The sequence below is a fragment of the Cynara cardunculus genome (genome assembly GCF_001531365.2).
Source record: "Cynara cardunculus var. scolymus isolate 2C chromosome LG 17, CcrdV1, whole genome shotgun sequence".
Lineage (NCBI taxonomy): Eukaryota > Viridiplantae > Streptophyta > Magnoliopsida > Asterales > Asteraceae > Cynara > Cynara cardunculus.
The window spans coordinates 1,155,774-1,209,995 of NC_037544.1; the positions used below are offsets into that span (position 1 = coordinate 1,155,774).

General features: G+C 34.3%; 7 protein-coding genes and 1 non-coding gene across 8 annotated transcripts; 6 read left to right on the forward strand and 2 right to left on the reverse strand.

Moving 5' to 3' along the window:
- The first annotated feature begins 1,571 nt into the window (after positions 1 to 1,571).
- On the forward strand, positions 1,572 to 11,033 carry LOC112500995 (aconitate hydratase, cytoplasmic-like). Its single transcript, XM_025104619.1, has 20 exons — positions 1,572 to 1,935; positions 2,671 to 2,775; positions 3,154 to 3,314; positions 3,392 to 3,484; positions 3,830 to 4,015; positions 4,203 to 4,364; positions 5,251 to 5,395; positions 5,521 to 5,663; positions 5,782 to 5,838; positions 5,915 to 5,994; positions 6,108 to 6,183; positions 6,365 to 6,550; positions 6,671 to 6,738; positions 7,249 to 7,367; positions 7,472 to 7,593; positions 8,050 to 8,148; positions 8,237 to 8,716; positions 8,844 to 8,942; positions 9,488 to 9,730; positions 10,606 to 11,033. Exons 1-20 carry the CDS (start codon positions 1,668 to 1,670, stop codon positions 10,672 to 10,674), a joined length of 2,961 nt encoding a protein of 986 aa, XP_024960387.1. The 5' UTR covers positions 1,572 to 1,667; the 3' UTR covers positions 10,675 to 11,033.
- Positions 11,034 to 12,518: 1,485 nt separating this feature from the next.
- LOC112500840 (AUGMIN subunit 4) lies at positions 12,519 to 19,923 on the forward strand. The gene is made up of 13 exons (XM_025104435.1): positions 12,519 to 12,839; positions 12,938 to 12,985; positions 13,312 to 13,437; positions 14,256 to 14,603; positions 15,501 to 15,597; positions 16,265 to 16,310; positions 16,461 to 16,554; positions 17,337 to 17,408; positions 17,667 to 17,725; positions 18,478 to 18,546; positions 18,642 to 18,693; positions 19,296 to 19,373; positions 19,742 to 19,923. Exons 1-13 carry the CDS (start codon positions 12,711 to 12,713, stop codon positions 19,808 to 19,810), a joined length of 1,287 nt encoding a protein of 428 aa, XP_024960203.1. The 5' UTR covers positions 12,519 to 12,710; the 3' UTR covers positions 19,811 to 19,923.
- Positions 19,924 to 20,173: 250 nt separating this feature from the next.
- Positions 20,174 to 24,806, reverse strand: LOC112500842 (calcium-dependent protein kinase 9-like). Its single transcript, XM_025104437.1, has 8 exons — positions 24,186 to 24,806; positions 23,396 to 23,542; positions 22,667 to 22,825; positions 21,802 to 21,917; positions 21,536 to 21,703; positions 21,155 to 21,282; positions 20,971 to 21,067; positions 20,174 to 20,525 (listed from the first exon to the last, which is right to left on the reverse strand). Exons 1-8 carry the CDS (start codon positions 24,802 to 24,804, stop codon positions 20,478 to 20,480), a joined length of 1,482 nt encoding a protein of 493 aa, XP_024960205.1. The 5' UTR covers positions 24,805 to 24,806; the 3' UTR covers positions 20,174 to 20,477.
- Positions 24,807 to 25,713: 907 nt separating this feature from the next.
- On the reverse strand, positions 25,714 to 28,680 carry LOC112500841. The gene is made up of 4 exons (XM_025104436.1): positions 28,347 to 28,680; positions 26,930 to 27,043; positions 26,743 to 26,813; positions 25,714 to 26,188 (listed from the first exon to the last, which is right to left on the reverse strand). Exons 1-4 carry the CDS (start codon positions 28,539 to 28,541, stop codon positions 25,879 to 25,881), a joined length of 690 nt encoding a protein of 229 aa, XP_024960204.1. The 5' UTR covers positions 28,542 to 28,680; the 3' UTR covers positions 25,714 to 25,878.
- Positions 28,681 to 31,306: 2,626 nt separating this feature from the next.
- Positions 31,307 to 39,858, forward strand: LOC112500407 (calcium-dependent protein kinase 19-like). Its single transcript, XM_025103902.1, has 8 exons — positions 31,307 to 31,934; positions 33,160 to 33,306; positions 33,709 to 33,867; positions 34,345 to 34,460; positions 34,560 to 34,727; positions 36,173 to 36,300; positions 36,738 to 36,843; positions 39,784 to 39,858. The coding sequence occupies exons 1-8, from the start codon at positions 31,307 to 31,309 to the stop codon at positions 39,856 to 39,858; spliced, it is 1,527 nt and encodes a 508-aa protein (XP_024959670.1).
- A 3,874-nt stretch (positions 39,859 to 43,732) lies between these two features.
- On the forward strand, positions 43,733 to 45,070 carry LOC112501130 (NEP1-interacting protein 1-like). The gene is made up of 4 exons (XM_025104794.1): positions 43,733 to 43,995; positions 44,184 to 44,335; positions 44,425 to 44,508; positions 44,691 to 45,070. The coding sequence occupies exons 1-4, from the start codon at positions 43,914 to 43,916 to the stop codon at positions 44,985 to 44,987; spliced, it is 615 nt and encodes a 204-aa protein (XP_024960562.1). The 5' UTR covers positions 43,733 to 43,913; the 3' UTR covers positions 44,988 to 45,070.
- Positions 45,071 to 47,367: 2,297 nt separating this feature from the next.
- On the forward strand, positions 47,368 to 51,129 carry LOC112500754 (reactive Intermediate Deaminase A, chloroplastic). Its single transcript, XM_025104326.1, has 6 exons — positions 47,368 to 47,605; positions 49,004 to 49,119; positions 49,255 to 49,299; positions 49,441 to 49,514; positions 49,592 to 49,641; positions 50,848 to 51,129. Exons 1-6 carry the CDS (start codon positions 47,407 to 47,409, stop codon positions 50,940 to 50,942), a joined length of 579 nt encoding a protein of 192 aa, XP_024960094.1. The 5' UTR covers positions 47,368 to 47,406; the 3' UTR covers positions 50,943 to 51,129.
- Positions 51,130 to 53,567: 2,438 nt separating this feature from the next.
- Positions 53,568 to 53,639, forward strand: TRNAP-UGG. Its single transcript has one exon. It is a non-coding gene; the product is annotated as a tRNA-Pro (tRNA).
- Positions 53,640 to 54,222: the final 583 nt, after the last annotated feature.

The following is a 54,222-nucleotide window of genomic DNA, read 5'->3' on the forward strand; positions in this document are numbered from 1 at the left end:
AAAAAGAGAAATTTTAAATAGTTAGTTTGTACTAATATCAAAAAATAGTTTATTTTTTTTATTATATTTTTTATATTTATATTTTATTCAAAAATAAAAATATTATCGCTTTTTCAAAATCACATAAAACCATATTATAATATCTACTAAGACAAAAATAAATAAAACGAAACATTAAAATTAAGATATATCTTATTACATTGTACGAATAATCAAGATATATCTTACTATATTATCGAGTATCCTTTTAATTATATAAAAAATATATATATAACATTATCTGGGATATATGTTTGATCACATCCCATAAATGTGAATAGGTCAAATGATGGGATTTCATGGTTGGGAAGAAAATAATGTAAAAGATAGGGATGACATAATAAATGACGTCATTTTCTTTGGGACTAGCAAATAGGAATATCCATCTTTTCATCCATTTCCTCGTGGCACATGTTTCGCGGCCACACGTAAATTCAAAATATCATCTCATATTTCCTATTTATCTTAATTTAGAAATATATAGTTGCCGATAATTTTAAAACATTTATGATCATATTTATATTTATCTATTCTGTATTATAAAGAATTTTAATAAAAAATTTTAAAAATTATTATTTATGTATAAAGTATTGTTTATTAATATATTACTTAAAGTTTAAGATTACAAGTAAATATGTGTAAATACAACTTATTAAAGTTTTATGTTTAAATTTATGTACCTCAAATTAATAAACGATTTAACCAATCACGAATACAAGCCCATAAACCCACATTGAACTCGAGCTCAGTAACTCAATTAATATTCAAATTCAGACCTTATCTTAAAAAAAGTTATTCAAACTAGAATCCGACTTAAATAACCTACTCCCTAACTCATCTCGACTCATTGACACCAGGGACAAGACCTATAGTGGTGCCAATGGTAGCACTTGCCACCGTATTATTTCTCCGTCGAAGTGTAAAAAAAATGTAGGTTCGTGAAAGATGCAACTATATTAATTTGTTGTGTGCCACCGTATGTATTTTGAAACTACAATGTGAACAAGTTTTATTTTGTAGAGTTGGTTTGCAAAGCTCTTATTCTGCCTTAGACTCGAATTCAAATCATGTTAGTATTATTTTTTTAATCAAATGATATCACAGTTTAAAATCTTTTTTTATATTTATTTTTTTAATAAAATGATGTCATCTTTTGATAAAATAATTCACACCTTGTACAACACCATCAAAAGATTGCATTGCACACACTTTTAGGTATAATTGTCAATTTATTCAACCACCCACAAACAATGGGAAAAAAAAAATTAAAAAAGTAAAAAAAAAAATGAGGTAGGTAAAATGGAGTGTGCATCCCACACTTGTTTTACTTTCAGCCGACTCAAGCCGAGCGGAGCTCAAACTATCAATTAACCAAGCCGTCAGACACGGTCAAAACCATACTCAAATCCCTCATCAACACCGTTCATGTTTCTCCACATACAAATCTCACCGTCCATTATCACTCATCTGCTCACCCTCACCCTCCCTACCGTACGCCTTCCAACACACGAACACCCTCATTTTCAAGCTCCACTCTCAGAAGCGCAGCCATGGCCGACCTCTTCTCTTTCTCTCTCCACTTTTAATTTTTAGGGTTTTATTTTTTCCTTTTTCTTCTGACAATCGTGATGCATATAGCGATCACAACTTCATCATCTTCATCTGCAATTCTTAGAGCTTCTTCTAGAGTTCGTTTCTCAAAACCCTCTTCTCTTTTTCTCTCTAGAGCTTCATTTCCATCTTTGCCGTTCAGATCGCTGAGCACGTCATCGGCGTTCCGTTCTGTTTCACGGTGGAGTCACGGTGTTGGCTGGAAATCATCTCTCACTCTTAGGGCTCAGATCGGAACCGTTACTCCTGTCCTTCAACAGTTTCAACGAAACATCGTTTCCATGGGTATATCTATAAACCTCAATTAATTTAGACCGATTCTTCATTGATTTGATGTTGTAAGATTACTTGAATAAAGAGTATACCAGTCTTTACTTTTTCGTCATTCGATTCTTCATTTTCAGTTCTTTAATTAGTTGATAACGGTTTCTTAATTTATCATTAATTCAGTCCTTGTCAACAAACGGTCTACAAACACGATTGTATTGGAGGTTTACTCGATGGTTGGACTTATGAAGCAATCGTTTTAGACTTCTAGGTTGCTCGTCCAGTTCCAAAAATAAGAAACCATGCCTTGATTTTTTAGATCAAACTTTTTAAAATGTCAAATCAATGTTTATTTGGATTTGTTGCAAATTTGATTCCGAGATTTTACCACTTTTGCTTGCAACTGTGTTTGAATCAAAGTGGGTACATGCTTTTTTTCTGGATCCGAGGGGAATATTAACTTTATAGTTTTGTAGTGCTGATTAGAACTTTATCTGATTCGCTTTTGTTGTTCCCATAAAAAAAGTTATTGACTGCCCTACTTAAATGGTTGCTGATTGCTTACATATTTGGATCGCTTGGAATCCAATCTTATGGCCATGGTACATGTACTACTGTCTAATTTTATTGGGTATTGGAACTTTTCATTGATTCAAGGAGGTGGTCAATGTGGTGAAGGGAAAAAAACATTTGTTATATTTTGGTGCTTTTTTGCTTTATTCTATACTAAATTTTTTCCTTAAATCTATGCAGCTTCTGAAAATCCTTTCAAGGGCATATTCACTACTCTCCCCAGGCCTGGAGGAGGCGAGTTCGGAAAGTTTTACAGTCTTCCTGCTCTAAATGATCCTAGGATCGGTAAGGACAAGAACTTGTGCTCACAGGATATAGTTTTTTCTTCTTCTCTGTCTTAGCCTGTTTTATGTTACCAGTTGTCTCTATATGATCCAGTAACTGCTCAAATAGATTTTCTAATGCTAACTATCAATATGCCTCTTGTTTGGGTGAGTGGATACAGAACAGAACATGACCTTTTGTTAAGTTCTTTGGTTCTTCTTCAGTTAACTCATGTGGTTTGTGATCAAGTTCACAAACTGACAGTGTAATTATTATTATTATTAGTACTAGTCAGAGTAATCATTGGAGGATCCCTCAATCTGTTTGTTTACTATTATTTGGCAATTACTTAATCCTTTCATGTGTTGACATCTTGTTTTTTCCTTTACATGGTTGCAGACAAGCTCCCATATTCTATCAGGATTCTTCTGGAGTCTGCCATACGCAATTGTGATAACTTTCAAGTTACCAAGCATGATGTTGAAAAGATTATTGACTGGGAAAACACTTCACCAAAGCAAGTGGAGATTCCATTTAAACCTGCTCGTGTTCTCTTACAGGTAAGTGGTATTATATATGCAAGTATATTAGTTTGCCATTGTTTGTTCTTTTTAAATAATGCATGATATTTCCTTAGGATTTTACTGGAGTTCCAGCTGTAGTTGACCTTGCTTGTATGCGAGATGCAATGAACAGGCTTGGTGGTGACTCTAAGAAGATCAACCCATTGGTGAGTAATATTTCATCTACTTGTCGTTATGAAGCATTGCCACATGTGATTAGTCTACACATTAGTCTTTCCGTCATGGTGGTTGTTTATTTGAGTTCAGCCATTTGCCCTTTTTCTATATCATGTCTTTTTTCACACTAAATTCTTCATTATGGCTTATTTGTTTCATCATTGACATTTTGTATTTGTTCGTATGATGGAGGTATACTAACTGATCTTATTGCAATATAGAAATGCTAATTTCACAAACCTATAATATGCTGTATATTGGACATAACTCCCCATGATGGCATATTCTTGGAGCATTGATAGTTATTTCATGATTTGAAATATTGATTTTTCCAGGTGCCAGTAGACCTTGTGATCGACCATTCCGTTCAGGTTGATGTCGCAAGGAGTGCAAATGCTGTCCAAGCAAACATGGACCTTGAATTTCAGCGCAACAATGAGCGGTTTGCCTTCCTTAAATGGGGATCACATGCCTTCGACAACATGCTTGTTGTTCCTCCTGGTTCTGGTATTGTTCACCAGGTAAAAAAAGATTTACACATTCAAAGCACATGGTTGTAGTGCATGGCTCATTCCACATTCAATCTGGCAAGTTCTTAAATGTTTGTTTTAGCGTGCACTTTTCTCTTTCTTCTTTGCCTTCAATCTTCATATGTTTGGAAACCTCTACTAGAATCCGAGACTAAGCAGGTTATTTTTATATCTCCAGGTCAATCTGGAGTATCTTGGTCGAGTTGTCTTCAACACTGATGGGCTTCTATATCCTGATAGTGTTGTTGGAACTGATTCCCACACAACGATGATCGATGGATTGGGAGTGGCTGGCTGGGGAGTAGGAGGAATTGAAGCAGAGGCAACAATGCTTGGACAGGTATAGTGTTTTACAAGTTGTCCAACTTATATGGAGTTGCAAAGTTGCAGTCGAATCTTTGAGTGGTTCAATCTTGTTTGGTGAAATGAAATATCAACTTTGTGCTTGGATGACTCGGACCCCTCTAGTTTCTCGAACCCATTTAAAAGCGTCCTTTTCAAGGATGTTCCAACTTATAGCACGTTATTCTTGAAAATGTTCTAGTGTCCAGCTTCATCAACCTTACCGTGATTTGAGTCTGAAACGAGTCTATTTTGTGTTAGCCATCTGCTGGGTGATATGATCTTGTATTATAAGAGCATAAGATCAATTGTCCAAACCATGCTTTGAGTCTGAAATAAATCCTTTTTGTGTTGCCATCTCCAAGGTGATGTGATCTTATAGATCAGTGGTGATAAGTTGGAAAAACTTTGGGATTTAGTTATACTGATATGTTCAAGTTCTAACTTCTAAGGTAAATCTTAGTCTATATGGTTGGTTTTGGGATGTGAATTGTACAATATATACTTCTAAATACGGGAGGCAAATACTTGAACTAGGAATACTGGAGTATCTCATTTCACAGCAGCCTTGAACTTTGCATCTACGATTAATTTTCAATCAGGTCGAGCTGTCTGATTCTGTAGTCCTAATCCTGCTTTGTGTTTTCTGGATGCTTTTTTCTTTCTTCTGTGTCTTTTTCTTGCTTCAAAGTTCTTTGTATAAACATAATGCAAACATCTATTCATTTTGGGTGGTTCTTCAATTTTTGCACCTCTCACTTATCATTCTAACCTATTGTTGATGAGTACTAAGAGTTGGAGAAAATTCCTTTTTGTATAATGGCTGATGGGTTGGGATGTCTATGTTTGTTGTAATTGAATCGACTCTTCTCTGACATTGACAGCCCATGAGCATGGTATTGCCCGGTGTTGTTGGATTCAAGTTGTCTGGAAAGTTGCAAAATGGTGTAACAGCTACCGATTTGGTGTTAACCGTGACCCAGATGTTGAGAAAGCATGGCGTTGTTGGCAAATTTGTTGAGTTCTTCGGTAATGTCTCTGCAGCCAGCAATCATATCCTTTTTCATCTTTTCTTTAAAGTGTGCCAATATTTATCAAGGCCATGAACGTCATACCTTTTCTCTTTTTTTCTTTGTTGCGGTTGGTACATGCAGGTGAGGGTATGCGTGAACTGTCATTGGCTGATAGAGCAACTATTGCAAATATGTCACCGGAGTATGGTGCAACCATGGGTTTCTTCCCGGTAGATCACGTCACGTTGCAGTACCTTAAATTAACAGGAAGAAGTGATGATACCGTGAGTTGTCTTCTTTGTATTCAGAAAGAAATTCTCTTGTTAGTAAATAAAATTATGAACGAGATTGGAATTGACAGTGCATTAATTTTGTGGTATTTTCTGCCTTGATTTCTTGTAGGTGGCGATGATTGAAGCATACTTGCGAGCAAACAAAATGTTTGTCGATTATAGTGAGGTTAGTTCCCTTCATGTTGCCCTTGTCATTTGTAAACTGATGTTATCCATTTGTTGCTAATGATCTTGTGAATCAGCCTCAACAAGAGAAAGTTTACTCATCTCATCTACAACTGGATCTAAGTGATGTTGAACCCTGTATTTCTGGTCCTAAACGGTATGACATTTTGCAATGTTGTATTGTATCATGTTCTGATTTTTATAGCTTTATGTTTTCCCCTTCTATTTTTGAATTCATACTCAAATCCATTATTACTCTCCTGCTGACAGGCCTCATGACCGTGTTCCCATAAAAGAAATGAAGACCGACTGGCATTCATGTCTTGATAACAAAGTTGGATTTAAGGTGAAATAAGACTATTGTTTTATTTGCTACTAGCAATATTTGATTTCTCCCCCCATTAGATTGTCATTGTTGTTGAGGCTCTTGTTAGTTGAGATTTCTCACCATAGGATAGTGCCAATTAAGGAAAGTGGAAACCATGGATTTGGTGCTGTTTAGTTTTAATGTTTCAAGTTTTATGCAGGGCTTTGCTGTACCGAAGGAGGCACAAGACAAAGTCATCAGCTTTCCATTTAATGAACAAACTGCTGAACTAAAGCATGGTAGTGTTGTGATAGCCGCCATCACAAGTTGTACAAACACATCTAACCCTAGTGTCATGCTTGGGGCTGGTCTTGTTGCAAAGAAGGCTTGCGAACTTGGTTTGGAGGTTGGTTTACGGTTCTCAAAAAGTTCTATTTATGGCGACATTTTTGCTTCTTGATCTTCTGTAAGAGGATTGCTTTATGTTCTTTTTGTTAAACTAGTCTTTCTTATCATCATGTTTTAGGTTAAGCCATGGGTAAAAACAAGCCTTGCTCCTGGTTCTGGGGTTGTTACAAAATACTTGCTCCAGAGGTAAAAATTAGTTTGTTTTCTTCCTCACCTTGAAAATCAAAGTTTCCCTTACGATGTGTTCTTGAATTTGGGGAAAAAAAGAAGAGAAGAAATGGAAGGAAAAGAAAGGGGGGAAAATAATTTTTTTATTTGTGTTCTCGAAAAGAAAGGAAAGGAAAAGAAAGAAAATAATTTTTCATGTTCTTGAACATAAGGGAAAGGAAAGGAAAGATGTTACTTTTACTGATATACCTTCTAAAAATATATCCTTTAGAATGAAAGATTGGGTAGTCTTGTAATTTTAGTAACTTCTTGATGGGTTTTAATTTCTTCCCTTTTCCTCCCACATTTGGGAGGAAACTTATCATTATTTTCTTTCCCTTTCCTCTCTCCTTTCTTTCCTAAAAAAGTTTCAAGAACACAACTTTTTTTACTTCTCTCCCCTTTCCTCTCTTTCATAAAAAAGGTTTCGAGAACACAATGTTAGATCCTTACAACTAGTCGATAAGCTTTCCTCTTACTTTTATGTAGTGGTCTGCAAAAGTACTTGGACCAACAGGGATTCAATATAGTGGGCTATGGCTGCACAACGTGTATTGGGAACTCCGGAGATCTACATGAGTCGGTTGCCTCTGCAATTGCAGACAATGGTAAGATTGTAATGTCAAGTGTTAAGAGGTTCATCAAAATTTAGCTTGAGAATGTATCATCCAGATCCTTGGTGTTTTTTTTAGCATTTTGTGGTCTCTTGCAGATATTGTTGCTGCAGCAGTGCTTTCCGGAAACCGAAACTTTGAAGGACGTGTTCATCCTCTGACACGAGCCAACTATCTTGCTTCACCTCCTTTGGTTGTGGCTTATGCTCTTGCTGGCACGGTATGTGGAAAATTTAAATGTCTGGTTTTGCAGCTCTTTTGTGCAAGCTTGTAAAGTGTCGTATGTAAATTATCTTATTAGTCCCTCCCTCCCACCCAAAATAAGGGGCTGTTTGTTAGAAGCTTAACGAGCTTAATGGGACTCGCAACTAATTCGGTCAGCTATACATGACTGTTTGGTAGGTGGTTTAATGATATAGAAAGTGCCTTATTCAGTAAGCTTTTACGAGGGAGCATTATGGAGAAAGCCAAGTTTTTTTTTCCAAACTTGTCCATCCCAATTAATAAGCACGCTCATTCCATCTATGAAGAAATCTTCCCAAATAAAAACCTCTCCGATCTATAGAGATAGATTAATCGACACTTATCTGTTCCTTTTTCTGCCTTGAAGAATAGAAGGTTGATGATTCTGGTAGTTGATGCTTAATCATTTATGGGGTTGCATGTCGTGTTTTAGGTTGACATCGACTTCGAAAAGGAGCCAATTGGAACTACAAAGGATGGAAAGAGTGTGTATTTCAAGGATGTTTGGCCGAGTAACGAAGAAATTGCTGAGGTACTTTTAGGTCTTCGGATCTTTGTTTCCTTCCGGTCTAGGCCCAAGATAGATCTCGATTGAAATGAGAATTATGGTAATTTGACAGGTGGTCCAGTCAAGTGTGCTGCCCGATATGTTCAAGAGTACCTACGAGGCTATCACACAGGGAAATCCAATGTGGAATAAGTTATCCGTCCCTTCATCCAGTCTCTATTCGTGGGACCCTAAGTCAACCTACATTCATGAACCGCCGTATTTCAAGGACATGACCATGGACCCACCAGGTCCACATGGAGTGAAGGATGCTTATTGCCTGCTCAATTTCGGTGATAGTATCACCACCGACCATATTTCTCCAGCAGGCAGTATCCATAAGGATAGCCCGGCTGCCAAGTTCCTCCTTGAGCGTGGGGTTGACCGTAAGGACTTTAACTCTTATGGTAGCCGTCGTGGGAACGATGAAGTAATGGCGAGAGGAACGTTTGCGAATATCCGCATTGTTAACAAGCTATTAAATGGGGAGGTGGGCCCTAAGACCATTCACATTCCCACAGGAGAGAAGCTTTCTGTGTTCGATGTAGCAACGGTATTGTTCGTTTATCCTGTTCTGAACCTTTGAATTTGTCGAATTTCCTTGAATATGTAACCTTCATGACGCCGTTTACTCATTTTTAAGTTGATTTATAGTGAGATTTGGCGTTTGAATGTTACAGAGGTATAAAGAGGCTGGGCAGGACACTATTGTTTTGGCTGGAGCTGAATATGGAAGCGGCAGTTCCCGGGACTGGGCTGCCAAGGGTCCAATGTTACAGGTAAGGAATTATTTGACTTCCTTTCTTAGGGTCCGTTTACCAACACAAACCGGTTAAGCGCTAACAAGTAAGAGGGCTGTATGGGCCAGCACTAATCACTGACCGTGTAAGGGCCTTGGCTTAACGGGGCTCGCAGCGTATTCGGTCAGCCATACATGACCGTTTGGTAGTGGCTTAATGATATAGAATGTGGCTATTTACTAAGCTTTTAAGAAAGGGGGGGGGGGGAGCTTTATGTAGAAAGCCAAAGTTTTTCCTAAACCTGCTCCTCCCAATTAGAAAACACACTCCTTCCTTCTATGAGACAAAAACCTTCCCAGCCTATACACACAGATTAATCCACAGAGACAACTTTATTCATAAAGGACTTAATGAAAAACCAACCAAATAGCCCCTATGAGTCCTCCCACAGCTTACCAGGTCAGCATCATGGATCGTAAAAGAGGCTAGGTAAACAGCATCATCTCTGACCGGTTGGTAAGAGGTGGTAGGCAGGGTAGTAAATAGCAATTTGATGCGAGCACTTGGATTCTGAACATTTTCAGGGAGTGAAAGCGGTTATAGCGAAAAGTTTTGAGAGAATCCATCGCAGTAACCTGGTTGGAATGGGCATCATCCCATTGTGTTTCAAGGCTGGGGAAGATGCAGACACTCTAGGGTTGACTGGCCATGAACGTTACACAATAGACCTACCATCAAAAGCCAGCGACATAAAGCCTGGTCAAGATGTTACGGTTACAACCGACAATGGTAAATCTTTCACATGTACAGTGCGATTTGACACACAGGTATGCCCATCGTCTAACTCTTTCTGACCAGTATTTATTTGAGGAGAAATTTACATAAATATCCAAAGCTGATAGGTGGTTTCACTATTTAGCCGATTCTTTTGTAGAAGGCTTGCGCATATGCTCAAGGATCGGTTTTTCGCCCAAAAAAGGAGAAAAAAAGAATCCTTACGCAGAAAGTGGAATCCCTACGCATAAAATCACTTCTGCTTAAGGATTCTTATATATTTTTTGCCCGAAAACCGAAGTGAATTTGGTTTAGAAAATGGCTAAAAAGTGAAACCCTATTTTTGCTGATTGGCTATATCTGTCGATTTCAGTTATTAGAGAGCAAACTATGATTTTTGTCCCTGTAGTTTGTTGCATATAACTATTTTTATCCCCGATCTTCTAATATTGCTTTTTTTAGTCGCTGTGGTTTTAGTTTCACTTTTCATTCCCGAGGCTAACAAAGTTAGAAAAGTCCCTTAAGTTAGGGGGTAATACGGTCTTTTTATTTATTATTTTTCATTTTTATTAAATGTTTATCATTATACGAGCTATTGAAGTTTTAGTACAAATTATTAAAGCTTTTATAAAAAAAATACAACATAATCTACCCCACCCAACCCCACCCACTCCCTTTCGGTTTCCTTTCACCTTTTCCTTTAATACAAACTACAAGAGCTTTAACGTACGTTTTCTGACTTTGTTAAGTCTCAGAGACGAAAAGCGTAATGAAATGGAAACCACGACGACTAAAAAAACAACTTTTAAAGACCAGGGATGGAAATAGTTATAAACAACAAACTCTAGGGACGAAAGTCCGTGGTTTACTCTTTATTGATGAGGTAGAAGAATTGTAAGTGGTAATATCTGTGAGTTTGTATTTGCAGGTAGAGTTGACTTACTTTGACCATGGTGGAATCCTTCCATATGTAATCAGGAACCTGATAAAGAAATAGAAGCCATGGTTGGAGTTCCAAAATGCTACACTTTGTGTTTTTGCATTCTGAATAAAAGAGTTGTGTTCTTCCTGTACTTGTTGGTAAGATTGAAGATTTTGGTAGCACTGCTGTTTCCCGTAGGAGTCTGGGCCGTGTCTCGGTCCCAGTGTGGCTGATCATCCTTTCGAACCAGATACTGATCATCACGGCAGTAATTAACAAATGTTTGCCAAAACAATGAAGGATTTGAGTTATTTATTCATGCTATTTTCAATGCTTTAGCTTTTAATGCAACTTTGACTTTCCAATTTAAACATGTCTTTTGAGAAGGAGAGATCATATGCACGCCTATTTATATCAGAATCAGATCAATTATACATTAAAAATGTAAGGAAAGGGTCGTTTATTAAACGCTTAACTGGTAAGTGTTTGCTGGATCATTTATCTTACCAAATAAAAATGGTAAGGACTGAGGAGTTTACATGTAAGAGCGATGGGAAGGACCATCTGGTAAGTGAGAGTGATGATTCTTACTCAGTTAGTGCTTATTGGATAAATTGTTTGTATATGATGCTGTTTTGATAGAATATAATCTTATCCGGTAAGGTAACTAAGTGTTGATTCTTAGTGATAAGTGCTTATTGGATAAGTGTTTTGGTGAATAGTGAGAGTGTTGATGTAAGATGAGAAAATTAGAAAAAAGGGGGTGCATTTAGCATGGTCATTCCAAAATGTATTATTTGTACACTTTGAAAATGGTGGCTATATGAATATGAAGCATATGTTTATTAAACTATTATCGAATATATATCGAGCTTTATTGGGTTTTTTCGTGAAACCATAATTGAACATGTAAATGTCAACTTTATAATTATCTGACTGTTATCGAGTGATAATGTTATAAAAGAGCAGATCAAATTTATATATCACATCAATTGAACTATCATCGAACCTACATCGAGTTTTATCAGGTAACATTGAAATACCAATAAACTAATTTTAAACTCGTATCTCGCACATAAACATTTAAAATCTAGCTTTTCATATATTATTGAAACTGCTAAACATATGCATTATTTAAACACTAGAAGGGTATTCGTTAATGTAACGAGATAAATCTCGATTTCAGTGTTTAGTTGTTATTTTTTCTCTCTATCGATATAATACGATTTTATGTGGTTTTGAGAAAACGATAATGTTTTTTTTAATGAAATTTAAATTTGAAGATAACATAGAAATTTGAAAAAATAAATCGATATTAGTATATTAAATTAAGTATTTAATAGTTTTCGTTTTTTTTGTGTAACTTCTTTAATTCAATTTTTAATTATAACTAGAAACGTACTCGTACAATGCAACGGGATACATATTTATTTTAATGTTTCGTTTTATTTTTGTCTCTATTTTTTTTACTTTTGAATAAAAATATATTTGAAGATATCATAAAATTTTGAAAAAAATATATCGATATTAATATCAAGATAACTATTTAAAAGTTCTCGTTTTTTGTACAATTTATTTAATTCAAAGTTTTATTATAATCTAATTTAGGTTTAATAACGAAGTAATTTATTTTTGGTTTAACAATATAATTTTTATAAAGATAATGATTATATTAGAAGTCAATGATTATACTAATTATATTTTATATTTTTTATATTTAAATGAGATATTTATCCAAAATTTGATTATATTTATTTATAGTTAATTATACGAATTAAAAAATAAAGCTTTAATAAATTGTATTTATGCATAATCAATTATAATTTTTTTACGACAGAAATCTCATTGTGCATCAATCCGTCAAAAATCCCCAAAATCTTTCTTACGACCATCTTTAGGTGTTGTTTCAAATTTAATGAATAAACATCAGAAAATTTATATATATAGTCATCCATTTTACCAAACCACCGCAGATCACATCTCCGACCACCGGTAACTATTTTATTCAATCACGATTCCAATTCAAACTAGTGGTTTGTCGGCCGGCCGATGTGTGCACACAACAGTAGAAGGTATCGTTAGATTTTTGAAAAACAAATAAGCAACCAAAAATGGCCAAGGGAGGAGGCGGCCAAAACCTCCCACCAGATGTAATCCAATTGATTGATCAATTGGAGCGTCACTGCTTAGCTCCTGATGGATCCCTCGTCTCCAAGTCTGTCTACAACGATCTCCAACTTGTACGATCGATTTCACTCGCAGATTTATACGTAATCAATCCATTGCAATTTCATGTTTTTTTCAATGGTTTATTTCAATTTGTTGATTGATGTTTCAGGCGCGAGAGGAAATGTCGAGAGAAAGACTACGTTATTTGGAAGCTATGGTATGCTAATTTCTTATTAATATGCATTTGTATGCTTGATTTTTTACGAACTAGGGTTTACTTTTCAATCTGGTTTTGTTTTCCGTATCATGATGTACAATGTTGGAATGGAATTTGTCCTCAATCCGTCAACAAAAAAGGCCACATTTTGGCTTTTGAAATCAGTTATTACTTAACTTCAGAATTGGTATAGATTTCACCCTTTAGTAATCATTTGGTTAGAAAATTAGTTATTAGGGTTAGAGATTTGCAATCAAAATGTGGAAATTATTTGGGGGATTATGTTTTGTTTTAGTTGTTTATTAGTCTGTTGATTTACAATGTAGGCTATTTACTGTGAAGCAATTGGCATGGTTGAAGATTATCAACAGGCTGTTTCAGTGGCCAATCTTGGAGGCATTCGAGACGTACATGGTCTACACTCCAATCTTGGCCTCAAGAGTTCTCCTCAGGTCTAATATAAATCTTTTATGTTTCCAATTTACCTAGTTTTACACATTTCGTTCATATTTTTTCATCGTATTTGATGCAAACAAGCTGTTATTGTTATTCGGAGGTGGGTATGGAAGGAACCTGGGAACTAGAAAACGGAGATGTCAATGCCTGATACATCTAATTCTGATGCCACTCTTGACATTTTGCTTGTATTACACTTTCAATCAAGTGAACCGTCATTTGCAGCTCCTAAAAGTTTGATTTTTGTTGCTTAATTTCATCTTTTTCAAGTGGTGCCACCATTTGACCATAAAAAATGAAGCTATGGGTATTTTTTTTTACAAAATCATCATTGTCTGTTGGTTAGTTTCTTGCTTTTTGTATGTGGGGTCTTGTGTCCGAGTCTTGTATTCCAATTTTTTTTTCCAGAAACATAATAAACTTGGAATTAAAAGCTAAAAACTATGAAAATGATAAGAACGGGATTCGAACCCGCGCCTGGAAGGGGAGAAAAGACTGCAAACCAACTCTACCAAGAGAAACTTGGGTTATTATTGTAGTTTCAAGGAATATATAGTTGCACCCAACAAAATAATATGGTGGCACCTTTCACGACCCTAAGGTTTTCTACACTACGACGGACAAACGAAGTGGTGGCCCGTGCCATCGAATGCACCATACTGGGTCTGACCCTGGTAAGCATGTAATGTGAAGCAGACAATATGCTTATCAATTGGATATTAATGACTAAGCGGTTGTGGTATACTATGATGGCCTTTACTTTGAGCAGGTAACTCTGGACATCATGAATGTGTTATTTTTATATTTTCTTCAGGTATATGAGGCGCTTGAGCATCGATTGGTTGTTGCAGAAGCTGCTCAGAGACTGAGACTTCCTCTAATTTCAAAAGACGGCGAGGTTCATGAGGAAGAAATAGAGAAATGGAGTGTGTTATCAAGAAGCTCTCTTGATAGTACAACTACCAATGTCACAATAAGCTCAAACTCAAGTAACTATACAAACATTTCTGCAATAAACACGGGTAGCTCAACAAACAATGCGTTTCCTACCGCTGCTTCTGACGTTGGAGATCCTGGAGTTGGTGGTGTTCCTAACCGGTTTCTCGGAATAACACCAGGTTATTTGTGGCAAAGTCAGGTCCAACGTGCGCCATTGCAGATGGTAATATGACACTAACTTCTTAAGGATATACTCCTTCCATCCAAAAATAAGTGTCCACATTCCTATTTAGTGCCTGTTTGTTAACAGCTTAACGAACTTAATGGGACTCACAGCTTATTCAGTCAACTATACATGACTGTTTGTTAGTGCTTAATGATTTAGAAAGTGGCTTATTCACTAGGTTTCTAAGGGGAAGCTTTATGCAGAAAGTCAAATTTTTCCAAACCTGCCCTCCCCGATTAAAAGACACGCTCCTTCCATTTATGAGAAAACCCTCTTAAGCAAAAACTTTCTCAATCTATACAGTCAAATGAATCCACACAGACAACTTTATTCATACATGACTTAATGGAAAACCAATCAAACAACCCCTAGTTTGTTCCAAAATAAGTGTCCACTTTCAAAAGTAAGTGCCTCCTTTCCAATTCTACCCTTAATAAAAATTCGTACTCCCCCTATTATTTAGGATAAATTTGTCATTTAGTTAACTAAAAAGTGTAATAACTAGACAAAATTTTAAAACTATGTACCTTTTTCATCGTGGACATTTAATTTGGGACGGAGCGAGTAGTTTTATGTGTTGTTTTTATTCTTAATCTTATCTGTCTGTAAGTTTTCTCCTTTGTGACTCGAAGGTCACATATTTGAGTATTAAAAACAGCCTCTTGCAAAATGCACGGGGAAGATTGTGTACAACGATTTCCCTCCCCAACACTTGCAAAGCCAAGGCCCTTCGGTGCACTGGGGCTGCCCGGCTGTATGTAATGACATGTTAACGAATGTGTATATATTACATCTTTCCATGAAATTGTTTAGTTTGCTTTGTGTGTGTTTTTCTACATTTGTGCTCATGCAATATTGATCAAACAATAAGGACTTACTTTTCAATTGTTGTAGGATGTGGCGGAATACCAAATGCCACTTCTTCGTGAGATTGAGATTCGCTTAAAGGTTAAATGTGACAAGTTAGCTGATGCTTTTATAGATGACTTGGGTCAGTCTCTCTCACTATGACTCTCCTTGGACACACACATGAATCTAAATATTTATCTATCCGTGATGCCCCTTTTGATGATACGTTACATCCCAGTTCCCCCTACCAAGATTTGCATTACATTTGATATAGTGGATGTCTTAAGAGCATGTCCAACAAATTCTCTATAATTTCTCTAAAATAGAGAACAAAAAGTTTAAATCTCTAAAATGATTACATTCATGTCCAACAGATTCTCTATGTTAGAGATTTCAATATTTACTTTATTATTAAAATATTCTATAGTTTTATCATCTGAAGACACTTTTTAAAAAAACTTGATATAAAATAATAATAATTTAATATCATTGGTGGGAAGTCTCTTTCCTCCCATCAAGTTTTAGAGAATTCTCTAAACTTGAAGTTTTCTCTGTTCTAGATAACAATATAAAGAATCTGTTGGAGCAAAATAGAGAACAAAATCTTTATTTTCTCTATTTTAGAGAATCTGTTGGAGATGCTCTAATATAATTCAGATTTAGGACATATGTATGATTTTGTGTACATTCTTCTTTTTTACATTTTTTGGATAACCGACCATCTTACTTTATTGTCATCCGACAACTCAACGAGCTTGTATATAATGCGGTAAATATTGGAAGACGTTGAATTGTTTCCTGTGTTGCAGATTCTTCAACCGGTAGTCAAAATTCAAGTGCTCGGCTTCCAGAAAGGTTTGTAATCTTTTTTCTCTTCTTATTTAGTGATCTCATGTTAACCCGTTCATACTGACGGATCAAAACCTCCACTTCATGTTAATGAATGCAATAGGAAGCTATTGTATCCGAGGATTCATATACACTCTTCTTAATTATCTTAAACAGGGTAAAGTTAATTATTGAGGAGATAGAAAGAGAAGAAGCAGCTTTACGTGAAGATCTATATTCTGCCGACAGAAAGTTTGCAGAATATTACAATGTATGTAATAATAACCACATCAATTTAGCTGAAGTTGCTTGCAATAGTCTTTCCATCCCAAAATAAATGTCCACAATGAAAAAAGCACAGTTTTAAAAATATGTAGTTATTACACTTCTTAATTAACAAAATGACAATTTTAACTTTTAAGTAAGCATTTACTTTTGAAAGTGGACATTTATTTTGGGACAAACTAAAATAGAAATGGGAACACTTATTATGGGACGGAGGGAGTGTTTTTTAGGGGCTGTTTGGTTGGTTTTCCATATTGTATGGATAAAGTTGTATTTGCTGATGTCTGTATAGATGGAGAAAGTTTTTCTATGGAAGGATTTTTTTCATAGATGGAAGGAGCGTGTTTTTTAATTGGGAGGAGCAGGGTTGGAAAAAACTTGACTTTCTGCATAAAGGCCTCCCCCTAAAAGCTTACTGAATAAGCTACTTTTATTATTAAGCCACTTTTTGTATGGATAAAGTTGTATTTGCTGATGTCTGTATAGTTTGAGGAAGTTTTTGTATGGAAGAGATTTTTCATAGATGGAAGGAGCGTATTTTTTAAATGGGAGGGGCAGGTTTGGAAAAAAACTTGACTTTCTGCATATAGTCCCTCCCCCAAGCTTACTGAATAAGTCACTTAATATATTATTAAGCCACTACCAAACAATCATTGAGCTCATTAAGCTGCTAACAAATAGCCCCTTAGATCAAGTAAGCTTAAGATGATAATATAGAATCTATAATTGTGATGATTGGCTGATTTGAAATCACATTTGCTTCTGAAGGTGTTGGAGCAGATACTTGGTGTGCTTATTAAGCTTGTGAAAGATTTGAAGTTGCAACATCAACATAAATACGTGAGGGAAATCTTTCATGTTATATTACCTATCTTATTGTCTGTTTGCACACACCTTTACTTCGTGCATAAATCGAGGGTCTTCATTGAACCGGCCTCTTGATCCTAGTGGTTGAGGTAAGGCCTGCGGACATCTTACCCCTCCCGCACCCTACTTTCGAGTGGGTTCGTTTGGTTTGATTTTAACTATTTCATGTTTTGTCTAGTGCCATGTGAAGTCCAGTGCACGATAAACATTATGTATATGGAATTTTTGTAGGATGAACTGCAAAAGACTTGGTTATGCAAACGGTGTGAAACAATGAGCGCCAAATTGAGGTCCGTCTCTTTATTCTCTGTAATATCTAAGCCGTTCATGCATTAAGCATATTCCATATCTACATGCATGTTAAAGTATTACTTGTAAAATTCCTTTGGCACCAAAGGGGTCATTGGCCTAGTGGTACTTGAAAGTTAGGGGGATGTTTGGTTGGTTTTCCATTAAGTCTTGTATGCATAAAGTTGTATGTGTAGATTAATATGTCTATAGGTTGGGAGGGTTTTTGTTTGGGAGGGTTTTTCCATAGATGGAATGAGCGTGTTCTTTAATTGTGAAGGGCAGGTTTGTAAAAAACGTGGCTTTTTGCATAAAGCTCCTCTTAGAATTTTATTGAATAAGCCACTTTCTATATTGTTAAGCCACTACCAAACAGTCAACGTATAGCTTACCGAATAGGCTGCGAGTCCCATTAAGCTGCTAACATAGAGACCATTACTGTTATAACACAGCCTCTCTGGAGGTCAAAGGGTTCAAACCTCATCAAAGGTGAGGAGCGTGCATGAGTATTTGCCATATATAAATATTATATAAGTAAAAAAATATTCCTTTGGAGGGTTTTAACTAGCATCGTTCTCCGAAAGTAAACCTGATGTGGTCTTCCAAATGCTATAAATGTCCCTCTGAAATCTGAAAGTATGCTAGTCGTGTATTCTTTCAAAGTCGGTCACTCCCTAAAAGTGTACGTATAACTTATAAGCAGTTCATGATGCTATCTCTGCTCTGAGGCCGTTGGCTATTTTCGTTTCTTCAGAGTATTGGAGCATATTCTCCTGCTTGAGACTTACACTCAGGAATCAGTTCCAGCACTGCATAAGATAAGGTAAAGATGCTGATGTCTTTTTAGATTCTTTTCAATTCCTAATTTAAACAAACTTTTTCTAATCGTATGCTTATCCATTTTAACGTTTGTTACAGGAAATATCTGGTTGAAGCTACAGAAGAAGCTTCACTTGCATACAACAAAGCCGTACGTTTATCTTGCATCGTTGTCCTTTTTTCATTGATCCTTAATCGTGTTTTCTTTACTCCATCTGGGTAGAGGTCAAGCCTCCGTACATCCCACCCCCTAGACCATATCGGCTTGTTTGGGTTGGTTACTCTTTAGGACATCTCAAATAGCTCCTCCAAAAATGGACAAATATGAGATTTTCGAGTTTTTAGATTCTATTTTTACTCCAACAGTTTCTCCAAAATGGAGAGATTAGGGGGGGGGGGGGGATTTCTACAAATTTGGAGAAATCCCCAAAATTAAATGGAGGAAGAGAGAGTGATGTTCTTTTATCCTACCAAAGAAAAACTCCCCAACCTACCTAATAAATGTTGGAAATTTCAAGATGGACATTTTTATTTTTGGAAACTTTTGAGTTTTGCTTCTCCATTTTGGAGATATTATGGAGAAACTGTTGGAGATGCTCTTACTCCATTGAACATTAAGAAGAGTTAAAGTGGACATAGGCTTCCTTGTTAAAGAAAAATGAAATGTTTAGATTGATTGTAGTTTCAGTATTGGGATCATAGGCTTTGGCAAGCTAACACGTGCATTTTTTATACTGACCCGACTGCTTGTAGGTGACACGGCTTCGTGAATATCAAGGGGTTGACCCGCATTTTGACACAATTGCAAGACAATACCAGGATGTAGTAAAGGTAAATGCATAAACACAGTCTCGTCCACTGTCTGCTCTTTTGAGGTAGAGGTCAGGTTTCTATGTACATCTCACCATCAAACCCTACTTCCAAATGGAATTTACAGGGTCATTTTTGTTTGGTGTTATATATTGTTTACTTTTGAGGTAGAGGTTGGGTATGCATACATCTAACCCCCAAGTCAATTGGTTCGGTGTTGTCTACTGTCTACCCATTGAGGTAGATGTCAGGTCTGTATACATCTCACACTCTTGATCCTACATTTGAGTGGGATTTACTGGGTCTGTTTGGTTTAGTGTTTGTCGACTGTTGTGGTTATTAGTTATTAGTAGTAATAAGATGGTTAAAACATGTATGTATTGTTGCAGAAACTGGAGAATATGCAGTGGACGATTCACCAAGTCGAAATGGACCTCCACCGTTTACCTAACGCTTAAATATAACTAACTATTCAGCTTCGTCTTTTGTGTTGTATCGTATGTGTTCTATTACAATATGTATGAATTTTGATCATTGCATTGTGAATGAGAAGCCTTGCTCTTTCTGCTTCTATCCCTGTTTTTAGTTCTAACATCTTCTAATGCCTTCAAGTGGAAATAAACTTCTTGATCAAAAAATTGACCGTATGGTCTTGTGTGGAACCATAAGGGGCTGGCAAGTGAGGGCAACGACTCTTACGATAGTTAGCGTTTACCGGGTAAATTGTTGCATACAATGCCATTTTGGTACTAACATCTTACCTGGTAAGTAACTGATAGTGTTGAATTTTACCGCTAAGCGCTCACCCGGGTAAATTTTTGCATACAATGCCATTTGGTGTACTAAAATCTTATGCGGTAAGTAATAGTGTTGAATTTTACCAGTAAACGTTTAATGGGTAAATGATCGGGTAAACGGCCCCTATATTGGTTCTAAACCAAGTTGTGAACGGAATACAAATTTAGGTGTATATATATACAATGTGTGTGTGTATACACACACACAAGCAGAATAGGAAAGAATAGAGGTAGATAGCAGATATACAATTTGGATTCATTAATGAATATACATACATTTTTTAAACGACGAAGAGTGATCACATACATACTTTTGATATGTTGACTTTTAGCTTCTTATCATTGCACAGAATTCTTCAAAGCTGATTACACCATCCTGCAAGAATAAAAGTCAGCCACAGTATGGTAAGCGGTAAGCATGTATTGTATAAATACTGCATTTTCACACATGTTGTTTCATATGCCTCTCTCTCTCTCTCTCCATATATATATATATATATGTGTGTGTGTGTGTATACATATGTATATATAGGCAAAGGATCGTGTAATAAGGAAAGTTATGGTGAGAAGCATAAGAAAATATCTGAATCACTTTTAATCTCATGTGCACCCATGAATTGTATTTTAGAAAGGAATTGATCCGGTGCATCTAGGTGCACCTCATTAGTGTTGACATTCAATTAATATTGATCCAATGATGGATATCTCTTCTTACTCTTCTCACAATAACTAACCCAACCCTATATATATATATATATATATATATATATATATATATGCTGAAAACTACTTGCATACTTAAGACATGAACCAACTCTTACTTTATTTGTATCAACTTCTGATACTATATCTTCAATGGTTGCCTTCCCCAATTTATACTCTTCCAATGCAACTTTTAGTTCCCCTTTCGATATAATTCTACCATTCAATTCAATTCCCATTCAGCATAACAACAATAAATTTGCTTAAAGAAGAACATTTAACAAGTAGAAGATGCTTAATTACCCATTCTTATCCTTATCAAAATGCTGAAAAGCTTTAACAAGGTGTTCTTTTTTATGAAATCTCTGAAAGTTCATCATCGCTGTAATGAACTCATTGTAGTCGATACATCCATCCCCATCTGCGTCAGCCTGCATTCTGCAAAACATTACATACCGACCATGTTTGCAAAAACGGTTTTCATATTCTCTTATTTTGTAACTGTTCTCGTTTAAATCTCCCTCATATATATATATATATATATATACATATATATATATACATATATATATACATATATATATATACATATATATATACATATATATATATACATATATATATACATATATATATATATATATATCTAAAGATTTGCCACTTTCACTTTTGTTGAGTTCTTACAGCTTCAGAAATAAGCTGAACTTCATCTGGCCCAAGATTCGATCCAAGTCTAGCCAACGACGACTCGAGTTCTTCACGGGAGATAACTTTATTTTCATCCGTGTCCATGTTCCTAAACATTGCTTCAAATCCTTCAAGTTCTTCGTGTGGGATAATATCGGCAATTATCTAAAAGATTTGAAGCGTAAAACTTATCAGTAACTACCAAAATATCGACCCTTTATAACTAACTTCACTCGGTTTTCTATAACATTATCGGGAAATACCTTGAGTGCAAGTTTCTTGAATTCATTCAAAGCTTTGAAGTGCTTCATTCTAGCAAGAAACATACTGTCAATTGGACTATCTGTAGCTTCTCCATTTTCAACCAACCATTGATCCTCTAGATGATATATATTTATAAAAGTTAACGTAGAGTTTATGCAAAATTTAGACAAAATCAGCTTTATAGGCCGCCAAATATTTAAATGTTCTAACATACTGTTCTAATTGCGGATTTCTGATGGGATCCTCTGCACTAGTGCTGGTACGATTGTACCCTGCATACTGTTTATAGAACCAAACAATAGCGCGTTCTATGTAAAAGTGTTACAATATGTTGACAGGACCTTTTTGGGCATCCTAACAAGGATTTTAAGACACTTGTTTACTTTTGAGAGAAGTCCAAAACATGTCGTAGGACCCTTGTTTTTATAAGACATTTCTTTAAATAAGGTCATATAAAAACTGAGGATGCTTAACTTATTTCAAAAGTATCCTAAAAAACTTGTTACAACGCTCAAAAGCGTCTGATCAACTTATTGTAACACCTTAACATATGACACATAATTATTTGGTCTTATAAACTTAAATCCTGTAAAACAGTCTATTAGGACATTCAAACATATTTGGCATCCTATAAAGCCAATATTGTTGCAATATGAATTGTATTCTCCTGCTTAGACTTACACCTAGGAATTGGCTCAACTTATTGTAACACCTTTGCATATGACATATAATTGTTTGGACTTATAAACTTAAATCCTGTAATGCAGTCTATAGGACATTTAGATATATTTGGCGTCCTATAAAGCCAATCTTGTTGTAATCTGAACTGTATTCTACGAGTCTTAATTGTGATCAGAAACATACTGAGAACATCAGAAGCAGTCGGGCGTTTCTTTGGATCCACTGAGAGCATCTTCTTCACAAGTTCCTTTGCATTCTTTGATATTGATGGCCATGGATGGTTCTTCATATCAAGAACTTTCTCTGCATTCAGTACGGCATCAAATATGTCTCTCTCTTTCTCTACAATTTCGTTTTGTTGGGTTGAAGTTAGAATTTTCACAGCTGATTGATATAAATAGTCAAACAGCATACATACATACATATATACATACGTATATATATGTATATATACACATAGGGTCAGATTTAAACAAGTGGTCAATGCGAGAAGTTCCAAGACCATACATGATATGTGTTCGTATCACATGTAATCCATGTATAATCTTGGAAGTTTCGCCTTCTCGCAAATTGATCAACTTCTCGCATGATCTCTATATATATACATATGTATATATGGGTTGGGTTCACGTGAGACCAAGGGTTTATCGTGAGACCCAGGGTTTTTCGTGAGACCTGTAAGACCAGTTTATGTTCATTGATCAATTTTATAAGCTAATGATCTAATGGTCTAAAGTTGCACGGTGACAATCTTGTGATTATTGGGAAGTCTAGTGGCAATTTTGTGATTATGAATTTTCATACTGTAGATCTAAATCCAAGGGTTGAAAATTGATCTTACGGGTCTCACGAAAAACCCCTTGGTCTCACATGATCCCAAGTCATGTATATATTACTAAATCTTGATCTTACCACCATAAAAGGGAGGAACCCCAGTGAGTAACATATACAGAATCACCCCTGCACTCCATATATCTACTTCTTTTCCATATTCTTGACGCCGCAAAACCTCGGGAGCAACATAGAAAGCAGTTCCAACTTTCTCTTGGTTTGGCTTTCCTACAAATCATTGCAGTTGTTTAGTCCTGTAAATTCGAGTTTTTTAACGCATTCTATTTAGACATCTAGACATTTTTGGAGTCCTGTAAAGCCAATTATGTTGTAATCTTGGTTTCTACGTCAATTTAAAGGAAAATTGTCCAAAATAGTCATTTTTGACCCCCGAATTCACTTTATAGCCGCTTTTCCACATAATTGACTGAGATTACCAAGATTTCGCAAGTAGCACTTTAGTAACTTACAAAATCCACTTTTTATGAATATAATATTCATGAAGTAGCAATTTCACAAGTTGCTAAAGTGCTATTCGTGAAAAGCTATCGTGAAAGTGCCACTTACGCAACTTGTTAAAAGTGCTACTTGCAAAATGCTGACGTGAAAATGCTACTTACGCAACTTGCCAAAGTGTTGCTTGCTAAAGTTGTTAAATGCTATTTACCCAACTTGCTACTTGCTAAAATTGTTAAAGTGTTATTTATCCAACTTGCTAAACTGCTACTTTGCCATATCAATCATTTCAAAAGTAGCAATTTAACAACTTGTTAAATTGCTACTTTACCACTTTACCACGTCAATCATTTCACAAGTAGCATTTTAACAACTTGCTAAAAGGTTACTGCATGGAGATATGAACCAAAAATACCTTCATCAATATAGGCAGATAACCCAAAATCGATCGCCTTCAAGAGACTATAATCAGCAAAACATGGAAGAAACCCTAATCCCCCCTTTTTTGACAGCAAAAAGTTCTCAGGTTTCAAATCTCGATGCATAACTCCCATGAAATGAAGAGAATAAACAACTTTCATTATGGAACTAAGTATCTGAGCTGCAATTTTTTCACTGAATCTACCTTTCGATTTCATCTTCTCGAAAAGCTCTCCACCTTCACAATACTCCATAACTAAATGCACACATCGTTTATCTTCGAATGCATCTTTCAATTCAACAACATTCCTTTGATTTCTCAAATGCTCCATGATCATAACCTCTCTCTTCAGATCCTGTTTCTCGGATTCTGTAACAAGTCTCCTTTTGGGGATCGATTTGCAGGCGTATTTCTTGCCGGTTGACTTGTCTCTGCAGAGAGATGTGACTGCAAATTTACCACGACCTAATTCTCTACCGATTTTGTAGTAATCTTCGATGTTTTTGGTTGGTATGCCTAGGATTGAACCTGCTCTGGTCAATCCAGGGATCTGATCCGCCGGTGCCGGTGCCGGAGGTATGGTTTTTTTGGCATTGCTTATAGACATGCCCATTTCGCTCCGGCATGTGCTAAAACTGAACTAGAATCTTATTTATGACCCGGCGTAGACATGGTCAAAATGCTTCCCACTTGTTTGTTCAAGTCTCTGGACCGTTTAGCGGTGAATTTTATTTGGCAAAAAAAAATCTGCTTCTTAATGGTTTTAAAACTGTTTGAATGATTTTGTGTCTTAAGTCTCCCTTAACTATTCTGCATCCAAATTTCATTGTAAACAATTATCAAACAATTATATTTCTTTTTACACTGTATCATGAGAGCTTCTTAATCATTCTAACCACTTAATCATTATGCACCAAATCATTCAGCAATTGCCAAACAATCCTTTAGGTGGCACCCAATAAACTTTGATGGGTGGTCTGCGATATTGAAAATACAAAAAAACTCAAGCAAAAAACGGGAGAAGTCATCAAAATCAACCCAAAAACCAAAAAAGTCCCTCAAAATCAACTAAAAACTTAAAGAATCCACTTCAATGGTTGAATTCAACTAAAACTGATCGGACGACTTTGTGAGCCTTTGATCTACTAAGGAAGCTTTTGGTTCGCATAGTGCTTTTTTGAACGAACGGAAGTTGTCAAACGAATCAAAATTTGGAAGGAATTTGAATGGGATTGTTATAGGTTTGAGCAAGTATTTGGTTGGCAACAAATGGAATTTAATCTGTTAAATGAATTGGAATATGCTTGTTCAGTTCTATTCCATTTCATAGGTAAACCAAACATCAGAATAAAATTGATCATTCCAATTCAATCAGATCCTATCGGAATCTTGCAAACCAAACGCCACCTTAAAGGTGCATCCACTCGGCAAAAATCTTGGATCCGTCACTACTTGTAAACATTGGGGGCAAATTAATAAATTGACAAGGGTATTGCCAAAAATGGCCAAAACAATGAAATAGTTATTAAGATGGATTATTTTTTAACTATCATCATAAGTTAGAAAACACAAAGAATGTGTTGAACCATATATGTAATTACTATGATAATCATCTTGGTCAAATCAAACAACATAGGCTTTAAAGTTTAACCAATCTAGAAAGATACTGACATGTTTTTTTACTGTTTTACCCTTTTCTCCTTTTGTGACTCAAGACAAAATTGTCCTCGTCGTCATCGCTATCGTTCAACACTCGTTTCTTTGCTTTTGCGTCCCCGTTCTTTGAAACTGGTTGTGGCTTCTTTGAACTTTCACCACCTCCTCTACTTGGTGGCGAAAACTGTTGTGGCTTCTTTGAACTCTCCGCTCTACTTGGTGGTGGCGGTGGTGGTGGAGACTTGATGGGCGTTCCCATTCGTATTTCCTTTTGCCTTCTCTGTTTTTTCTCATATGCCTTTTTCGCCCTCTCGGGTGACAACATGCCGTGTTCCATCATCCTGCACATCCATATGAAATAAATCACTCTATATCTATAGTAATACTCCCTTTTTCCCAAAATAAGTGTCCAAATTTCTATTTTATTTTGAATCAGAACAAGTATCCACTTTCAAGACGAACATTACATACAAAGCTCAATGTCTGCCACAACTAGAGATGGGAATTTTACCCGTAGGGGCGGGGATTCCCCGCTTTAACGAGTAACACGATGGGGATGGGGATCTAATTTCATACCTGAAGCTATACATGACAGTTTGGTAGTGGCTTAATGATATAGAAAGTGGCTTATTCAGTAAGCTTCTAACAGATAGCTTTATGCAAAAAGCCAAGTTTTTTCCAAACCTGCCCCTCCCAATTAGAAAACACGCTCGTTTATCTTTGAAAAACCCCTCCCAAACAAAAACCTCCCAATCCACAAATTAATCCACACAGACAGTCTTATTCTTACAGGACTTGGTGGAAAACCAACCTAACAGCCTCTTAGTTGAACCCAATCAAGATTCATAAAAATGTTATATGCTTAAAGTTGAAAGTATTCACGAATTGAACTCACCAAAACTCTGCCATTTCGCTGGAAGGTATCTGCTTTGACAATGACTCGTAAAAGATCCGTAGAGGTTCTCGCTGTCAAACATGAATATTACAAAAGAAGAAATATATAAGTTCCATGACCATAATGAATGTACACATACTGTAATTGGTGTTATAATGCAAATAAGAAAGGAGAATCGATCATATACCTCTTCTGGAACATCAAACTTCTGCCCAGGCAAGGAGTAAACTTTCTTCTCTCTTGGTTTAACTGTCGTTTTTGTTTTGGTCTTCGAAGAACTCAAAATTGATTTTCCTTTAGCCTTCATCGTAAAAATGGACACAAGAGTATTTCAGCAAAAAATTGTAGTGCATAAAGAAATTTTTTGCATACCAATCAAGTAACCTACTAGGGAATCATTCCTATTTGAGTAATGTACTTTCAAAACCTCCATTTTGGCAAATCAGATGTGACATCCCAAACATTTAGGTACCTGTTTTACATATGAGAATGCATGAAAATGCAATGTACTTTGATCCAATTCCTATCTTGTATAACATATTTTGGTCCAAGTATTTTTGTTAGCAGCTTAATGAGCTTAATGGGACTCACAACTTATTTTGTCAGTTATACATGACATTTTGATAGTGGCTTAATGATATAGAAAGTGGTTAATAAGCTTCTAGGGGGAGCTTTATGCAGAAAACCAAGTTTTTTTTTTCAAATCTGCTCTTTCCAATTAAAAAAACACACTCCTTCCGTCTATGAAAAAACCCTTCCAAATAAAAACATTCCCAGTCTATACAGATAGATTAATCCACACAGACAGCTTTATTCATATAGGACTTAACGGAAAACCAACCAAATAGCCCCTTAAGTGTTTGAGATACCAAAAGGAAGATTGTGAAACTATGTAGTATAAAATAGGAATCGGAACAAAATGGGTTGCATTTTCATCCTGATGCAAAATGCAAACCTAGATACACTCTGTTTCCGGATGCTACTGATAGAAATTGAATTACTCAAAAATTTACAATGATTAAACCTAGTACTTTTCCAAACTTGAAACAAATGTTCAAATGAATTTGACACTAATCTTCTGGTACTTGTTAATTTGTTCATTAGAGGACGTTTCATGTACAAACCATCCAATTCTAACAAACTGTACAGATCAATCGTCACCGACTCACCATACATCTAGTCTAATCTGAATACCTTTTGTTTCCTAATCTAAAGCCATGATCATAATGATCCATCCTCATAATCTTCCATATACATTCATGATAATCGTTGAAAATTTCCATTAATCTGGAATTCATAAATTTATCTGTTTGGCATAACGCATCAAAGGCCTCTTGTTTCTTAGTTTCTTTATATGGGAGATAAGGGGTATCAAATTTGGGGGTTAGGGCACAGAGAGATTAATTTTCAATCGATTGAAACCACAGATTCAGATTGCAATTCGGMTGAATCTACAAACTATACGAATCATCTAATTGACTGCAAATTGTTCGATTAGTTTCAATTTCACGCCCAATTAACTCGGTAATAAATTACGTAGTTCTCGATACAATTCAAAAACTCATCGAAATTGGATAAAAATCACATCAAACTTAGGAATTTACCTCAGTTTTGGAAACATTAGTTGTGGTTGTGGTCGAAAATTTATGCTTGGAATCAACCGAATGCTTGCTTGAACTCCCACCAACAACTCTATTCTTGATAACAGACGAATCGAATTTAGTCTTTGCTGTAGATCCATCTCGAATTCCGCTACTGGGTTTCACCTTAACCAAATTAGATTTTGTTTCTGTGGCCATTCTGATCGGATCCGATGAAACCCCCCAACTTTATTCTTGTTCTGGATCCTTAAATTATTGAATCGAATACCTCCTTCTCTCTCTCATACTCTTTTGATTTTATACATATACAAGTAACGAACATATGGAGAACAGATATTTACTTGCATCTGTATAAAATTACACACGTATACACTCACATCAATGGTTACTGCCAAACAGCCAACAATTTGGTCGTAAAAAACTGTTATCGTCATTTGTTACCGTTACGTATCTGTGTGTATTAAATGTATTTGAAAGAACTAACATGTTTTTCGTATACAACAATTTACCCGATAATCGCTTACCAGTCGTTTTTCTCATTTATCGGGTAAGACTCTTGGTCCTTGTCTCCCTGTTACCGGGTATGATTCTTGGTTCTTATCATATTCATCCAATAAAATGGTGTGATTTGGTAAGCACTTACTCGTGTAAGCGTTTAGATGCTGTAAATTTCTTTTAATTAGAATAACATGTTGAATTTCCTTTTCTACATATGATATTTTGTTTTCTAAGGACGGGTTTAATAACTTATTCAATAAGCTATATATAACTGTTTGGTAGTGATTTAATGAATATAGAAAGCGGCTTATTTATTAAGCTTCTAAGGGGAGTTGGCCATTTTTTCTCAAACATGTCATTTCCATCTATAAAACAATCTTTCCAGACAAAAAAGATCCCAATCTATACAGATAGATTAATTAATAGAGACAACTTTATCTATACTTGACTTAATGGAACACTATCCAAACCGACCGAGAGATGATAACATACTTTAATTAAATCTTGCCATTTAATAAATACGACAAATGAACTTATATTGTAGTCGTTTAGGGGTGTTTGGGATTGCTTATTTGAAACAAGTTATGTTTTTCTACAAAAGCATTTATCAACTTATTATAAGTCAGAAAGGTTTAACTTCTTCAAAAACTTCTTATTACCAGTTTGACACCGGTATAAGTTGTTTATCCGAACACTTAAAAATGCTTATTATCGGTGTCACACCGGAATAAGTCAATAAATTGTTTTTATAAGCAATCCCAAACACCCCCATAATTATGGTGCGTGATTTTTAATTCATATCGCTTAAAATATTTATTTCTCAGTTTGTATGTTTTAAAATTAAGCATAGTTAAAATTAGAGGCTTAATTATTTAAGAACTTAAAATTTTGTGAGATCCATAAGAACTTCTACCTTAAGAACATGAGGTTTTGTTTCACATGATTTTTTTCCGTTTAAGTATAATATCTAATGTATTGATTGACACATATTTGTTTCACAATATGTTTGTTTCATATGTATTCGATTCACATTATGAAACTCTTTTACGTGTAATTTGTGTTTCATAAACACCGTGAAACGAATATACGCTAATTAATATTTTAAATCCTAGTTTTAGATGGAAAAAAAATCATATGAAATAATATATGATGTACAAATTCTCAAAGTTATCACAATTTTATGGGTTCTCAAAAGAATATCCCCGTTGAAAACTAAATCAAATGTATTTAGTATATTTAACTCGGAAGTAAGAACCGGAATAAAAAATGCATATAGACATTTGTTGTAGCTTAATATGTGGTTGTAATTTTTTTTTAAATATATATAATATTTTATATACGGTAAATAGAACAAATAAACCCGCACACTCTCCTTACCTTCTGTGGGTTTGAACGTCTGACCTCCCAAGAAGCCAAAGACTCACATACCGCTATACCAAAGGCCCTTTGATGTTGTAAAATATTTTCTTAACGATGAATTTCCATTTGTTACAACCAATTTCATTTTCTCTCTCTCTCTCTCTAATAACTCGTTAATCTTTAGGGTTCCACATATTAAAGCGAAACTATTTTACTTAAATTAATAATTTCACAACGGTATCGACAGCTCGGCCCTGACCACATGCAACCCTATGCGGTAATTAGAATCCCAAGGGTCATCGAGTTTTTTATTTTTTTGATTAACCTGGATATCCAACCCATTATACGAGCCGACTAATCCCAGGACGACCACCTGCTTTGCAGATAGCCCGGAGTCACCGCATTTGAACCTCCGTGGCCACAATGAGATTTTTATTCCTCTTTGGATTTGAACCTGTGACCTCCTGGTACTTTTGACCTTTGGAGTCAAGCTCAAACCAATGAGGCATCACCCTTGTGGTTAGGGCATCGAGTTTTTATATGTTATTAGCTTTGGTTATAATCATTTGTGCTGTAAACAAAAGTCAACCCGAACAGAGCATCAATTAAACGGCTAATACAATTAACGAAACGGAATGTGAATACTACGGTCACCAAACAAGTTATAACAACCAAACTGATCGATACCTATTGTTTTCCATCTCTTCTCGTTCGACTGTTTTTATTTCTTCAGCATGAGGACGAGTCACCTAACTTGACTAGGTACAAAACCCTTTAGAAAAATAGTTCGTTTCGTTTGCTTAAAAATATCAGCATCGAGGCATTTTTTGACATTCCCGTACAAGATATCAGAAACACCGGGACCGGGACCGGGTATCGGTTCCATGCCGAATAATATCAACCAAAAATGGCCAAAATTCAAATAGGATCTAATTCCTTTAATTGATTCAAGAATGGTGCATGGGGAGAAAGAATACTTCCTCATACATCAAAGAAACCTACCAACCATTCTTTCCTTTAATTCTTTCCCATATCATATTTCCTTTACATTCGTCACATAAACCCTCAAAAAAGATCAACACCCTTTACCATAATTCTCCCAAAAAATGGATATCTCCACAACCACCACCTCCTCCACCACACCACCACCGCCACTGGAGGAGCTCCGGCAAAAGAACCCCGCAGCACTGACAAGAGTAGACTCCATCCTCGGCATACCACGAAAAGATATCAATGAAACCTACAAAATGGGCAGAGAATTAGGCCGCGGGAAGTTTGCAGTCACCTATCTTTGTGTCGAGAAATCAACGGGGAAGAAATACGCGTGCAAATCGATAAAGAAAGTGAGGCTTGTTACAGAAGGAGAGAAGCAGGATGTGATGAGAGAGGTTAAGATAATGAAGCTGTTAACTGGTCAAAGAAATGTGGTGGAATTGAGAGATACATTTGAAGACAAGCAATGTGTGCATCTGGTTATGGAGTACTGTGAAGGTGGTGAGCTTTTTGAGAAGATGAAATCAAAGGGTAGATACAGTGAAAGAATTGCAGCACAGATTATAAGTTCTATAATGAAAGTGGTTTACTGTCTGCATTATATGGGTGTTATGCATAGAGATTTGAAGCCTGAGAATTTCTTGTTGGCAAGGAGAAAGATATTAGGGTTTCTTCCATGTTTTGCTGATTATACCCTCTTGAAGGCAATCGATTTCGGGTTATCTACGTTCATCGATGAAGGTAAGTTTGCTCGACCTTCATCTGCTATAATAAAATCAGCTTTAAAGTTAGCCACATATGTCTAAATATCTTAATAGAACGTTTTATAAGACTTAAGTTTATATGATTACAATTGTGTACCGTGTATATATAGGGTTGCGTTCAACCTGTTTTCGTGTGAGACCACTTTTTTTACACTTGAAACTTCACAGCAAAACTAACTATTTGTGTTTTTATATGAAATTATTAATTTGAAAAAGTGTTATATAAGAAATGTCCTATAAAAATATATGTTTATACGACAGTTTTAGAACTGTCCCAAAAAAATCTAATAAGAAATTTATTTTAATTAAATGTCCTAAAAAACTTGTTCAAATGCTCCAAAAACGTTGATGACATTCAAAGTGTCGTAATAAAATGCTCTGTAGGACTTGAGTTTATAGGACTAAACAAAAATGTGTCATATATATATATATAAAAGTGTTATAATAGGTTTACAGAATCATTTTGAACATTTTACCAAGTTGTTTAGGACGCAATTAAAAATAAAATGTTGTATTAGTTATTTTATATAATACTATTTGGAAAAAAAAAATTATAAAAAGATGGGTTTATAGGAAATTTCACAAAATTGTCCTATAAAATAAGCTAAACGATACTTTAATTTAAAAGCGTTCTAAAAAACTTTAAAAAAGGTCCAAAAATATTCTATAAACATTTTGACACTTTTAGATGTGACGTTTTATAGCGTTCTATAAACTTAAAGTCCTATAAAGTATTCAACTATGATGCTTAGACATTTTAGCATTCTATAAACCCAGTTTTTTTTATAGTGAACACATTTATATATGACAGTACAATTGTTTGATTATATATATATTTTATGGTAATTAACAATTTATAATTATCAATATACATTACAACAAAATATGTTTTATAAGATACAAATGCAAATATATATATATAGCGAGGTTTAGGGAAAACCTCAAAAAATGCAAAAAACTGATAGTATTTTGATTACCGTTCATGTGGACCATATGTACATGTGGATATTGGTATTGAAGTTGTTTCTTGGTTTTTTGCATGTGTGCATGATATGCACATATCAGACAAATTGCTTTCCTCGGTTTTTCATCTTTTTACGATTTTCCCTTATACCTGATCATATATATATATATATATACACGAACACATATAGTGATATAGATAACATAATATTAGAGAGATGAAATGCAAAATTTTGCAGGAAAGCCAAACCAGGAGAAAGTTGGAACTGCTTTCTATGTGGCTCCTGAGGTTTTGCGACGTCAAGGATATGGAAAAGAAGTTGATATATGGAGTGCAGGGGTGATTCTGTATATGTTACTCACTGGGGTGCCTCCCTTTTATGGTGGTATGTATATATCAACATTCCATACATAACATGTTATACATACATACATACATACATATACATATAGAGAGAGAGAGGGGTTGGTTATTATACAATCCTTGACATTTGTGCAACCAATACAACCCAATCTTAACCGTCCATTTCATTTGATGAATATGTGATTTCATAGAAGTTTTGATTGTTTTATAATATAAAGTATTAATCATAATTAATGAACTCTATTCATATTCCATAAATATTTAAATCATAATAAATGAACTCCCATCATTTCTATAAATATCTCAATTAATTGGGTTGTAAGGGTTGTACAAATACAAAGGTTGTAAAAGAAATATACCCTATATGTATTTATCCGGAGCAGATGTGAAAAATCTAACTTAATCCAACAAAACAAAAATGTAGAGAAAGAGAGAGATATATTCTATGCCATACTGAGTGCAGATAGCGTTCTTGATATGAAGAACCATCCATGGCCATCGATATCAAATAACGCCAAGGAACTCGTGAAGAAGATGCTCTCCGTCGATCCAACGAACCGCCCATCTGCTGCTGCTGTTCTTAGTATGTTTCTCATCATCACATTCAATAACGCAGCTCCTCCTGTTTTAATTAGAGATTGTTTACTATTTGAAAAAAAATGTTGTATTAACTATTTTATAGGATACTATATGAAAAAATGTCTTATAAAAAACAAGTGTCCTTAAAATTAAGTATCCATTTTCTGCTAAAGTGTTCTCAAAAGACCTGTTTAAGACGTCCAAAAGCGTTTTATAAACTTATTACAAACGTGTTAAGATAAACGCTTTCTTTTTTGTCTAAGACTTCTATTAAGACGTTTAAAAATTGATGGCATCCCTTAAACCCGATTTTGTTGTGGTGGTGGTTACCTATGCCACACTCTTACTCAGTTAGCACTTATCCAATTGTGTGGATAAACGACCCCTTAATCATGCATATACTGTATATATGTGTGTGTGTGTGTATATATATATATATATATATATATTGAGTTTGATAAACATATCTATGATGATTTAGAACATGAATGGTTGAAGGGGAATGGAGTAGCAGTAGAAAACCCAAGAGAAAGTGTATTGCTTTATCAGATGAGGTGTTTCAGAGGTATGAACAAATTCAAGAGACTTGCCCTTGAGGTATATCTATTTCTTCCAATAATTAATGCTAATAATTATACCCGTATTATATTAATTAATTACGCGCATTAATCGTTCGATCTCGCTTGCTGCTAATAGGTAATTGCCGATATTGTCCCGCCAGAGGAACTCGAAGAACTGAGAGCAATGTTTACAAAAGATGGCACGGATGAAAGCGGAACCATCTCACATGAAGAACTCGCGGCATGGTTGGGTAAGCACGGATCAGATCTTCGGCCAGATGAAGTTAAGGGGATCGTTGAAGCCGTAAGAATTCTTCCAAACCCAAAGTGGGAAATCTTTATGAATCAGTACAATAAAACGGGTCTTTTAGAATGTCTTAACTGTTATTTATCATTAACGGGCGACCTAATAAAGTACTTGACGATACTTTTAAGTTTTAGAACCAACAATTAATCTCCTCGGGGAATATAAGGTTTCATGAGGTTGATCCATAAACGTAACTAATAACATAAAGAAATGTAGCCAACGTTTATTGGAAAAAGTGCACAATAGTAGCATTACAATGAGTTTTTAGAGCGAAAGTTAGTGAACCTAATTCTATCAATAAAGTTGGACAATCTAATAAGACACAAGAAATAGATCGTCTTATTACTATTTTATATAATACTTCAAATGTATCATATAAAAAGGCTAATATGACACGTTTCGAAAGTGTCATATAAAAAGGCTAAAAGATGATTTATTTCTTGTGTCGTATTTATATTATAACACTTTGTTGATAGAATTTGTTATATAACCTAACTTTGTTATAACAACTTATTTCAACGTCATTGTATATGACTCATTGTTTTTTTAAGGGTATCTCAGGCTATACCTGGACTAATCCCGATAAATTGTGACTGTAAGAAATCAGCTCTAATAAACTCGATGGACACAATTGTTGTGTAAGCCTGGAATCGAACCCTCCCCAAGACCTCAACCACTACGCCACAACCTTTGTCGTTTATATGGCGAAAGATGGTGTAAGAAAGGAAGTTATGGTGAGAAGCTTAAGAATAGATCTAAACCCTTGATCACTTTTAATTTCATGTCCACCTTTGAATTGTACTTTAGAATGGAATTGATCTGGTGCGTTTAGATGCACCTCATTAGTGTTAACATTCAATTATGATTGATCCAAGGGTGAAGATTTCTTATTATGTTTCTCACCATAACTTCCCTTCTCATCGAAACCAAACCATGTGGTTTATATGACTCGTAGTTATGGTCTTATAAACTTCACTAAGTTCTTCACAGCATCTCCAACAGATTCTTCAAATTGTAGATTTTATAAATCTTTGCTCCATCAGATTTTCCAAAACCTTTCTCAAAAATGGAGAAATTAGGTTAGAGAGATGATGAAATTCTTCAAATTCACAGACCCCTCCAAAAATGATTGCTTAGGAAAAAAAACGTTTTTTTTTATATTTTTCTACCAATAAGAATCTTTGAAAGTAAACAGTACGAGAGAAAAATAATATTTTATGAATAATATTGAATATTTTAATAATATAATTCATATTGTAATCTCCAAAATGAAGAAGCTGTTGGAGATTTTTGACTTTTGATTCTCCATTTTAGAGAATATGTTGGAGATGCTCTTAAATACTGTATTAGGTCACCAAATAGCAGATATATACATCGTAAAAGACTCATTTTATTGTAGCGTATTCGGAAAACTGTTGTAATATTCTACACACTTATTGCAGGCTGATGTAAATGGAGATGGATATATCAACTACAAGGAGTTCATAACAGTCATGATGAACTATGAGACACTACATAAAGAGGAACACCTTTTGAAAGCTTTCAAACATTTTGACAAGGATGAGAGTGGGTAATTAAGCTTCTTGTACCTAGTTTTTTATACAAATTATCTGTATTGGGTAAGCGCTTACTGTATTGGGTAAGCGCTTATTGTATTGGGTAAGCGCTTACTGTATTGGGTAAGCGCTTACTGTATTGGGTAAACGCTTACTGGCTGAAGTCACAACTCTCACTAGATAATATTCTTGGTCATTAAAATGGATTGTTGATAAGCGTCTATCACCCAGTAAAGGCTTACTGGGTAAGAGACGCAACCCTTCCTTGTTGGGTAAGACTCTCAATCCTTATATTTCCTCTTATCGGGTAAGATTATTGGTCTTTGGTATGTTTACCAATAAAGTAATTGATCCAGTAAGTGCTTACTCGTTAAGGGGTTTGATAAATGGCCCATTAATTAAGTTTAATTAGCATTTTGTATAGTACTAATATGGAAATTGATCATCATAGATTTATTACAAAAGAGGAAGTAAGAATGGCATTGGAAAAACATATGACGGGTGACGAGTTAACCCAGACAATTGAAGATATCTTTGCAGAAGTCAATGAAACTGGGGTAAGTTCGTTCATCTTATACCATACAAGTCATAGATGTGATATGTAGGGTTGTTCATCGATTGAAATCCAAAAACTTTTGTTGACTAGGTTAAATTTTCTATTTTCACCCACACACACACTCCAGTGGCGGATCCAGAAAATTAATGGGGTGGGGGCATGTTGGATGGGACTTGGAGGAGGGAAGCATATGGTCATATGAGACTGGGGGAAACCATGTAACACGTGGGTAAAAATAGAAAATTTAACCTAGTCAATAAAGGTTTTTGGTTTTTGATTTTTGGTTTTTGACTGGGGTTTCCCCCCGGTCTTATATGACCATGCTTCCCTCCTCCAAGTCTTATCCAACGTGCCCCCACCCTATTAATTTTCTGAATCCGCCACTGGTGTGTGGGTGTGTGTGGGTGTGATGGACCGTGTCTAGCTGATATGAGACTCCAACATGTTCCCTCAAACATAGGTTAGAGGGTGCCTCCCAAAACAGAGGCGAAATTGTGTATTTGAGTACCCAAAATATGGTAGACCCCACTCTCATACCATACAAAAATATATAAAAAACCTTTTGGGATCTCTTACTTCTTACAAAAAGAAAGATATATATACATATATATATATATAATTATAATTATTTGTATCTAGCTGATGTATGAATCTAACAATCAGATGGATAATTCTTGAATCATGACTTGCAGGATGGGCAAATCAGCCAAAAAGAATTCAATAAGATGATAAGAAGTTGAAAGCCAACCTTGTCGTGACCCCAATCTTGTATTCACTTGTGAATATATAATTTATATGTATCATATGAAACTAAATCATAATGCAATTGAACAAAATATTAAATATTTGTCCTTGGCAATGATGCAATTGCAATTTATTACATCTTAATGCAATTATTTAATTAAAGTTAAAGCATTTAAGAATTTTTTATGATAGCTTTTAAAATAAAGTGTTCTATTAGCTATTTTATTAGACACTTTTGAGAAGTATTCTATAAACACGCCTTTCCATAAAACACTTGTCTTTGTAGAACATTTATTCAAATAGTGTCATATAAAACAGTTAATAGAACACTTTATTCTAAAAACGTTCTAAAAAACTAGTTAAAACGCCTAAAAACGTCCTATAAATCTATTGTAATACTTTTAGATAGAATATTTTTTGGTTTTTTGGTCCTATAAACTTAGGTCCTATAAAGTTTTTTTTTTTTTCAGACGCTTCTACATTTTAGATGTCCTATAAATTTTATTTTCTTATAGTATGTTTTGTATTTGACTAAAGTTGTTCCGTTCTTTTACCAACTCGGCTACGCGCTAGTTTTAATAAGTTGTACTTACGCACAGTTTACTTGTAACCTCGAATTTTAAGTAATATGTATTAATAAATAATACTTTATGTATAAAAAATGGTTTTTAAAAATATTTATCAAATATTTTATGATATAATTTGATGTTAAAATCATAAAGCGCGTGGACGTAAAGGTAGCGTAGGTGGGCATAGCATAAATCATAAATGTAGAATTGAAGGCATTAAATTAAGCCCCATAATAAGCCCACAGATTTTTCTTCTCTTTCGTACCCTATCTATTTTCGTCATCTCCTGTTTTGCACGTTGTTTTCTAAACATATATAAGAAAATGAAGAGTTCGTGTTCACGATCAGTTATTTTCACTATAACAAAATTGGGTTTATAGAATATCAGAAATGTCTTATGGTTATAACAGATTGTTTAAAAGAACTTAAGTTTATAAGATCAAACACTTTTGTATCTTATCTAAAAGTTTATAGGACGTTTTTTGGTGTCTTAAAAAACTTTTTAAGACACTTCTAAAACAACGTGTTTTGTTGTTTTTTTTTATAAGAGTATTTCCAACAGATATTTTAAAATAGAAATTTAAGTGATTTTGTTCCAACAAATTCTCCAAAACAGGGACGGACCCAAATTGTAATAATATTTTTAATAATATAATCCAGAGAGAAATAATATTTTAATAATATAATTTAGATTGTAATATCTAAAATAAAGAATTTGTTGAAAATGAAAATATATATATATATATATATATATATATATATATATATATTTGGAGATTTTGACTTTTGATTTTCAATTTCAGATAAATCTGTCGGAGATGCTCTAAAGTCTAAAACATCCTAAAAATATGTGTTTACAAGATGCTTCTTAAAAATGTCTTATTACATGGTTAATAGAACACTTTGTTTCAAAAGTATAAATAAAAAGTCCTATAAACCTATTACAACACTTGTAGATAGGACATATAAGTGTTTGGTTCTATAAACTTAAGTCCTATAAAGTAGTCTATTAAGACCGATACAGATTTTGCTGTAGTGTTTGTCGGCCAGTGATATAAAAATCCCAGTGTTTTAGTATTATAAAGACCGGTTAGAGATGACCTAAGCAAAAACTGAATTCTAAAAACTGATTATATTTTTATTCTTTAGTTTATGATATTATACTAAAAAATTACATTTTTTATATTAACCTGGATATCCAATACGAGCCGACTAATTCTAGGACGACTACCTGTTTTGCGGATAGCCCAGAGTCACCGCATTTGAACCTCCGTGACCACAAGGAGATTTTTATTCCTCCTTGGATTTGAACATGAGACCTCCAGACACTTTTGACCTTTGGAGCCTGAGTTCAAACCAATCAAACATCACCCTTATAGTATTAAATTACATCTTTATTAACTACAAAAATGACTGGAAAGACGACCCTACCTGCCAACTCCTTTTTGAAAATCTATAAACAGTCGTTTTATAAAGTAAATGTTATTAATACATAATAATTACGTCAATGATAATTTAAGTATTGTTGAAGAAACTTTTTGTAGCTTTGCGAACAGTTTACGTATGTTTTTATGATACATAACGGTTGAATGTAACGATATGTGAAAGTTGCTTGATCCCAACATTAGGATTCAGATTACGACTTGCCATCAAATATCAGTACAGAAATAAGTGATCGATCTGATTCGACTTTAATGCAATAGGTTTAATCGTGTTAAGTCATAAAACTGGTTGATATACAATTAATGATTGGTTGTTATGTCTGTTTTAAGAAAATTGAATAAAATAAATAAATTAAAGACAATTTTTAAACAATTATACATGATTAAAAATTACTAATTAAAGGTTTAAAAATAATTTTAATAATTAATAAAATATTAAAATTTATTATTAATTTAAATAATGGACTAACCCCTCCCATGGTAGGGTTGGCTAAATCAATTGAAAGCATCAACCACATTTATTATTTAAGACAACGTTGTTTTCGTGAAACATGTGCGATATGATTTTTACATTTAAAACTTCATAGCAAAACATTATAAAGGTAACGTTCACAGTGTTTTTATTGTGAAGATTCGGTTTGTTTTTACCTTTACAACATTTTGTTGTGAGGTTTCAAGTGTAAAAATCGTATCTCACGAAAAAAACATTGTCTAACGTGAACCTAATCCTTAGTACTTCTATCATATGCAAATATTGAAAATTAAAAGGCTAATTATTGAAAAGTTATACTATATATATTATAAAACATTTGACAAAAACTCTTAAAAAACCACTTTTTATGTGTAAAGTACTGTTTATTAATGCATAGTACTTAAAACTCAAGATTACAAGTAGATTGTGCGTAAGTACAACTTATTAAAGCTCAATATCTGAATTCGTGTAATTAACTGCAGATAAACATAATCAAATACAGAATAAACATATCATTTTAAATATAAAAAATTTAAAATACAAATAAGATAAGCATTGAGTTCTAACAGAATACTTAATTATTATACATATAAAATGTTATATTACTAAACCAAAAATAAATTATTTCATTATTAAAATTAAATTAAATTAAATTAAAGAAATTACATAAAAAATGAAAACTTTTAAATAGTTGATTTGATATTAACATTGATATATTTTTTAAAATCATTATTGCTTTCTTAAAGACACATAAAATCTTATTATTACATCAACAGTGACAAATAATAAAATAGAACATTAAAATCGAGATGTGTCTCACTGTATTGCCCGAGTACTCTTCTAGTAAATATAAAATTACACGTTTATGTTGATTTTTAAACTTACAATAATTACTCTATCTGTTTTAAAATAAATGTTTACATTTCTATTTTATTTTGTTTTAAAATAAATGTCCACTTTCAAAAGTAAGTGTTTGTTTTTTCATTTTATTTTTAATTATGAGATTGAGAAGATTTATCTATTTTATTATTAAGGGTAAAAGTGTCTTTTAATTAATTAAAAAAATGTAATAATTACATACTTTTAAAACTGTGTGACATTTTCATTGTGAACATTTATTTTGAAACAGTTGAAATATAATAAAAGAGTACATTAAAAAAAGTTTTGAGATCACGATTTCTTTTACTTTCTTCTTGTTTTCCTCCATTTCCTTTCGTAAAAAAGATTTCAAGACACAATGTTAGAAGTCGTTTATCAAACGTTTACTCAGATAAGTGTTTACCAAGTCACATTACCTTACTGAATGAATATGACAAGAACCAAAAATCTTACTTGGTAAAAGCATGGCAAGAACCGAGAGTCTTATCCGGTAAGTGAGAACGATGACTCTTACCATAATTAGCATTTATCAGGTAAATTGTTGCATCCAATGTCATTTTGGTGGACTAAAATCTTACCGGATAAGAAAGTGATAATATTGAATTTTACCAGTAAGCACTTATCAGGTTAATGTTTACCTGTTTGGTAAACGGCACCTTAGTGTTTATGAAATTTTGAATTAAATAATATTTGACTAGTACCATATCATAGCAGGTGTATAGTCCTAACAAGTACTGATATACAGTTTAGGTTCAGTTAGAAACTTTGAAATATCTTGTGAAAATTACATATTTTATACGGTATTAAAAGTGTATTTGCATAATGCAGCGATATATATCTTGATTTTAATGTTTCGTTTTCTTTATTTTTGTCTCAATCAATGTTATAATACGGTTTTATGTGATTTTGAGAAAACGAAAATGTTTTTATTTTTTAATAAAATATAAATATGAAGATATTATAAAAAATTGGAAAAAAAAATTGATATTAATACCACACTAACTAGAGGATAAACATTTCATTTGAATTTGTGTAACTAAATTCAGGTAAACATAATCAAATAGAGGATAAACATTTCATTTTATATATAAAAAACCTAAAATATAATTAAGATAATCATTGAGTTCTAACAAAATAATTAATTGTTATCATACATTATAGAAAATTGTATTATTAAAACAAAAATAAAAAAATGAATTAATGAAATACACAAAAAGGAGAAATTTTAAATAATTAGTCTGGTACTAATATTAATATTTTTGTTGATATCTTCATATTTATATTTTATTCAAAAATAAAAACATTATCGTTTTCTCAAAACCACATAAAACCGTATTATAGCATCGACTAAGACATGAAAAATGAAACACTAAAATCGAGATATATCTCGATGCATTATAGTGTTGTACGAGTACCCTTCTAGCTTATCTATATCTATACTATATTATAAAGCATTTGATAAAAACTCTTAAAAACCATTTTTTATGTTTGAAGTATTATTTATTAATGCATATTACTTAAAATTCAAGGTTACAAACGAATTGTGCGTAAGTATTACTTATTAAAGCTTTATTTTTTAATTCGTATAACTTACTGCAGATAAACATAGGGCCTGTTTACTTGAGGCTTAATGAGCTTAGTGGATAAAATGGCTTATTCGCACAGACAAAATAGGCTGTTTACCTCGGGCTTATTCGCTCAGAAATGGGCTTATTCGCCCAGATGAAAATCCTTCCTTGTCCAGATTAAGCCGGCCAAAAGACTTGCCCTACCMTTATCCACCAACAGCACCTCTCTCTTCTCCATCGATCCAAAGAGAGGATTTAACTGGAAAGGATGTCTATTTCGTTTTCAACTTCATTCTCCGGCCAGATTCTGATGTGGGGTGTTTGTGAAAAGTTAACGAGACGAGGGCTATGGAGTTTGGAAAGGATGTCGATTTCGTTTTCAACTTCATTCTCCGGCACGGCGGATAGGGCGGAATGGTGGTTGTTTTGGTGTGAGGGTTTTTTGACGGCGACGAGACGACCACGACCGAGGAGTTTCTGGTCGGAGAAATTATTGGTGGCTGCTTCCAAATCGCTGTAGTCAAAGTGTTGAATTTTCTTGTGGATCAAATCTTCATTTCCATGGATTTTATCAGATTTCTTGGATGGATTATGAACAGCAATAGTGGATTCAGCTTTACAAGATAAATAGCCCATCCAAAATTCGTAAATTTTTGGTCTGATTGTTTTAGATATTATACATAAGGATCAAAAAGGAATGAAATTGGAAATAAGGCAGATAGGGGTAAATTAGTCATTTCTGTTATTCAGACTGTTGTTTCAGATAGAAAAGTAAACAACAACATAAATTTATCCAGACAGACAAATTTATCTAGACAGACAAATTTATCCATACAGGACTTAATAGAAAATTTGGTAAACAGCCCCATAATCAAATATAGGATAAATATATCATTTTAAATATAAAAAATTTAAAATATAATTAAGATAATAATTGAGTTCTAACAAAATCATTATATTTATAAAATTTTATTGTTAAGACGAAAATAAATTAATTCACTAAATCGTAAAAACATTATCTTTCTCAAAACCATATAAATCATATTATATCAACAGAGACAAAAAAATAAAACGAAATATTAAAATAAAGATATATTTCACTGTATTGTACGAGAACCCTTCTAGTCAATAAATAAAACGTAAAATAAATCATTTTTACTCCTCTTGCAACTTTCTTTAATGAAATCAAACCGTGGATGCATTGTGCATGTAGGGCAAGTGGAGAGCTACGTAGCTCCTCTGAATCCATCCTTAAATGCACTCTTCTTCTCTGTTTGCTCTTCTATAAATGCATTCCACTGAGCTCATGACCCTAATTCAATCACTTTCACTCTCTCTTGCGTGTTTCCATCGATCGACCAATCCATTTGGGTACACACAAACCAATCTCTACATCAATGGCGGATTCTAAATTCGGAGTTTTCTTCAATGTTTTCAACAGAGTATCCATGGCTGTTCTCGCTTGCATCGTCTCTCTTGGTATGATTCTGTTTTCAGTTTTCACTCTCGCAATTCGATTTTCATGAGAGGGTAAGAGATTACAGAGATGGGTTCTAGAAGGAACTCGAAATTGTACCCGACATTTCGTCGAACACTTGTCGGGTGTTATGATATGAGTGTAATTGAATTGTAATTCTATGATTTGATGTTGAATTCATGTATTTCAGGAGGAGCAACAGTGGGAATCATAACCGGAGCAATCAAAGGTCCGACCACAGAAACGGGTCTGGTCCGTGGAGCCACCGTGGGTGCAATCACCGGTGCCATTACAGCCTTGCAGCTCATGGATATGATGGCTAATGGCGAACCATTCTCAAAGGTTTGTTCAGATTCCTTTTCTGTACCCACCTATCCTCCTTCAAAATCGAATCTACTGAGTCCCTCCATCTTCATGGATGTCATTTGCAGGTATCACTGTTATGTAGTCTTGTAAATGGACAAGTATTTACTGAATGGGTCACACCTGCTGTGCTCAAAGCTTACCAGTGGCAAGTAAGTAGTCATTTTCTATATCACTAATACACTACCAAACAGTCACGTATATGACACCAAATAAGATGCAAGTCTCGTTAAACTTCTAACAAGCAAGCCCTAAGTCGAAAACTATCTCGAAACCAACAACAACTGAGGTCCGTCTCTCAATTCCTAAAGGATTTTACTTTGTGATTACACAGATTAGTGGAGTTGAAACGAGTTTTGTGGAGATTTTTGATGGGTTTGAGAGCAATGGGTCAAAAGGGTTATCTGAAGATTCGATAGAGAAATTACCCAGATGCATGTTCAAGATTTCTTGCAAGAAGATTAGAAGAAACGGAAGCCATGAAAGCAGTTGTGTAATTTGTTTACAGAGCTTCAAGAACAGAGAAGAGGGAAGAGAGTTGCCAGGTTGTAGACATACATTTCATTTAAAATGCATTGACGAGTGGCTAATTAGGAGTGGTTCATGTCCGATTTGCAGAAGGAATGTTTAGGGATCAATTGTGTCAAATTTAAAACCTAAAGGGGTTGGTTTGTCATGTTTTGGAAGTGTAAATGAAATATGTTTTCTTTAGAAACCAAAAACATACCCACAAAGTTGTTTTATGGATCCATTCAGATGCGGAACACAAAGGGACTGGATCGGTAATAGTAAAAGGGTCCAAAAAAATTTATACTTAAAACCTTAATGGAATGGAAATGCTTCCCTCTATCGAAAGGAAAAAAAAAAGGGCCATGGCCCCTATGGCCATCCGCCCCTGGATCAATTGGTCAAATTTAAAACCCAAAGGGGTTGGTTTGTCGTGTTTTTGAAAGTGTAAATGAAATACGTTTTCTTTAAAAACGGAAAAAGAAGGTCTTCAATTTTGTTATGGATAAGCTTTATGTACTGAATTTATCATTTACAAGACTTATCCATAACAAGATGTGCAAGTCTTGAATATATCATCTGTGTTCTCACAATTTTTTTCTCAAGTAAGAGATTTTTCACATAAACAGTTAATTTACACTGAAAGTTATATGACAGTTCTGTATACATTTTAATCCCTTTCATATCGTACTTTATAGTAGAATATACTGAGTTGGTTTGATTTCAGTCTATCGTGTAGATGTCTTGTTATAGATAAGTCTTTGAATTCATTGATTCACAAAAACTTTGTTTATATATGTTAGATAAGTCTTGTATCCATGTTGAATCTCAAGCCTCATGTAATTTAAGATGCTTTTAACACTGGTGTATTTAAAAAACTGTTATTTTATGTTATAAACAGTGGTTTTGATGTATGTATAATACTGATAATCGTTGAAATTAAATATAATAACATTATCATATCGATCAAGTTATTACGTTTCTTAAAACCACAATAACTAGGCTAAGGTTGTGTTTGGTAGTTCTTCAATGGTTTGGTACAGAATGATTAAGTGGTCATAATGATGAAGAGACTATCGTATATAGTACAAAATGAAATATAATTGTTTGGTAATTATTTACAATGAAATTAAGAAGCTGAATGCTTAAGGGAGGCACAAGATGCAAAATCAATCAAATAATTTTGCAACCATTAAGAGGTAGATTTTTTTATCAAACAATATTCAACTCTTAACGATTCAGTGGTTGCCTCTTAATGAAAATATTAAGAGGTAAACAAATAACCCTTCATCAAGCTTTAATATCAGGTTCTGGCTGAACCTCAACTCAGTAAAGGTTGAGTTTGTGTCTTTGGCTTATCTAAGATTAAGTTCATATAAACTTGGTCAATATTGGATAATTATGCTTTATAAAAAAGACTCGTATATTTCAAATAAAAGACTTAGTAAACTATTTTCTTATTAAATCAAGACGAAATATTCGTTGAAACATGGTAAACTTAAAATATGTAAATACAATAGTCAAGTTCGGTGCGTTATTCTATTCTAATTTAAATTGCATGGACTTGACAATATGTCTTTGATCATTTCGAAATCAAACTCAACTCGAGTAACGAAAGAAGTTGGTTCAGCTCGACCTGAATCTAATGCTTCCCTTAATAAGATGTGTCGAGGTACCAATCTCACACCATACACGTAATAACAGTGATAAGCATCCGTTGTATAAAAAACTCGGATTTGATCCTTCACGTTTGTCAATTCCCAACGATTTTAATATTTTCCGTTAAGTTTAATTAAGTGAAGGGTATTTTAATCATTTTCACTATTTTATTAATTTTATATTAAAATAAAAAAACATAATGTATTTTTAATTTTAAATTGCAAAACAAGAAAGAAAGGATAATAACAATTAAAATTAAAAATATAATATATTTTTTATGATTTAATATAATGAAATTAGTGAAAATGATTAAAATACCCATTATTTTATTCGACTTAAAACTTAACAGAACAAACACAAAAGACTAAATATGAGTTTTTAAATAATATACGTTAAAAATTACAAATCTTTAGGGACCAGAATTAAACTGTACTCTAAAAATTACCAAAATATTATATGATAAAAAAACACATTTAAGTATCAGTAAAAATCGGTTGAAGCATTAACTGATTATCATGTTGATATGACATATTATTTGCTGACGTGATTAGTGACATGATTTTTTTAATCTAAAATTGGTCTTTTTTTATTTAATATTAGTCTTCAACCAATTACTTGGGTAGTTAAATGTTTAAAGTTTACTTCTTAAACATCAAAATAAAAGTTTTAAAAATACATTACGTAAAATAGAAATTAAGTTAAAATACGTTACTTTTTGATACAATTTGTCGAATAAAGAAATTTATTTGTTCGGTAACAAACTATCGTTGAAATGGGCCCAATAACTTTTTTCCTGTTCCTTTAAATAGACTTCCAATTTCCATCCAGATTCTGACTTCAGTTAAAACGCCATCGACGACAGAATATTTCAGAAAGAAACAGAAATGGCTTGGACGGCTTCTTCTTTAGCGAGGTCGCTTAATGTGCCGGCGATTGACGTTCGTCTACTCCGCAACCGTGCTCTGATCGTCGCCGGTATAGGTTGCGCCTCCGCAGCCGCATCTAGCTTCTGGCGTTCTTCTCTACCATCTTTCTCCAACCGGTCAAATCCCTTCGCTTGCTTGGCCATGTCTAGTGACGCTAGTGAGCAATCTATTCTTGTAACAGTTTGAAGGTTCAATTACTCATGTGATTTGTTGATTGTTTATGTTTTCGTTGTTTTGATATCGAATTTTGTGAGGTTTTTGTTGATGATCGAATGTTGGAATTGATTGTTTCTCCTGTTTTTTAATAGATTGAGATGAAGTTTGAAATTTGATATCAGACAGGTTACATTGATCGGATATAAAAATTTGAAGGAAAATTTGTTAAGAACATTAGACATTGCAGGTGCTAGGGATAATTAATTTGAAGGAAAAATCTGTAATTGATATATTTCACAATGAGTTCTTACATCTCCTTACCTCCAAAGTCTATGGACTGACGGTTACTGATAGCAATCCAGTAGTTTCCCTCCCAAATTCAGTTAACAACGACTAGCTAGAATTTTAACATATAGACTCAAACCTCTAACCTTCCACGTAAACCACTTTCTCCCCTTATTGTTACAACGTTGGTGTCAAATTTCAATGGAATTACAGGTTTGTTTCAGCTGAGCTACTCAGCTGGGTCTGATAAAGTTTCGAATGAATCCAATCACCCAATCACCCAATCGGGTATTCATGTTGTAAACCGACTTATTTTTATAGAAGACTGGACTGGTCTGAGGTAAAAATAACATTAAAATGCAAATAAAGCAAAAGAAAAACACTAAATTCGTTCTCTTTAGCTGTCGTTGGCTCCTAAACCCTTCTCGTCGCACGTTGCCCTCCCAAATGTTGCTTTTTGCCAATGCATCATCCTTCTAGTCGCAGATCTGGTTCTCCGCTGTGCTTCTTGCCACGGTCTTATCTTCCGTGGTGCAGATTACATCGCCTTGTAGGGGTGGCGATTGGAGTGGTAGTTAGAGGCAGAGGAGGAAGATGGTTTGGTGGCTATCACGGAGGTGCCATGGAGGAAAGGATGGATGGATATCAGGATTTGAATTGGGAGAGAGGGAGTTGAAGATAAGAAATAGATGTAGCAAAGAGTTTAACTGGAAGAGAGGGAGTTGGAGGGATTTAGTGCCCATACCTGGTTTGCTACCTTAATCCTACATCTCCAAGTACTCCTATCAAATTTCATGGCCTTGAAAATATCTAAGAGATAATTCCTTATTACTTTTTTACCAGCAGAACATAAAAGTAATTAGAGGATATTGGGGGAAAGATGTATAAATTATTTTGTTTAATTTCGAACTTGTATCTTTGTTCAAGGATCTTACGGACAAACTCTGCTATATGTCTATATGATAAATATTCTATGGCAGTTATACGTTCACATAATATTGCAGTGAAACATGTTTGTTTGGCTACTTACCTTCATTTTCTTTAAGCTATAACATGTATGCTTGTTAAGACTTGATAGTTGATATGAATATTAAGTTGTTTGCATCGTATGTAGGTATTAAGGAAGCTATTCAAACAGACAAGGCTCCAGCAGCTCTGGGTCCCTATTCCCAAGCCATTAAGGCCAATAATACTCTGTTTGTGTCTGGTGTTCTTGGTCTCATTCCTGAGGTTACATGACGATCATATTTTACAATTTTCAGATCCTTCCTTTAATCATATTTTATATACCTTATAATGTTCTTTAATTATCTAATGCAAGTATGCAACTTTATGTCTTAATAAGTTATTATGATGCTTGTGCAGACTGGGAAGTTTGTATCGGATGGCGTAGAGGAACAAACAGAGCAGGTAGTTTATCCATTTGTAAAAAATTTGCAATTGGTGTCTTGGATTTCTTTCTTTTTTTCATAAAACAATTTTAATTCTTAAAGCAGTTAAAAGAAGTGGAATTTATATTGTATTCACTGTAATGTAGTGTATATTTGGCAGGTTATGAAGAATATGGGGGAGATATTGAAAGCTAGTGGTGTTAGCTATTCCTCCGTGGTTAAGACCACAATCATGTAATCGAGCTTTTATCTCTTTGTATCATTTATGTTACGAGGACATTAAATTTTATGCTATGTTTCTATGGTTTCAGGTTGGCTGATCTGAAAGACTTTAAGAAAGTGAATGAGATCTATGCTAAATGTAAGTACACATGTTATGGATACTTTATATTATTGGAAATTGAATCATATGCTATCATAATTACCATTCTATTCAAAACAAGACTTTGTATATATGAGAATATATGGAACCCCTTATTACTCTCCAAAAGAGTTCTTAAGGAGAAAAGGGAGGTTCCGACATATGTAGTGGAGAAACGATCCAAGTCTAGCTGTTCTGGGACTCAAACACGCTCCCTCCAACATAGGCTAGATGGACACGGATTGTCTCGAGTGTCTAGAGTCTAGACGAGTACAAATAGACTCATGCGGAGTCGCAACTCTTCCTGTAGAAACCTCCTTCAACTGATTCAAGCCACGCTGAAGCTTTCATGAAGAGGATTTTTGTCTTCTCGGCTGATGGTGACGGCTGAATGGATTGATTATTCATCAGCGGGGTTCCTGTGCCTAGCAGGAACTTTATAAGATAGGTTCACCTCCCCTGTGGGTAGTGCGGGAGTTAATTGAAATTAATCCTCCAAGTAAGGTGGAGGATTTAATTCAATTAATTTCCGTCTTACCTAAAGGGGAGGTGAACTGAGTGAGAGCAGGCCCTTGCCCTTTATCGACTACTTCCACGATGAGCGAACAAGTACACCTCGAGAGGCCCGTAGGTCGGGCAGTCAAGAGCTGCTGCTGTATCTGCTCGCTCATCGTGGAAGTAGTGAGCCCACCATGAGCACGCCAATCGACACTTCAATCCCGCCCCTTATTGAAAAAAGAGAGCCACGTGTTGAGTCCCTAGAGTGGGGCTGCTTGCTCATCGTGGAAGTAGTGAGCCCACCATACACCAAATGGGTATTTAACTATTTATATGATTTTTCTCTCACATATTCAGTTAAGGGGCTGTTCGGTTGGTTTTCATTAAGTCATTAATGGATAAAGTTGTATGTGTGCATTAATCTATCTGTATAGATTGAGAAGGTTTTTATTTGGGAGGGTTTTTTGATAGAGGGAATGAGCATGTTTTTTAATTGGGAGGGACTGGTTTGGAAAAAAAAAAACTTGGCTTTTTACATAAGCTCCCCCTAAAAGCTTACTGAATAAGCCACTTTCTATCTCATTAAGCCACTACCAAACAGTCATGTATAGGTGACCAAATAAGCTGCAAGTCTCGTTAAGCTGTTAACAAAAGCCCTTATTATTTTAAAGGTTATAGACTTAAAGTTGTTAAAAAATGGTGTTGCAGATTTCCCGGCACCAGCTCCTGCACGCTCAACGTACCAAGTTGCAGCATTACCGCTTGACGCTAGGATTGAAATCGAATGCATAGCAGCACTCTAGTCTAGTGCCCTCTTTTACTCCGACTTTCTCTACTCGAAAGGTGCCATATATATATATATATATATAATAAGGTGATTTTATTGTATATCTTATTGCCTCCCATATTGAACACTATTATTTAAGGTCGAGATGCCGATATTTGAAAAGAAATGACATTCTAACAAACTCGACTGGTTGTTATTGTTGCAATCGATAGTTTCTCTATTTCGAGTCATGTTCCATTCCCTTTCAACATTGATAAGTAGGTAATTTAGAGATGGGAAGATGTCCTGATCCTTAGGGAACTGGACGTTTCTTGCAATCAGGGGCGAACCCACATGGATTGATACAGTGGCACGGGCCACGTTTCTGAAGGGATATAGTTTTTGAAATTGAAATGTTAATACAAGACTTTAATGATTAAGATGGTAAATGCTTATGCCTTTGTATACAAAGGCCCAAGTCCGAGTCCCACAGCTGTTAAATTTGTTGTTTTTAGCTTAAAATGTGATGTTTTTTATATATCTCTTGTGTTTTTAAAATTATATGTAGATTGGATTCGGACATGGGTCTTTTTTATGTGAGGACAAGGAACCAACTAACAGATCTATATTAATATTGTGGAGAAAAGATTAGATATTTTTTATAGTCAATTTGTGTTACCACTTGGAAAAAGAATTTGGCCCTTGCAGATAGACGGTTTGGTCGATTAAACTCCTAAATGAAAAAGTCTAAACTGTAAACCAAATCAAACCGTGGCTATTTTCCAAATGGAACCGCTAAAAACGATTTGGTTTGGTTTGTTTGACCACTATTTGCGATCCATCGTTTTTTCACAACACCTGAGGCCAGATTGATGCACCCGTTGACCCCCCTACTCAATACGTCAAATGCCCGACTCACCATAGTTTCTATATTTTGAGTTACACTTTTTACACAAACGCAATATCGAGAATGGCATTGTTAGTATTTGAAGGTGAGTTTTATGTATTTTTTTCAAATATAAATCACCTACAAGTAATTGTTTTTGGATCGACTATGTTTTATAGTAGTCGTGGGTTTTTGAACCAGCTAAAACGTATCGACTAATCATTCGACGACAACGATTGACCTGAAATCATCGCAGATAAATCTTCGCAGTCACAAGGGCTTTGGCAGCACCTGAACTTAAACCCAAGGAAGATGAGATTTCCACTGCATTCCTCTAAGCCTTACCAAAACACCACGACCCAAATGGTTTGTTATCGAGTGTGTTCTCATCCATATATATATTTAATAAAGAGTTATGTCCAATTCAGATGTATATGACATACCTTGGAGATCAGGAGTGTGTGGATCGATTTGGGTCGTGATCGATTTGGAGATCGAACGTCTTGGGAGATTGATTTGGAGGACTGGATTTGGAAGCGAGGATCGAGTCTGGAGGGAGTGATTAAGAGGATTTAAGTGATTAGGTTATCACTTATTCGTTGAAAGTAATAATAATATTATTATTAGTTTAAATAATTCATATATATTATCAAAAGCCTTTACCAAATGCTTACTGGATAAACACATATCAGTAAAAGTCATTATTTTCACTTACCTTCTCATGTAACTTTCCCACCATCAAAATGGATCTATGATAAACTTCTATCACTCGGTGACGGTAAGCACTTACCAGGTAAAAGTCAGTATTCTCAATTACCAAGGTAAGACTCTCAATATTTGTCTTCCCTTTTACCATGTAAGATTTTTAGAGTATCTCAAACGGTTATACTAAAATGAAGAAAAGTAAGAATTTAGCAACTTTTTTGCTCCAACAACTATATTATCTTGTATGCTAAAATACAAAAAAGAATAGAAGGTAGAAAGCTCTGTTGGGAGAAATCTTGACTGATTCAGATTTCAGACTTTATAAGTAAATACAAACAGTCTGACTGATTCAAATTTCAGACTTTAACACCACTTTTTATGAATCAGAAGTGAAATTAGACTTCAACACCTCTTAAAAAACAAACATCACCTAAAACTTCATATTTGAGAGATAAATAATATTTAATTCTTTCTCACTCATATAATACATTGAAATCAAGTGTTTGACAGAGAAATAATATTTTATTAAATGTGTTGAATGATTTAATAATATATACGAATAAAATTGCTAAAATAAAGTAGTTGTTAAAGTTGGATAGAAATTTTAACTTCTGACACTTTATTTTAGAAAAATTATAGCATAGATGTTAAATATGCTCTTAAGTGGTCATCCACATAACACTTAGGTAAGCGTTTACCGGTAATATTAAACGCTATCACTTACTTATCAGGTAAAATTTTAGTTAATAAAAATCCTACGCAACAATTTACCCGGTAAGTATTAACCGTGGTAAAAGTCATTGCCCTTACTTACCGGGTAAGACTCTCGGTTTTTGTTTTGCTCTTGTCGGATAAGATTCTTGGTATTTGTCACACTCATTCGGTAAGTTAACATGACTTGATAAGCCCTTATTTGATTAAGCGTTTGGTAAACGGCCCCTTAATCCTTACTATATTGATCGGGTAAGTATTTGATAAACTGCTTCAAAATAAATGCAATTTACTTTAAAATCATAGAACATAATTATTTATATCGTATAATAATAAACCTAATTAGTAATACATCAATATGGGCGTTTGGTCTAGTGGTATGATTCTCGCTTTGGGTGCGAGAGGTCCCGAGTTCGATTCTCGGAACGCCCCCTTTTTTTATTTTATTTACATAAAATTTAATATAATATTTTTAATTGATATTAAATATGGAATTAAATTCAAGAGTCTTTCTTATAGATAACGATTCATTTATCGTTGTTTTTTTTTTTTTTTTTTAATTATGAGTTTTTTTTAAGTATATATAATATTTATATGTAGTAAATAGAACAAATAAACTCACACACTCTTTTTATATTTGGTGAGTTTTGAACACTTGACTTCATAGGAGGCTAAAGATTTACATACCGATAGGCCAAAGATCTTTTGTTTAATTAATTATGAGAGTTTGGACCAACTTATATGACAAATCACAAGGGATCTAAAGAATAGGTAGAAATTTTTGAAATATTTAATATTTATATACGACAAATGCAACAAATAAACTTACATACCCTCAATTTATTGTGACTTTGTAGAATTCGAACCGGTGATATGTGAGAAGAATCTCAATGTACCCAAATTTTATTATCAATTAAGATAATCACACAACGTTATGTTTAAACTATATTTATTTTTGAAGAAATAAGCATTTTATATATTTTGAATTAATACATATTATGTTAAGTTTTGAATA

What these genes read in the sequence shown, in the direction of transcription:
- LOC112500995 (XM_025104619.1), top strand. Translation starts at nt 1,668, where the DNA reads ATGCATATAGCGATCACAACTTCATCATCTTCATCTGCAATTCTTAGA. An exon ending in CTGCTCGTGTTCTCTTACAG is followed by an intron (nt 3,315 to 3,391) that starts GTAAGTGGTATT and finishes ATATTTCCTTAG; the next exon opens with GATTTTACTGGAGTTCCAGC. An exon ending in AGGCAACAATGCTTGGACAG is followed by an intron (nt 4,365 to 5,250) that starts GTATAGTGTTTT and finishes TGACATTGACAG; the next exon opens with CCCATGAGCATGGTATTGCC.
- LOC112500842 (XM_025104437.1), bottom strand. Translation starts at nt 24,804, where the DNA reads ATGGGCATGTCTATAAGCAATGCCAAAAAAACCATACCTCCGGCACCG. An exon ending in GGTTCCTCCCTTTTATGGTG is followed by an intron (nt 22,826 to 23,395) that starts GTAAGATCAAGA and finishes ACGAAATTGTAG; the next exon opens with AGAAAGAGAGAGACATATTT. An exon ending in TTTGATAAGGATAAGAATGG is followed by an intron (nt 21,068 to 21,154) that starts GTAATTAAGCAT and finishes ATTGAATGGTAG; the next exon opens with AATTATATCGAAAGGGGAAC.
- LOC112500840 (XM_025104435.1), top strand. Translation starts at nt 12,711, where the DNA reads ATGGCCAAGGGAGGAGGCGGCCAAAACCTCCCACCAGATGTAATCCAA. An exon ending in TGCTTTTATAGATGACTTGG is followed by an intron (nt 15,598 to 16,264) that starts GTCAGTCTCTCT and finishes CCTGTGTTGCAG; the next exon opens with ATTCTTCAACCGGTAGTCAA. An exon ending in AATACCAGGATGTAGTAAAG is followed by an intron (nt 19,374 to 19,741) that starts GTAAATGCATAA and finishes GTATTGTTGCAG; the next exon opens with AAACTGGAGAATATGCAGTG.
- LOC112500841 (XM_025104436.1), bottom strand. Translation starts at nt 28,541, where the DNA reads ATGGCCACAGAAACAAAATCTAATTTGGTTAAGGTGAAACCCAGTAGC. An exon ending in CTAATGTTTCCAAAACTGAG is followed by an intron (nt 27,044 to 28,346) that starts GTAAATTCCTAA and finishes TTTACGATGAAG; the next exon opens with GCTAAAGGAAAATCAATTTT. An exon ending in AGTTTGATGTTCCAGAAGAG is followed by an intron (nt 26,814 to 26,929) that starts GTATATGATCGA and finishes CATGTTTGACAG; the next exon opens with CGAGAACCTCTACGGATCTT.
- LOC112501130 (XM_025104794.1), top strand. Translation starts at nt 43,914, where the DNA reads ATGGCGGATTCTAAATTCGGAGTTTTCTTCAATGTTTTCAACAGAGTA. An exon ending in CGCTTGCATCGTCTCTCTTG is followed by an intron (nt 43,996 to 44,183) that starts GTATGATTCTGT and finishes CATGTATTTCAG; the next exon opens with GAGGAGCAACAGTGGGAATC. An exon ending in ATGGCGAACCATTCTCAAAG is followed by an intron (nt 44,336 to 44,424) that starts GTTTGTTCAGAT and finishes TGTCATTTGCAG; the next exon opens with GTATCACTGTTATGTAGTCT.
- LOC112500754 (XM_025104326.1), top strand. Translation starts at nt 47,407, where the DNA reads ATGGCTTGGACGGCTTCTTCTTTAGCGAGGTCGCTTAATGTGCCGGCG. An exon ending in TTCTTGGTCTCATTCCTGAG is followed by an intron (nt 49,120 to 49,254) that starts GTTACATGACGA and finishes ATGCTTGTGCAG; the next exon opens with ACTGGGAAGTTTGTATCGGA. An exon ending in TAGAGGAACAAACAGAGCAG is followed by an intron (nt 49,300 to 49,440) that starts GTAGTTTATCCA and finishes TATATTTGGCAG; the next exon opens with GTTATGAAGAATATGGGGGA.
- LOC112500407 (XM_025103902.1), top strand. Translation starts at nt 31,307, where the DNA reads ATGGATATCTCCACAACCACCACCTCCTCCACCACACCACCACCGCCA. An exon ending in ATCTACGTTCATCGATGAAG is followed by an intron (nt 31,935 to 33,159) that starts GTAAGTTTGCTC and finishes AAAATTTTGCAG; the next exon opens with GAAAGCCAAACCAGGAGAAA. An exon ending in GGTGCCTCCCTTTTATGGTG is followed by an intron (nt 33,307 to 33,708) that starts GTATGTATATAT and finishes ACAAAAATGTAG; the next exon opens with AGAAAGAGAGAGATATATTC.